At 40.7% G+C, this 53,816-nt stretch overlaps 1 protein-coding gene across 1 annotated transcript; it reads left to right on the top strand.

Annotated features, from left to right (window-relative positions):
• The first annotated feature begins 11,905 nt into the window (after positions 1-11,905).
• On the top strand, positions 11,906-31,869 carry LOC134097883 (adhesion G-protein coupled receptor F2-like). The gene is made up of 15 exons (XM_062550833.1): positions 11,906-12,015; positions 13,239-13,394; positions 13,496-13,569; positions 13,665-13,723; positions 14,269-14,393; positions 17,358-17,585; positions 21,587-21,832; positions 23,366-23,512; positions 23,607-23,794; positions 23,916-24,098; positions 27,638-28,951; positions 29,045-29,086; positions 29,189-29,224; positions 29,325-29,387; positions 31,187-31,869. Exons 3-14 carry the CDS (start codon positions 13,513-13,515, stop codon positions 29,376-29,378), a joined length of 2,679 nt encoding a protein of 892 aa, XP_062406817.1. The 5' UTR covers positions 11,906-12,015; positions 13,239-13,394; positions 13,496-13,512; the 3' UTR covers positions 29,379-29,387; positions 31,187-31,869.
• Positions 31,870-53,816: the final 21,947 nt, after the last annotated feature.

The following is a 53,816-nucleotide window of genomic DNA, read 5'->3' as shown; positions in this document are numbered from 1 at the left end:
GGGTCAAGCGCTCTCACTAGTTGGGTACTTCGTTTGGCGTGATTTCCAAGCGTGCATCGATGCATCTTTTTTGGCCTCAGATATCCCATAATCCATTGCGCAGCGCAGGTCAAGCTCCACGCGTCATGCAAATCGTCAACACACCCCTCTCCCCGAGTCAGGTGACGCCAACTAGTTAGTGCTGTCCAAATGTAGGTAGGGACGCACACTGAGGAGCAAACTAACTAAGACGCTATTGACAAGAAGGTACTATCCAGCGTGCACGCTTGACTTCTGGACACAACCCAGACCAGCGACAGCAACGCCGAAGGTGTTACGTCACTGGGAGGGCGTGCCAGGCTAGATGTAAACTAGCCTAAGGCTGACTCTGGTGCAATGCATCAACCATTTTTGCCCAAATAAGGAGATCCGGTATCTTGAGATTTTTTCTCAAGATAACATAGGGATTTTCAATTATCGCACCTGTTAAACTCTCGTGGGGATGATGACTTTGGAAATGCAGACGTTTTTTGCAGCACAGTTTTGTCCACTGGCGTCTAGTGGATATTGTGATCTTTGGTAGGCTAGGTGAAACTTTGATCTTCGCTACCCCAGAGCTACAATGCAACTTGCCATAGACAGTTAGCTTCAATTAACTCCCGGATCTCCTTATATGGGCAAAGATGGCAGCTTTGGATCCTTTTTGTAGGCGAACTTCAGAGGTCTATTGGCATGGCAACAAGACAATAGGCGCTTTCAAGTTCAACCCCAACTGACCTCTTGCAGCAGCGAGATCTGCCGGTGACAGCAGGGGAGGGGATACAAGCGCTGCTATAAAGTTGTACACTCTCTACTTCCCGTAGTCTAGACGTGACCACGTGACAAAACATGAGGCACAGGCCCTTGTGGATATGAGGAGGCATCTAAACGCCAGCACATACGTCAGTGATGTAAAAGCCAATTAGGGCAAAGTCCTGACGTCAGGAAGGCAGGGTCTAGGCTCCGCAGTACCTGGAGAGGTACTGTGCTGCTGGGCAGCAGAAGCCTTGCCCCGCCTTGCTCCCGCGATAAGTTAAGGCCATGTGATATGTGACAGATTTTTAACCACGTGCATCTTGTGCTGCGCAGTTCTGCGGGATCACAAACTCGCCTAATGAGTGAAATCAAAGATCATTAAGTATGCAAGATACTGCGTCGTAGTTCATGTCTATGGGCGCAAAATGGGTATCACTTCCTCTGCATAAAGAGGCGTGTCATTGCGTGTCAATAGGCGAGTTCATGATGGCGCAGCATATAGAGCAGAACTGCGCAGCACAACATTTAACCACAACGTGGTTAAAAATCTGGCCAACATAAGCAGAATAAACAAGAGGGGCACAGCTGATATAAAGTTGATTTTCTCCAGACTGGAATCCTCAAAAATGCTAAAAATGCACCTGAAGTGGTCAGAGGGGGTTGAGGGTCATGAAACCGTGCCCAAAATTCACATTCTTGGCTCTGTAGAAGCAAGATCTTAGTATATACATGACATTCTGATCTATTCCCATAGACTTCAATGGAACAGTCACTGCCTCTGTTCTGCATAAAGGGGGATTTTGACCCCCCCCCCTTGTGATTCGGGTTCCAGGAAGTGGCTTCTCAAGCATCTTGCTCCGCCCTTAATGATCTTTGGTGAAATCTCTCTACTGATGTGTCTGCCAGTCCCCTTTCCACATATTTTAATTGTTTCATGTTCAATGTTTAATTTACTCTGTGGGATCCCAGCTAAAATGTCCAGCTGATGCATGTTTACTTTGTGGAACACACACGCACATACACACACATACTGTACTGTACACACACACACACAAACACACAGGTCACACGCACACAGACACACAAATACAGTCACAGACACACAGACACACACTTTGACTGTACTGTACATCAGACATTCCCACTGAAAACTCTTGCCGTCGGATGCTCACACATGTTTCTTGGTTCTTCAGTCCCACAAAAATGGCATATCTTTCCTGATGGTTGTCTTGGAATGATCTCCATGGCACCAGCTGGAAGACAGAGGAACAAGGACAGAAAACACATGTGTACAGTACCCTGCACAATGAGGGAGGAGTGTAATTCCAATGTTTTCTGAAGATTAGTTTAGTTTATAACTTGACTGCAGTCAATCCAAACCTCACAAAACCACTCATATTTGTTCAAATCTACTTTGTTTTCTGATTCTGACATTGTAATTCACTCGTTCAAGGGATGTCAGTTGCTCTATACTGGACCAATAAAGTACCAATAGAAAAGCCCCAAAAAGCCTATACTGTATATTTTATCTAAGGACCTTCAAAAACTCTAATTCAAATTAGCTGTATTACATAACCCAATTGGAAACTGGAAATTCAAATCTAATATTTTTTAAGTCAAAGGCATATATTCTTAATCTTAATTTTGTTTTCTCATAACAAGCCTTGTTTTGTTAGAAATACTAATTAAAATGAGAAGTAATAATAAAAAATTACTTGTAAACAATAATGTTTCGCTTACAACAAGGTTGAAAAAAAGACAAATCAAGGGTACAAATGTCATAACCAAATAAAGCTGGTCGACACAACAAATGCTTGACATATACTGTATACAGGCCTATCAATAGAGAGTGCTGTCAGTTGAGTTATTTAAAGATGCGGTACACTGCAGGTTACCAAATAAGTAAGTTCAAATAGATAAATAAAGAAGAAAACAAATAGGTAATTCCCTTGAGTTTGCAAAATACCCTAAAACAAAGTGTGTGCAGAAAAGCAATATCATGCAGGTACTGTATGTAGTTCAGTTAGTTTCACTCTGTGTGTGTGTTCCTGGTCAAGTGTTGTTTACATTCGGTCTAACCACAGTCACAGCGGCAAGGGGATGATGGCAGGTGGTACACAGAGTTCAACCACAAGGGGATGGGCATGCAAGAAGGAATGCTGATGGATGATGCTATACAGGAGAGGGAATCACAGCGGGGGGATCACCTGGCATGCAATGGGCATAGACACTGCGGGGTTGATGTCGGGTAACAAAGGAAAATAAGCAGTCAGTGTACCTATACTTTAAACAATCACAATCTCCAACTATCTTATAACTTCACTTGAAGACGTGGTTGAGGAATATAGGAGGATTTCAATACTTGTATAATCACACTTGCGAAAAGTACATCCCTTTTAAGAATACATGTATACTTTTCACTTGAAATATATGGCAACAAATTGAATTACATTATTCAAAACAGAAATGCTCCCAGTCCCAGCAAATTTGACTCTCAAATTATTGGCGAGGGGCCAGTCTGGTTTGCATAATGTACCCAGCATCCAAAGTGTTCAAACCATAAGAATGTTCCTGTTACCCTCAGAGGGGTCATTGGGACAAACCACAAAACTCTCTTGAGACAAATGTATCATCCTTTTGGTGTCCTATGATCCCAGAAAATAAAGAGCAGAGAGGCTTACCATTGTACAGTATATGTGACCTAGTGGAATATTTCATTATCATTACTATTATCATTATTATTATTAAAAGCCAGGAGCACTTATCAATGACTGATAAATGAACAATGCCATCTGTTTGTAAAAACAATAATACTTTAAAATGGTGTCTCCTATACTCCTAGCCATTTGCTATTCTGCTTAATCTAGTTTGGTTTAGGCAAATTAAGATGGCAAGTTCAGCAAAATGGCTGACATCATTCTCTGACTTTGAGAGCATCATTGTTGGCCTGAATTTACATGCTAAGGTGGGAGACTGACCACAGTATAAGGCAGTAAAACAAATTAATTATTTACACTATCATAAAAGAAGGCGGCTTATAGCTATAGCATATAGCTACTACTAATGTTTCAGTAACAGTACATGTCTTTTCTTTATTGTCAGAATGAAAGACATTTGACATTACAAGTGATGGCATTCACAATTATTTGCCAAGTGTAAATAATGCACATCAGCGGAGGGTTTTTATTTCAGCTGAAGGGCCACATGGGGTTTTAGATATGGATCGACCGGCCAGGTGGCCTATTTTATGAAGGCTCTGCAGGTCACACTAAATAGTCTATTTGGCCACATGTGGCCACCGGGCCTTATAGTTTGAAACAGGTGCATCTCTTTATCATTAAGCTATCATATTTTTTTATATAAACTTGGCTATTTGAGTCACTGTTTGTTCACCCTCAACCTGCTATAACAAACAACTGGTATATATTTTCATTCTTTGCTGTGTTTTTTTTAGTAGTTTGTAGTTTGTTAATTGCATCCAGCACACCTAAAAAAAAACAAACACAAACCTTTATCAGCATGGATTGCAGTCTTACTCTTAAACAGTAAACAAACAGAATATATTGTCTGATATTTTTTCTAAGCTCACCATTAGACCTCTAATAATACATAACAAAGGCTGTCGCTGAAAGATGCTGACTGGCATATTTGTTTATCCAAATGTGATGGAAAGCCATGGAAAGTCACTGGCCAAAGAAGCTGCACTGACTTGCATGGAGACTAGCTCCATGCAAAGCCCACCAAACGTTTTTTTCTCAGGACGTGCTGTCTGACACACCTTTCCTTAGTTATCCTCAGGAAGCATATGGTTCACCCCCTGAAAATAGGCAGCATCTCAATGCTTAAAGAAGACTTGCCTGGACATACTCACTCAAAAGACAGATAATGGGGTAAGTGATATTTACGTTTTTCAGGATTGCTTAGACACTATTGGTTATGTTTTTGTAAAACTCTGACTCAAACTCTAGACACTACAAAACCATATACACAAAACCTGCAAACCAGGACAGAGGGCTCAGCATGTCAAAACATTCCTCAAACAACAAAAGTGTAGTTAATTAAAAAGAAAAAAGATGAAGATGAGAAGAAGAGCAAAGATTTATCAAAAAGAAGACTTGACATTTTGAAGACTTCATCCACATAACAGGTGGTGTTGTCATGTTATAAGCATCATCGAAATGTTTACCATTTGGCTAGAAGTGTGTTTTAAATAGCTTTAGCATATAGACTGTAAAGCAGAATCTTGTGCTGACAGGTTTACATAACGTTTGTCATATAATTGCAGATATAAGTGCAGATGCAAAACCCTCTAAACACCACCTCTGTCAAAAATGAGATAACGATGGCGAGGGTCTCCACACATAGTGTATGTTAATAAAATAATTTTGCTTCAAAACCTCTGTCTTCCTTTTCTAAAATATTGATTTGTAGGCAGAAATAGGGGCCTTTAAAAGCTTTTAAAAGCTAATTTAAAAGAAGAGTGGTCAGATGGATTTAGAAGGTTTTTCATTCGGGATTCTTAATTTGACTTAAGCCTGGCACCACTTAGAAAATGCATTGGTTACAGGTGTTAATGATTTCAGAAATAGTGCTCAATATTAATATGGTTGCACTCCATAATCAAAATGATTCACTTTTGATATTCTCAGTAACAAAAAATTGATAGCGACCTAATGACCAAAGCATTTGTAACCCCCGCTGCTACTGAGAAAGGATTTCATGAGACTAGACAAGAGTGATATTGGAGTGCAGCCATCTTTATTACTCTAGATTAATGCAACTTTTGGAAAATGCACCTGTTGAATACCAGAAAAGAACAGACGAAGAGTGTGATGTTTTCGTGAATAGAGACAGTGCTTCAAAAAACACTGCTAGTGTTGAAGAATTCAGACAAAAAGACAGCAAACTCAACTAAATCTCTCTCTTGAAACGTGAACTCCGGAACGATCTTGAAGATCTTTAGGAGTTCATCAACATTGCAGTGACGTTATTCTAATGATTAGGTTTAGGATTAGCAATTGTATCTAAATATGTTGCTGGGTTCTGTGTCTGGAATCAGGCAGATGATATTGAAAATGAGTTTTAGACTATTATTAGATGACTAAATAAAGTAGTATGGCCCAGATAAGACAAACAGACTCACCAACAGACTCACAGCCTCCTGTGGATCTTACCTTGGCCATGTCTGTATGAGTTCTATTTACAGTAGCTGTTTTATGCAATTTATTTGAAATTTGACTGAAGGGCTTAGGAGTCAAGTTTTGCTGTTTCCGTGACAGGTTTCTACTATGGGCCAGCTAAGACAAACAGCCTCCCCTTCACAACGGAGCAAATGGCTTCCTGTGGATGTCATGTTTATGTTTTGGCCAGGCCTGTTTGTTCTGGCTTAGAAAGTGAACTATGAGTGCAATATACAGTAGCTGTGTTCCATAAAATTGAAAATTGAGCAGAGGGCTGAGAAGTAGCTTACAGTTTTACAAATTTGGTGTTGAGTTTTGTTATTTTTGTGTCAGATTTCCAAAATAATATTAAAACAAACAAAAAATGTGAGCAGGGAAAAAAAATGAGAGCCATGCAAGTTAGCAATGCAAGCTCATAAAGGGCAGCAGATGTTATTTTGCAGCCAGGTGTTCTCTCCTCTCCATTGGTATTTCTTCAGAGACGTCAAGGCTATACATCCCCACAGTATGTGTTCACATAGCTTGAAATCAATGTCCCAAAGCTGACCTGATACTTTTCAGCTTCTACCGTATCACCAAGGTGATATGTGGGATAAGGTACCCCTCATGACTTTTCCTTCAGTTCAAGTAGGCTAGTTGAGTCGAAAATGAGGAAACTAAACAGTTTCAACTAAACAACTGAACTACAAGTGCAAACAGAAATGTAATGTGTAGTTATTGTTATAGAAATAAATGTATCCACCTTCAGCATACAGTAATTGCGAAGACATTTTGTTTCAAATGTGCAACAAATGTAGTTGATTTAGTCAGGGAGTTTGTCGGTTAGTTTCCACTAAACATTAGACGTGATGGACATGCAGATCATGTCTTCATTGGAGGTTTCATTTTTTTTAGAACTTATACAGAGGTCCTGTGGGCTGTGGATGTCAATAGCCTACTGGACGTGGGAGAAAAAGATGTCATCTGGCGTTATAGTCTGTACCTAAAATTGCTTAACATTATGAAAAGTAAAAATGATATAGATATATTTAGTGTAGAACTATTAAAAGTAATATTATACAAAACAGACCTTGCTGTTTTTTACCGTTACATTAACATTGGCGAATTAATATTCAAGTGTAATAAGCCCAAAAAAAGGAACTACTTCATAGCCGTGCGGTATATAGAAAAATAATGCACGTTCCAAATAGCGCATCACAATAGGAAATTTGACCAAGCAGTGGTATAAATATGAATATTCAGTATGAACCGTAGATTGCGTAGAAGATATGTACAGTACGTCTGTGTGCAGATATGTGCAGTGAAGTAATGCTGCACATTGTAGGAGTAGGCTATAGTAAAAATTAAGTGTCGGCTATGTACAGTAAGAATAATATTAGCCTATCAAAGAAAAGCAGGATGCTTGGCAGCCTCCGCCACCGACAGATCTGTGGTGTGCTGTGGTGGATGTGAGGAACCATTAGGCTGGGTGAACCCTGCCTGAACTTCCGGGGAATTTGAATTTCGCCCGACAGCTCAGGCTGGAAACCAGCAGATCTACCTCCTCTGTTTACTGCCAGAACCTTTGGCTCCAATCAGAAATGGCCATACTCTAGTCCTGGCACGCTATTGGCCGGTGACGTGACGATAACGAAACTTAAGTGACGCGAAGTGCAGTAGAAACAAAATGCAGCCTCCCCAGACTAAGGAACCATGTAATTTTTCTTCCCCTTGGGGATCAATAAAGTATCTATCTATCTATCTATCTATCTACAGTATCTATCTATCTATCTATCTATCTATTTACCAGACTATATCCACTGAGTGTAAACTTGCTCTCTCCTGCAGGACATCAGAGGCCTCTGGTTACTCCTTGATTTTCTGTCTGATCTTCATGTATGCAGTGGTAAGAGGCAACTAGTCACTTTATTTATTTTCCATACACTGTTGTAGGCTACTTTTATACATTCCAACTTAAATATTTATTGTATTTATATTACTGCAAAAACTATTATTACTGTCCAACTAAGTGTTACTCATCTTATATGAGAAACAGAGTGTAGTTTGTGTTGTCTTTAGAATAAAGACACTATATCTAGTGCCTTCACAGAAAATCAATTGACTTGCCAGTGCATTAACATTTGTCTTCATAACACGTCTTTCACACTCTCAAAACACTGGACAGATGTGTTAAAAACAACAAGAGTTGTGTTATTTTCAACACATATTGTGTAACAAATAACAAAAGCAATGTGTTGGAAACAACACAAACTGTACACACAGATGTGTTGTTTTCAACACATTCATGTTAAGAGTGCAGGTCAAATTCTTACTGAAATTATCTTTTTTATTATACTTACGAAGTCAACATTTGCATTGCTTTTGAATTAGATAAGAAAAATAAAATAACAAAAAAGAAATATAGTAAAATGAATATGATATCATAAAATAAAGTATAGTGAAAGAGATCTGACAGTGGACTAAGACAAATTGTCTTCAATGTTACATTTTAAGACACAATTTATTAATCCATTGGCAGATAAATGTACTTGTTTTTTTATATCTTAATTTTGACCGCCGCTTTTTTGTCTTCCGTCATCTACTGCTACTACTGAATTTTTGGTCAACAATTTCTGGGACACCGTAACACCGGGGCACATGAAACTTGGTGGGCATGTAGCCCCAGTAGTCCTTTACACACACACACACACACACACTCTTATACACAAAAGCAAACTCACACATGCACACTCATATACATATGAGCTGCAAGAGTAGGAGATATATGCATATAAATTGCACAAATAGGAGATACAGACAAGTTTTGTGGAGAGAATGTGCAGAACTATAAACAACAGTCATATTTTGTTTAAGAAGATTTTTACTTATTTAAAGGTGACATAGAATGGAAACCATTGTTGTCTTGGTTTTGATGAATTAGAAGAGGTTGTGCATAACCAAAGAGCTAGCATGAACATGAGGCATGGTTGTGTGCCCTCCTCATATGGAAATCTTCCATGGAAATAGCCACTAAAAATGGGTGAATTAGAACAAAGCCAATATCGCAAAGCCGTTGAAGTTCAATTGGGGTTGCCAAAGAGGGTGCCATTTAGTCAAAAGGACCATTTCAATACCCAGCCTACAGTCAAGGTTTTAATTGGGCTAGTAAAATGGCAATTGAGTTTATTTTTTTATAAATCAAAGTTGAATATATACTACCGTAAAACTCCAAACAATAGCCCGGGCTTTTATTTTGCCAAATCGCCAAAATGCACCGGCGTGTATTTGAGACAGGCGTCTATATGAGACAGGCGTTTAATTTAGTGTTGTTAGTTGAGTGTAGGTTTATTGTAGGATTAGAAATAACTACCCAATAGCATAAGCAGTCGGAAAGCATGACAACAGGAGGTTACCACATTATATTACGGTAGGCTACTTTATTTAGCCTATAATTCGAATGTGTTTCACAAATCAGATCATATTAGAATTAGCCTACTATTAGATATGTCTTAAATTATTGGCAGCTTAAAATAGGCCTAACGAAACGATGTGACAGCGGGCTGAACAATTCAAGTTACCATCGAGCCTGTAAACTTGTTGCCCCTGATAACACATCAACAATAAAGAATGAATGCTACTCTGTAAAACAACTGATCCTATTAATCGCTATCACCGTGATCCTCAACTAGGCTAGACCTACTACAAGTTGATTTGCGAATTCCTCCTCCTCGTCGCTCTCCTCCACTTGCCTGCTTTGCTTGCGCAGCTCCCGATGCGCAGGGCTCTCCCTCTTTGGAGACAGACGTTACAGCTCAGCCATACGCACCCTCTTTGGATCAACCGAGAAATATCTTGCCGCTGCTTCTCCCGAATTTTGTTAGGCAAATTTGACAACTATCAGCTTAAATGTCATTTAAATCAAGTCTTCTTCTTTTCCGCCACGGTATTGAGAGAAATGCGGAGAAACGCGGGGAAACGAGAGAAAGTGAAACTAAACAAAGAAAGGTCGTGATAAAATATGTTGTCTAGTGCGCAATTTTAAAAAATGGCATTAATTAAGTAATGCAGGACATAGGCCATTGTCGAAAAAAGTTAAGCATTTGGATCTCTGGCTTTCACCTCCGCAGTCATGCAATTATAAATGTAGTGTGCGCAATCTGCACCTGCTGGCGATCTGACGGGTATAAGAAGAATAAATACAACCCGAAACTAAAAAAAACAGACCAGGCTTCTGTTGGAGACCGGCCTGTAACCCCAAATCTGTAGCCACACCGGGCGTTTAAAAGAGACATGCGTCTATTTGGGACTCGGCTATTGTTTGAAGTTTTACGGTATTTTAACATCAAAGAACACAGTACAATACTCGATTCATCCATTCTATGTCCTCTTTAAAGGGAAACTGCAGGATTGACGATTTCATCGCTGGTTTCGCTTTCGCTTTTCGTTTTTACTCGTTTTATGCTTGCATATTTCTCTGCAGAGCTTTTCCTACAGCTTTAGCGTGTATATTTTACAAAACTCCTCAAACGGTCAGTCTGCCGTGCCTTTTCATCAGAGCCATAGAAAGAGAGAGTTGCGACACTCTTCGATGTTGCCACCACGATCAAAAGTTCCAAAAAACCTGTGCTGAATGGCTGAATCGCAGGAGGGTGGGATGTACTTCCGATGCTGGAAGGTGTAATCAATTAACTCATTGACTACTGACCAAAAGATTGGCTGTAAACAGTTCCAAAAGCCCCATAACGAGGAAATAGCCTAGAAAAAGCTCTGCCATTTTTTCCTATGGAGGTCTATGGGAGTGTCGCCACTCTGTTTTATCTACCGCTCTGCTTTTCATGAGATTTCACGTGACACTTCCTGGAGTAGACCATGGGTGCGTGCCCGAGGGCTCCTGAAATTGCAAGCGTGGTTCTACCGCTACAGACCATTAGGGCGGCGGAAAAAAACCTTGTTCTACTGGTAATGACTCATTTAATCATAATAACAGTATGGAACGAATTGATTAACTGAAAAACGTTGCATAGTTTACCTTTTAAGTCAAATAATCTTACAAGAAAAGAAAGTAAGAATCCTTATACGAAAACAATACTGACTAGATTTTATCTTAATAAAAGATTGTAACACTTAATATAGCACTTTTAAGATGGCCCTGGGGACTCCTCAACTTGTCTGCTGAGCATGACAGAAGTCTGCCACTGCACATGCGCCTCTGTTTATTGAGCCTGCTAAAGGGCCGTGGTCAATAATGAAAAGTCATTTTGACTGATGAAAGAGGCAGTGTGCCATTGAGAACACTCGGTCTGCGCTTGGCTGAGACAGAGACAGATCACAAAGTTATTTTTCTATTTATTTATCTAACTGGAAAATAGAATTTTAATGTGGGAATGTTAGAAAGATGTGTGGCTTGTAGAATAATGGGTTCGTAACTTACATCACTGAATGTAGGGTTAAGGGACTGGTCATAGAGATAATGTTTATTGGTTCGAGATAATGTTTATTTCTCCCATAGGAATAGACACTGGACCTCCCGATTGACTCCTAAAGGAGAGTGGCAGTTGCGAAGTTCTCGTCCATTTCCTTCAAATGTTTCATCATGTGTTAACATATGACTAATAAACAGAAAATTGCACTTTGTCATGTCTGCATTGAGTTAAATTCAGGCAAAAACACTGTGAATGCAACTGACTCTTCAAAACAAATCTGACACAGCTATCTACGATGTGATTTGCTTGAAGCATGCATTCATTAATATGATTTAAAAGAATAAACTAAATGAGCCTGTTTCCTTTTAATGCAGGTTGCTGCCGTGGGTGAGTTGCTTCTTTCTTGGCAGCCAAATCAACTTTCTCACTGAGAACATTCCCATGACACAATAATGTTCAAATATATATATGATGCTGTCCGCTTCTGGTATGTGTGATATTTTTGCATTATATTCCAGGGCAATACCATTTCATTGGAGAGTTCATGATTGAGGGTAATTCGACTCTCACGGTAAGCCCAAAAGAGTTGAAAGGCTTAAAACTACAAGATGAGAATGCGAACGACATCGGAACCATTGAAGAGGCTGAGCTAGCAGCAGGTGAGGTGATTGTGTAATTGCTGAAAATTGAATGTTAATCACCTAATATTTCAGTATGTCTTGACAGGATTTCAGGATATACCATAGATTAAAAACTCTAGCATGCAAAACATCAACACATCTGCTATCTATCTATGGACACATTCAAGGCTATATATCTCCACTGACAGCAGTCAGGCTCATGGGAGTGGTTCAAACAGAAAACAATTTGACAATGAAAGATGTGAACAAAAGCAGCATTTATAATATAAATCAAATGTGTAATTATTAGGGAACATGCTGAAAACAGAATATGCTGGGTCATGACCAACTCGCCAAACCAGATTTAATTAAATGCATACTACTCTTATTCGTATTGAGACAAACGCAGTGACAGCTTTAAGCCTTGGGTGACAGTGGCTCAGAGGGGTCAACAGTCGAGCTCGACTCCTGACCCTGTCAAAGTGACCTGCGTGAATCTAGCCCCATGTTATTCAAAAATGATTCAAAACACTGCTATTCGTTGAGTGTTTTTAATCATTTTTGAATAACATGGCAGGCCCGCTTCACGCAGGTGTCGAAGTGTCCTTGAGCAAAACACTGCACCCCAAAGTGCTCCCGATGTGTAGGTTGGCACCTTGCATGGCATCCTACGCCATCGCAGAGTGAATGGGTGAATGTGAGGCATGAGATTGTAAAGCGCTTAAGAGTGCTCAGAGGAGTGGAAAAGTGCTACATAAAGGCAGCCCATTTACCATTGGACATATTAACAGAGAGGGTTAAAGCGGAGCGAGAGGCGCAAACGTTCAAACATTATGTTGCTCTATCTTGTCAGTAATGAAGGATCTTTGATATGTGAACACTGTGGTGATTGCTATGCTATGATAATAGGGTGATTGCTAAATATCCCAGCCCATCCAAAGCCCTTAATTGAGACACCTACAGTAGCATTGGCCGCAGCTGTGGCACCTGCACTGTGTGCCAGCAACCCGGGTTCGATTCCCGCCCTGTGTGTCTTTTCCGGGTCCCACCCCTGCTCTCTCTTCCATTCACTTCCTGTCTTTCTCCACTGTCTTATCATTAAAGGCATAAAAGGCTCCAAAAATTAAACTTTAAATAAAAAACCCTACCCTGGTCAGTGGCTTAAAATACAAACATAAATATAAAAAAATTAACTTTGAAAAGACTGTTAGAATACAGACAGATGCACATTAATCATAGTATACTTACTGTGTTGTGTGTAGAATGCCGGATTATTGGAGATGAGACAACATGCTGGTGCGGGTCTGAGTATATCTGGGATGAGACTGTGATTACGGATCACAGCATCTGCCGCAACAAACTAGAGTGTGTGGCAAACATTTCTCACTACACACCTTTGTGCATTCCCAAAATTTTAAGTGAGTATGTTGCCTGGATCCCACAGTATTAAAACAATAAATACATGTGTCTATTAGCATATATGCTGAATTTGTATATTACCTCCTTAATTGTGTTACAGTTCAACTTGAGGGAACTATGACAAAGACAAACTATGTTTCCACACCGTGGTCCTCATCGAGCCTAAATACTACAGTATGTATAATCCTATTTGGAAAACAACATCTGTGTTCATCCTACTAACTCATTCTTTAATTTGAGACAATGAGGTTCCATTTTGTTTATTGTAGCTGGCGAAAGAGTTTAACGATAACTTCAACGGATTTGAGAGCCTCACAACCACAGTAAGGTAATGGTATATTGCAATTATTGCCCTGATTCACTTTTGAGGTCTTTATAGTTTATATATCATATTCATATCCTTGGTATCTCTATAAACAATCAAAGTATGTTGATAGTGTAACACACTTATCTTCAACCTACTTAGACAGACACTTTCGGTCTCTGTTGTATTTTATGCCTCTATGCTAAACTGTTTAAATAAAGGGTTTGATTATTTGAACCAGATAGAAGACCTGCTTTAGTTTGTCATCATACGTGTTAAACAAAGTTCTTTCAGCATGTGAAGTGACATTTTGATGGAAGTTAGCATGGCTTAAAGGTGTAGTCTGTAATTCTAATCAAATACACCTCTGGGATAAGAAAAAGAAAGAGGAATACTTCCTTGGGTCAGTAAAGTTCCTGGTTTTCGTATGACCCTTTCATAGAGCTACATGTAGGCCTACCTGACAGTTCACTGTTCAGGTGTAGGCAGAACAGTGAACTAACATAACACCAACCTCTGCATTGTATTGATGTCCTTTGTGTTTTCCCCATCCCCTACACTCCAAATAGCAACTCTGGAAAGGATGCTGAGTTTGCAGTGACTATCACTGCATTATTCAAAACTTCCACACTCAATACGTTGATTAACACACTTGCTAGCGCGGTATATGCCAGCACAACAGTTGAAACTACAGGTATGTGTCCCATTCCCATCTGAAGCCTCAGTCTGCAATGAGCAGCATGCAATGAACCGTTGTTGTTTTTCATATAACCATGGCTTTTCTGTTTTTATGGTTAACCATGGTTTTTGGGGTAACCATGGAACCATGGTTTTATCGTGGTTTCAAAATGAACTTTCATTAACCATGATATTAACACCATTTTAAAAACCATAATAATTCCAGAAGTGCTATACTGTAGGTAAACCATGGTAGTGCCACGGATATTGACCCTCATTTATGAAACGTGCGTACGACCAAAAACAGGCGTAAAACAGGCGTACGCTTGTTTCACGCAAAGTATGGCATTTATCAATGTGAACGTGATCGGTGGCTATGCTCAAATCTCACGTCTAGTCTCAACTCGTGTACGCAAGTTTTTCAGGCGGCATAGCATCGCACAGCAGTAAATCGGCGGTGCATTAGAAAGTTGAATAGTTGAATTGATGGACTATCTCGGACTTAACACCTTTCCTGTACATGTGCAGCCTATCTGCTGTAATGTAGCATATTATATTGACACATTTCATGGTTTAGAATAGCCATAGGCGATGATTACTTTCTCTTTGGCAAACGCAACATTCATGAATTAGGCCTAGGGATATATATTTTAAATTATTTTCAAAGGGCAAATTTCAGTGTCGTACGGTTTTGTAATTAATGTATTTATAGTATGATGCGTTCTCTCTGCGAAAATAAAGTCTGTTGCGCATACATCGCTCTAGTTTCCCGCCTTCCTTGATGACAGCTTTTAGCTGTCAAAATTAACAAGGTTCAGCTGGACGTCACTGTGGCTTGAGATCACTAATGATCTCTTTTGGACGTATAATGCACCTTCATGTCATAAATTCTAGGGGCCATTAAAACGAGCATAATATAGGGGCGTGATATTTAAATCACCCTCGTTTCCAGCTGCCACATTTATCAACACACGTTTATTCTTACGCTGGAATTGGAGTGATACTAAAGTTTGATGAATCACACATGAGCCCCGTCGTAAGATGATTTCTGCGCTCAGATATACGCTGGTTTCTACGCTCTGTTGATAAATGAGGGCCAATAAACTGTAAAAAAGGAACATTCAGGGCTGTCCAATTTATCAAAACATATTACGTCACAATTACTTAAAACAGTCTAGTTTTGAATGACACACTTTATTGGGTTTTGTCACATTTTCTAAACCACAAAACATTACATTGAACAAACTCATGTTTTTCTTTCATACACAATGTTACTACTATAACTGCTGTTGTGCTTAGAATTACAATATACTAGTGATGTCTAGTAATACTGTGGAAGATCCATATGTGGACAAATGGCAACTTATGACATCAACGTAATTGATTCGGCCGCCATATTGGATTTAATCAAAAACACTAACAAATTTCCCTACGTCACAAATTTCAACCGATCCTCACCAAAATTGGCACAGACTATCTTCAGACCATGCCTTATTAGCGTTTTGATTTTTGTAACAATTGACTGAAGAGTTTGCCCGTCGTAGCTAATCGAAATTGCTGGCGAAGCCGCCAAACAGGAAGTGAGCTCAGATCTTAGCAGCCTTTACATCTATCAACACCAAACTTAGTATATGGACTTGTGACCCAATCAGGACGATGCCCAAGAAATTTGGTGACCTTTGACCTCAAAGGTGTCATCAACATTTGCATCTATCAAAACCAAACTTGGTATATCGCCTCGTGAACCGATCATGAGGACACCCAAGACATTTGGTGATCTTTGACCTTTAGGATACCTGCAATTAGCAAAAATACAAGTTGGCTTGTAGCTTTTGACGTGTTAGACATGATACTTGCTCTGACTGCTTACGGCCATATGTCTCATTGCGGCATTGAGCTAACAGCGTTGAGTCGCCGTGGTTACTCCGGCCTACTGCTTGGCCCCTTCATTGCTGCTTGCAGCTATATTTTAAATTAGGTTTCTATAGGCCAAGTATACGGAATAAGGAATTTGGTCTCTGCATTTCACCCATCTGTCAATTAGTGAACACACAGAGCACATAGTGAACACATAGTGAGGTGAAACACACACTAAACCAGAGCAGTGAGCTGCTATTTTATTTTTTTTGTATCTTATTTTAAGAGGGCATAGCAACCTTGATACGGGTGGGTAAATAACTACATACTACCTCCTTCTCACATCCACAGGACACGTGCACATCCACGCAAAACATTACAAATTACGCCATAACAATGGGAAACATAATTCAAGTCAATATTTCATGAATATCTTATGAAGTCTTGACGTTCAGAAAAAGTAGCTGTGTGCCCACCTTGCAGGTGCTGGACAAATGGAGAGTAACTTAGGAAGGAATGTAATGTTTACGTTACGTTACGTTTAATGCAACGTTTCGACCTAACTGGGTCTTCATCAGGCAAATGACCATTTGCCTGATGAAGACCCGGTAGGGTCGAAACGTTAAACGGGAGCAATTTATCAATGTTGCAGACAATACATTCCTTCCTATCTTATGAAGTCTACATTGAACGTCACTTTACTAAGTGTGAAGTATTCGCAAATCACTTGAGTTTAACACTGGGAGGTAAACTACATTCAGCTGACTTGTATTTGTGTAACCTGGAATGGTTGGACATTCTCAGAATCTCAGTAGCAAAAGATGAGAAATCATCTGCAAAGGTTACATTTTTATGAAACAAAAATGATTTGCTTGATCATGTTCTGCCTTTTTGGCACTAGTGGCTAAGATGTGACGTGATCAGGTTAGAGGTTTGGAACAAAAATAGCAATGTTGTCTTCCACATTTATGAAAGGTTTGGTATAAATGTTGGGTCATGTCTCAATGCATGAATGCTTTATGTGTAGTTTATGACAGCTGAATGTGTTATGAACTTACCCATCAAGTAAATTGTTTCCATATTAACTCTGTTGTGTAAAGCCTCATAAGTGTTGCTCTCTTAGGATTGGTTGAGATGTTTTCACCTAACAAGACAATACCCTATAAAGAAGAAAAGGTTGAACTGACCTGCAACTTGAACATAGATGACCCCATGAGTTCGTGTAGTTGGTTTGTCTCGCAAGACAACAATGAACCATCGGCCATTGGGAAAGGCACCCAAGTTGATGTTGAGTCTTCGTGTTCGAATGTCACAACACTTACACTGAAAAAGCCAACAGGGCTTTGGGAAGGTAAGTTCATGCCACTCGCATCAGTCAAATCATCTCAAATGGCTCTTTCTGTATCAAATCAACCAAGGTCCTCATCTCAAATTTCAACTTCTTTTCTTTTCCTTTTCTTTAATGTGATGGAAGATGCTTGGTCCGTGTATGCTTCGTTCATTTGATATTCAATTAAGAACCAAAAATCAAAACATAAAAAAAATGACTTGTTATTTCATTATTTGTTTATGAATGTGATACGAAGAAGAAAATAACGCTTTGTTTTTCAGACTTTTGATTTCGTGGTCAGATCAAAAGTAGAACATTTAAAAAACGGACTCAGGGCTAACTGATTTTGATATTTATTTTTTTCCGATTGCTGTGACCTGGAAGTCAATTCAACGTCACTTTCTTGGTCTTTCAGTGCTCAGTGTTGCCAATTTAGTGACTTATTTGTTGCTAGCTTTAGCGACTTTTGGCAATTTTAGCGACAGAAAATATTGTCTTGCAAACCAGAATCTGCGCGACTTTGCGCAACTCAGTGTCATTGTTGAATCGTCAGAAAATCATCTCCCTCCTCGTGCCTGTTTTCTTGAACATTGCATTCGCCCAAATCGTTGCTCCATGATTATAGAAGTAGCCTAATGATTAGTCTGTAGTAGCCTAGGCTTTCAGGCGATGTTATTGCATGGAAGTAGGCTACAGTGAGTTGACACACTGACGGTTTGACGCCGAAACGCGTTTGTTTTTTAGGCATGGTGCTACAATAAAGAATAAAAAGATAACGAACTATAGTGCGGTTCTTTTGCACATTTGAATTCCCTAGAAGTGGCCACTTAATTCACGCACATTGAATTGTATTACAACTTATCGCCACGAGGTGGCAGTTTAAGTCCGCTGTAGCATTGCCCCGGTGTTATGTTTGTATGTCTGCTTTTCCCCAACTACTGGTTTCTTTGCGCATGCTCGCGTTGCTCACAACAGCTGCATGAGTTTTCTGTGCCATCACTACTACAACTACTCGGACGAAAGACATGTGAAATATAGGCTATGGGCTATTTTAGCAAAAAGTGGACCACAACTTCATTCACAAGCAGAGCAAACAATTCAAATTAGAAAAACCTAGTTTGTCAGCTGAGGGGACGTTTAAATAGCCTATAGCCTAGGCTAACCATAGTCTTTAGGTTAAATTGTGTATAGCCTATGGTAAAGTTATATTCGGACTGGTCTGACAGAAGCACCAGCTGGCAATTGGAAGTCAATAAATAATTTCCGGGGTCACAGCAATCGGAAAAACATGAATATCAAAATCAATTTTGTCCCTAAGTCATTTTTTAAAATGTTCTACTTTTGATCTGACCACGAAATCGAAAGTCTGAAAAACAAAGCGTTAATTGCTTCTTCGTATCACATTCATAAACACATAATGAAATAACAAGTCATTTTTGTATGTTTTGATTTTTGATTCTCAATTGAATATCAAATGAACGAAGCATACACGGACCATGCTTCAATATGATGGATCATTATTTAGTTTTTTTCTTCATACTGTAATAGTTTTGCATTCTCTCACAATACTTTTTAATTGTTTCCCTTCCATGTTTGTTAAATGGATTTGTTTACAGTTTTTTCCAATTGCTTAAAAACAATTTTGCAATCTAGGCTGTTTTTTTTGTTTTGTTTTTTTTTAATATCAAAACATAATTCACATGACCACACACCTGAACTGGAAGATACTTAATATATCCTGAAGAATGAACCACTGCAACGAAAATTACATATAGCATGATCAAAATCAAACTTTTGTAGGCTACCAAGTGGCGCACACTTACCAGATTTTTAACCACTTTTGGGCATAATGAAAATCACTCTCATTTTCAGTATGCTTGGCCATAATACTAAAATAGTTCAAATTGTAACGTCATTTTGAATGGCAGTGTTTTGATATGGCAAACATGTGACTTTATGTCAGAACAGTAATCAGTGCATTATAAAAGTGCCAATTTGAATTGCAAAATGTGTTTAAAGCAGAAAATGTGTTTAGACTTTTTTGGAGACTTAAGAGGTTTCACTCTCTGTTTGTCAGTTGAAATAATCAAGCATTTCATTTTAGTAATTAGAGAAAACTGTAGTATGTCCTTGAATGGGGGGTCATGCAATGATGTGGCCTGCTTTCCAACCCTAGCTTCGGAATGGGCATAGCCTTTGAAACCACACCAACACTCAGGATGAAGTTACATACATTGACACATTCTGGAAAAGTATTTTGGAAAAGTATTTGGCAGGCATTGCTACTACCATTTACCATTTGTCTCGAAACTAACGTCATCTTCTCTCATCAATGAGTGGCCCTCAATCCTGGTGGCTGAGACTAAATACTCCACACACTGTGCGATTTTGCAAAGCCTTAAAGGGATATTCCGCCATTTTTGGAAATACGCTCATTTTCCACCTCCCCTCGAGCAAAACAATCGATATTTACCTTGTTCCCGTTCATCCAGCCATTCTGTGAGTCTGGCGATACAACTTTTAGCTTCAGCCTAGCATAGATCACTGAATCGGATTAGACCATTAGCTTCTCGCCTGCTAGCTTCATGTTTAAAAGTGACTAATATTTCTGGTAATTTTCCCATTTAAAACGTGTCTCCTCTCAAGTTAGAAAGTGCAATAAGACCAACTGAAAATGAACCCTGCCGTTTTTCTAGGCTGATTTGACATGGAACTACATTCTCATCTGGCGTAATAATCAAGGCAACTTGCAGCTACTGGCACTACTACTGCTTGATGTCTATGGGGACTATTTTCAGATGCTGCGTACGATATCACTGCGCCTATGGTACGTTTGCAAGTTGCCTTGATTATTACGCCAGATGAGAGTGTAGTTCCATGTCAAATCAGCCTAGAAAAACGCCAGGTTTCATTTTCAGTTGGTCAAGAGTGCGTTTACATGGACATTAATATTCCGATATTAACCTGGTTAAGACCATATTCAGAATAAGATACTCCCATGTAAACATCATTTTCCGATTGCCTTTACCAGAATAAGGTCATTTTCGGAATAAGCATAACCGGAATGAAATAGGTGGAGTATTCCGATCATATTCTGGTTATTTAGGTGCATTCTAGACATGTAAACACCTTATTCGGAATAATGAAGTTCTATTGGAATATGCACGGTATTTCGCGACAATTAAACACAGCATTATGGCAAATAACAACAAACTGTTTGACGGCCCATGGTATTTTTCTGTCGCGACAGTAAAAGAAACGAAAAAGAACTTCTGGCGGCAAACTTTTCAAAGTTATTTATAAGCGGAGCCTCAGAAAAGATGTCGAGAATGAAGAAGAAGTTAGGCTACACTTTGAAGCGAGGAAGAAATACGTTAGACGGCATAGTAGCGACATAGGCCTACAGTAGGCTATGTGGCAGAGCATAGCTAGTGATAAAGTTACTATGGAAACATTCAGGGAAGGCACGTTAGAACTTTCATTAATCAGAGTATGCTGCGTGTCATGTAAACTGGAATATGAACGGAGTATTCTTTTAATAACTCATGTAAACACCTTATTCTGAATATTGTCAATATTCAGAATAAGGTCCATATTCGGAATATTAATGTCCGTGTAAACGCACTCAATCACAAGATCGGGAAATTGTGTTTTATATGTAAAAACTGTTGCCAAAAGGGGGATCGATTCAAGAGATGTGTTCAGGCAACTTGGAATTTGGTCTAGAGAATGGAGTTTAGTTATACTGGGTAAACCCAGCCCGATCTGCCTGCGATTGAATTTGGCCCTGCAGCTTACAGTAGGTTGGATACATGCGCATTAATCTCCCCTGCTTCCTGTCCACGTTTTGCTGGAACCAATCACAAACAAAGTGCTGCCTCCCCATACTAATGTTCAATCTTAGAAGATTGATCTTAATATGGTGATACTGAAGTGTTTTAGTAATTGTGAAAAAATGTAACATGGTCTCTATCTATATAGCACACATCCTGAAGGATTTCTCTCTTTCCCTTTTCATTTAGGTGTGTATACATGCAAGTTTATTCAGGGTTCAGTTGCACACAAGGCCTCCGGAGAGGAGTTACACATTGACACGCTTCCAGACAAGATCACAATATTAAGTGAGACAGCAGACTGCACAAGTTCATCCTCAGTTGATGTGAAGGTCGAATGTCGAATTCCCCGTCCTACCCCTACTGCTGCCATTGTGAATTACAGGGTCATCCTTGACACACCACCAAAGGAAGAGGGACGGATGATGAGAGACGGTAAGAGCCATGATCAGGAGTGAAGTGGGCGTTGGACGCTGGGGTACTCCGTCCGCCCACTTCTCCCTACGTGAGATATAAAAAAAATAACAAATATAAAATGGCCTACAACTTATGTCAAACTGTAGCTTATTGGCAATGGTGAAAAATAACCTGAATAGGCTATATGAGACATCTCCAATACTGTTATATTGGCCACGACATGAGGGGGGATGCACACACATTCACGTTCATAATCAAAGTTCCCATCTAAGTTATGCTGAGTATGATTTGGAATAGCCTAATAATCACATGGCCCCATAATTTTGGAGTATAGTAGTAAAGCATTAAATGTAACGTCAGTTCAACTGGTGATTTGAAGATTTAGTTCAACCTAGCATTAAATAGGCTAAACCAGCATTTCTCAAACTAATGGGTCCGCAACCTGGACACTGCTGGTCTTCGGAGTTGCGGAGTGATGACGTGACCTGGACCTTTGCAGTATCAGTGATCGGTTACTGAAAAACTTTAACTTTCTGATCAATTGAAATGATTTACTCTGGCCAAGATAGCAACCAGAACTCCACTGCTGAATTAAGAAATAGTGATGACCACAAAGAAACTACTACTATTTAAAGTATGGTCAGGAACTACCAGCAAAGCCTTTACAGAGACTAACTACCAGGCACAGACCACTGGTTAAAAAAAATCCCTGCTCTAAGCACACCCAGTAGCATATCTATAGCCATCACACTATCTGCCGTGTCAGTTGTGTCCTTTGTCCATATACAAATATATATATTTATATGTGTATTTATATATATATATATTTGTATAACCAATAACCTTTCGCCCTCTACTGGGAACCAAGGGTAATAGACTAGTTATTCTCATTTTGTCCATGCCTCCAGCTTGAGTGACTGAAATGTTAGCTTTGATAAAGAACACAGGTTTTAGCCAACAGTCACGCAACATGAGCTAGTTTAGTGTAGCTGTGCACACACGTAACACACACTCTTAGACCACAGCAGCAGATCACTATCTTTCTCAATATTTGTTAGAATGGAGAATTCCGGAGATTTTCACATACAGTAGCCTACTTCTCGAGGTCTCTAGAGGTGCTACCAGGCAGCTACACTCTTTTTTTAAAGTATATTTTTTGGGGCTTTTTTTGCCTTTATTTCTATAGGACAGTGAAGGGTGAGACAGGAAACAAGTGGGAGGGAGAGATGGGGTGGGACCGGGAAATGACCGCAGGCCGGACTCGAACCCATATGCGGCACGAGCGCTGCAACCTGCTGCGCCACAGCGCTCCCCAGGCAGCTACACTCTAAGGGCATGAACATGGGGCCTCATGAACATGCTGCCAGATTGTACTGTAGCAGTGTAGCTTCGCACAGATAATACTGTACACAGTGACCTTGAGAAGCAGAGATCTATGTGAAAAATCCCTGAAATTCTCCTTTCACTTGATCAATCATGTGTACTGTAGAACAAACTAGCAGATTTCTGATTGTTCTTTGGTCGTAATGTGGGTGTTTAATTTTTCTTCAGGTTTCGATTCAAACGAAATTTGGTATAAAAAGGAAATAAGCATATCTTGTGATGATAAAACAAAAAAGGTTCAACTCACGACATGTCGGTTCGAAAACAACAGCAGTGGGAAAGTAGAAAAATCCATAAGCATCCCAATTCTCCAAGGTAAGTGACACAGAAGTTTTTGTTCTGTTTTGCATTTTAGTGTGTGTACTGTATACCATACAACTCACAGAAGAAATGTGTCATTTGTATCAAGCGAATGACCGATTCTGTATAGAAGAATTGCCTTGGCCAAAAACCAAGGCTGGTGAAGAAGCCTCAGGGTCTTGCCCAACTGGAAGGGTAGGCTACACGAGCCGCAAGTGTGATAAAGATGGTAAATGGGAGAAAGTGCTGGACTACTGTGTGAATGAGGCCATAAACAAGTTGAGTTCTTCTGTAGAGGTAGGTCTATGGCCTCAGTTATTCAGCACAACATGGATAAAATACCAGCCCTTTAGTTACAGAATATCACTAATATAGCCATCTTGCTACCCCTCTTAAGTGTTTGGATGTACCATTTCAGAACTTCCAATCTGGACTGAATGCCACTCCTGAGATCGCCATGGAAATATTTTCTGGTTTGAAGAACAACAGTGCTTCTGGCACCAATATGAGTCTTGGTGATGTCACAGCCACCATAGGCATCCTGGATGGGATGAAAAAGGCATCTTCTGAACTAAGACTACAGGATGATTCAATGATGAATGTGAGCATTTAGGAGCATTTCAGTTCATATACAGCTCGGCAAAAAATTAAGAGATCACCGCATATTTTTCTGATCATCCTTCGGTTGCTTGCTGAGTGATAGGAGATGGGGTAGTTAGGCATGTATATATGTAGGCCTATATGCCCTTTCTACTGCAGAGACAAAATGTGCACAGAAACACAGGTCAGGCACATCACATTTCCTGTTGATTGAGATGTCTAAATTGTTGTTTTTAACTGAAGAGAACTTTTTTGGGAAGGCATTATTTATAAAGTCATTTCCCTAATTACAGGCAAGGCAGTTTTATTAAAGCAGATTTCTAGCAGCTCAGTGTGTTTCATAACGTAAAGAAATTAAGATACATTAGAAAATCATTCAATCATTCAATTCAATTCAATTCAATTCAACTAAAAAAACCTTTATTTATCCCTGAGAGGCAATTTCTCCATGCAGGCATAATGACATATAAGATATAACACAAAATATAAGACATAGCCTACAAGACAGGACAAAGGAGAACAGGACAGACAGGTGTGTGTTAGTCCCAGGAGAGGGAGGAGGAGGGGGCTGGGAGCACATTTAAGTTCAATAGCCTCAAAGGTAAAGGTAGCCTTCCTCCTGTTAGTTCAAAAACTCCATGTAGAACATGGGAAGAGTCTTCTAAAGCCCTTTTTTCCATTAAAAAGTTAATTAGCTTCAAAACGATGCGCATCAAAAGTTAGTGCGACACATGTGATGGAAAATGACTTATATCGCTCTAATGTCAGTTTTGTCGCGATGAGTTAATTCGCTCGCCAGAGGTGGATTAAGGAGAGTTAAATCGATTTATCTCCCTCAACAATGGAATTCTCTTCTCTGATTGGCTGATGGGGTGGCCATTAACTTCGTATAACCTGCTACCTGTGAAGTAGTTCCCGTGTCACACTTGAATATTAATTCGCCAAACTCGTTGCGAAGTTTAAATGAACTGTCACGTTGCATCCAAGCTGAAATACAGACGTGCAGAACCATAGTAACATTGTAGCGTATGACGGAGGTGGATTGTAGCTAGTTGGATGCCATTTAGCCTATAAAAGTAGCGATCTTTCAAAGTTAAAGTTTATCAGAATACTGGGATATGCCAGCTTGACAACGGGAGAGATAGAACTAACGACTGGCTTTTGGCCGTAGCATCCAGCCATTTAGAACTAACGACTGGCCTTTGGCCATAGCAACCATCCATTTTAGAACTAGTAACGGCAGTTTTGTCCTGCAAGTAGAAAGTTGATATGTGGCAGAAAGTAGTCCCACAGTCAAGACAGTTTTAGCGATGTTAACGGACGCAACGATGGAATAAAACTATGTTCTAAATATACAGGTTATGAAAACAAACGGGAGATAAGCGGGATAACGGCCTTCGAGGTCAACCGGTTCGATGGAAATAATGGCACGGCGGAGGTAACTCCGTCTCCGTGCGTCGCACGTCGCCGGAGTTCTAGACCTCCACCTAGCCATTATTTCCATCGAACCGGTCACCTCGTCGGCCGTTATCCCTTACATAAGTGTGATGGAAAAGGTTTGTAGCAAATTCTAGAATCTTTGGTTTGTAGCGATATAAGTTACTGTGACGCCTATTCAGAATGTTCACAAAGTCGGCGCTAAAATCTGAATTCTGTCTCGCGCATACAAAGACGTTCACCTCACAAGTGTTCCATTCGCTACAACTGTTGATGGAAAACCATCTAGCGCAGTAGAAATATGCGCATTAACAGGGCTCTGATGATATCATTTTGATTCGCTAGAATTTTGAATGGAAAACCATTTTAGCACTTCTTGTATCGCTCAAAATTACATCGACTTATAAGTGTTACAAGCCTGGCTCAAAGCACGCAACAGAGTAGGGAAAGGCCACACGCGGAGTAGCGATAGGCTATATATATTAGATTTATTAAATGAATAGAATTGAACAGACTAGGTTAAGTAAAATCAGTAGTGGAGTTGAACTTGGAAAAATAAAAAGTGTATGCAATGTAATGAGGTGCAGTGAATATTCACTGCACCTCATTACATTGCATACACTTTTTATTTTTCCAAGTTCAACTCCACTACTGACTTTACTTAACCTAGTCTGTTCAATTCTATTCATTTATAGAATATAATGAGGTGCAGTGAATAAGGAAAGCAAAATCCTAAATCGGCGCGGGAGAGACAGCGCAGCGGCGGTCGACCCCCAGTCTCGTCTGGAGTAGGCCTACTCTTTTAAAAGGCCCAAACCAGGAAGTGATTTACCGCGACTCCAAACACCTGCGCCCGCTTAGGCTTAGTTCACACCGGCAGTCGAAATCGGATGTCTTGCATATCCGATCAGAACCTGATCTTTCTGACTGACTGTTCTCATTGCATATTGCAAGGGATCACATCCGATCACATCCGATCTTGGCGTGCAATGCTCAGATCCGATATAAATTACACACACCTGGATTCATTAGGTAGAGTTGTACACAACCAACTTTTCATGGATGAAAGTGGATTTATTTTTTATATTTTCCAACTTATTATGCGTAGCCGCAGCGCAAATACCTCGTCATCCTTAACGTTACAGTTTTCCATGTTTCACCCTAAAATGATGTAGGCTATTGAGTCTGACGTTGGTTTTTGTTTTGCTGGTAGCCCTGGCGCACGCACTGAATCAATCAATCAATCACTTCAGTCACTCAGAATTACGTTGCAATTGTTTGTCGCAGTGCAAATGACGAAAGGGGCACTTTGAAATCCTATTCAAGTGGTTCGACTGTTCAGATTGAGTCATATCCGATAGTAAGTGATATTGAAACCACCTCCGTATGTGGTGCGAATCAGCATTGGAAAAATCTCATTTCATGCGGTTTTGTGCCGTTCAGACTACCCAAAATTCAAGCTAGATACAATTCAGATAAGCAAAAAATCGGATTTCGACTGCCAGTGTGAACTAAGCCTTAGAACATGTGTGCGCAATAATCATGTTTCTTATTTTTGATAGAGAGGGAGTGAAACCAGCATATAGATGAAAAATACAGTACACTTTCAAAAAAGGTTAAGAAATTAAAAAGAGTCGAGGTCAACACAATGCATTTGCGTATTCTCTTGTCTTTCACATGTGTATGACTAGTGCCTCTGTCCAATATATCTAATTTTGGACCTTAAGCACTTAATGAAAAAGTGGAAATTCATGAATACTGTTTGAAAAGTTCTTAAAGAACTTAAAAGAAAATAGTTAAAAATAGACTGAAAAGTTTCAGTTACATTTTGTTTATAATACTGTAGACAAGCCAATAATTGTGTTTATAATTTATTTATTTATGAATTCCTTTTTTCCAGAATAGAAAAGGTCTGCTTCTTTTCTCATTGTATTCATTATGAGACTAAGATAATAAGAATATCTCAGTTGTACCAGGGGTGTAATTGTGGAGTCCACTGGACAATATCACAAGTCGAAGATAAAAAATCAACTTACTGATGTTACTGTCTTGTGATATGTGTTATTGTTATTGATACATTGGATGGATTTTTTTCTCTTTTAGGACTTCATAGATTCTGCAAGCAATATCCTGTCCACAGAATGGACTGATGACAACACCATCAAAGAGGAACTTTCTACAAACTACCTGCAAGCCGTTGAGGGCCTGGTGAAAAATATGGAAGTAAACCAAAGTGATGGGCACAATTCCTCAAACGTACAACTTCAAGTTTGCCGAAATGATCAAGCCTGTAACAGAACAATCTTTGGTGTGGAAATGGCATTGACAACTAAAGCACAAGCAAAAGTGGTGGCGCTAAAGGAACTGGCCAATAAACTCCCAAATAATTTCCGTAATACAGAGAGTGCTAGCATTGTGGTCTCAGCCACTCTTGATAACAACTCTGATCACACAAACATCACCCTAATATTTCCTTTCAACCAGACCACAGCCCCTCCAGGCTTCAAAATCAAATGCGTTTTCTGGCAAACCAATCAGAGCCGGTGGTCAGATGAGGGTTGTGTGCGGAGAGAGACCGAGGAAAACATTATCTGTGAGTGCAACCACTTGACCTCCTTCTCATCGCTCATGTCCAAAGAGGAAGTTGACTTGCCCTTGCTGGAGGAGATCACCTACATTGCACTTGGGATTTCCATCTGTTCGCTCCTTGTCTTCCTGTTCATCGAATGCCTAGTTTGGAGTGCCATCGTCAAGTCCAACCTCTCCCATTACCGTCACACATCCTTGGTCAACATTGCTGTCTCTCTGCTGCTTGCCGACTGCAGCTTCCTTGCCTCAGCATTTCCAGACAAACTTGGAAAGCTAACATGCTTGGCCTTGGTGCTGGCAAAGCACTTCTTCTTCACGGCCATGTTCTTCTGGATGCTCTGCTTGAGCCTAATGCTTCTCCACCAACTCATCTTCGTCTTCAGTCCACTCAGGAAAAGAGTCTTCATGATCTTGTCCTTCACCGTCGGCTATGGCGGCCCCACAGTGGCAGTTGGTGTCTCATATGTATACTACAATATACTAGAGAAGGAGCCAGGGAGCAGTTACCATGACCCAGAGACGTGCTGGTTGAGGTTCGAAGGGCCAATGAAAGGCTCACTTCATGCTTTCCTGTTCCCGGTGGGAGTCATCACGCTGATGAACCTGATCTCCATGGTGGTAGTGATAGTTACCCTCCTGAGGCCAAAGGTTTCAGAGGGCAAGACGGACGACAAGGAGACTCTGAGAAGCATCATAAAAGCGATTGTTTTTCTGACCCCTGTCTTTGGTGGAACATGGATTCTTGGACTTGTTTCATTCTCGATGGATAGCAAAAGCCCTCTTAAAACAATACTTGACTATGCCTTCACCATTACCAACTCTCTTCAGGTATGTTTCATTTTTTTTTAACTAATATCTCAATTAAGTCATATTTTTGAGGATGTATATTTTTTTACTTTTTTTTTTTTTTTTAATTTGTAGGGCTTCTTAATCTTAGTAACAGGATGTCTTGGCGAAAAACGGGTAAATGAAAATGTCCTCTCTAAAGCATGCATACTGTATATTGTTAAGCTCTTTTCACAGGACTTTTGCAGTAACATTTTCTTCGCATTTTGTTTCAATCAGGTTCGAGAGGAGGTCCTGAAATACATACAGGGCTCGGTGAGGTCCCTTACCAATGCAACACTAATCCCTCTGCCCATGTCTTCATAAATGCTGTTGTATAGTATGGTTTTACTGATCTCTTGTCAAATTTTCATAGAGATCAACAAAAAGTGAGAGCAAGCAAAACCTGACAACATCCATTAAGAAGTGATCCCTTAAGGTAAGCAAAAATTCCCTTGGAGCCATTTTATGTCTTTTTTCTTAACTCACATTGTTTCAAGTAGATGCAAATCACCAAGTACACTAGAATCGAGGGGTCTTTAAGCTACTGTAGTAGAAATACTGTATTTCATCATTGCTTTAGTCACAACCCCAGTTTTTGATCACACCAAAACCTGGTCAACAAACTGCCCTAGTGACCCTTTGATCATTTGTTGATGAGGCCTTTCCTCTTGACACAATCAGCCTTCAAGTGCAGAGAGAACACACAGCACGGGAGGCCTCGTTTTGGGGGAAAAAACCTTTCACACATAACCGAACATCTGCGTTTTCAAGGCACTCAGATCCATACTTCTGCAGTGAACAGAGGTCGCACGTTTGACGTCAGAGCAGATTTGTTATTGTTTTGGCGCATATTCTGACGTTCGAAACCGCAAATCTCCGGTTATCTCTGGCTACACGCCAATTTATAAACGGAGAATTTGCAGACCCTCACTTTGCCCGGAGTTTTTTTTATACATTCGTTTATATGCGTTGTCATGTGGATGACAGGTCCAAACGTAGACAAATACCTTCGTTTAAGCAGATACCCGGCTACGTGTGTACGGGGCCTTAATGCGACCCACCGAGCATGTATTAGTTTATTATAGATACCAGCAACGACGTTGTGGTTAACATTACTGCAAACTGCTTTGCACTCTTCTTAGAGAACGTTTACAATGTCAATATCAAAACAACATGTTACATAGAGATGATACTCTTTGAAATCTCTATTGCAGCAAATCTAATTTGCGTTATGTTACATACTCATAACGTTACTCATAACATAATTGGGAACGCCTTTGAGCGCGCACGAGCGGGGGAGTGTTGCCAGGGGGAAAAGTGATGAACGCCTCTGAACAGATGGCGAAGGGGTGTGTGACGACAGCTAGCTCCTGTATTAAAAGTTCTGGCTCTGAATGATCAGGGCCCGTATTCAAAGAATTTTAAGGCTAGAAGTAGCTATAACAGGCAAATTTAGGAGAAACAATGGGTGTGTCACTCCTAACTTTAGGACTCCTATTTTTTTTACTAAGAGTAAGCCTAATACACAAAGCATTTTAACCCTAAAAGTAGCACTTCTGGGACAGCTTTAAAGAAGTCGAGAGGACTCCTAACTCACTAAGACCTATTCACAAACAATCCTAAACTGCTTTTAGTGGCATTTCATGTCGCGATGTTTTGAAATGGCGAGGGAATAATTGTGCATTGTAACTAAGAGATGCAATAGGCGTCACCAACAACAAAAAAACATAATTCCAAGTAAACTAAATGTAAACGTCTCATTGTTAATCAAATTAAATTGTTTCTCCTCTTTGCGAATGTACGTGTTTTCATACAGATTAATTAAAAAAATGTTGCAAAGATAGGCTACTGCTTAAATCCGTAGTGTATTTCATTACGCTACTAGATTTGCTTTGTGTTGTGTTAATCACTTTAAGTGTTCAGTCGTTTGTCTATTTGCACGTGTTTTGTTGATTTGCATGTGTTGTCATAGGTTGCACGTCATTTGCACCTGTCGGCCACCGTAACTGGTTCAGTACTTAGGTGCTTCACATTTATCTTACATGATTCAGTTGGATAAATTCATTGCTGTGACAAAATATTGTATGTCAGTTCAACCTAATAACATTGTGTATGATGATTAAATGATTCAAATTTCAGTAACACAACGAGGCTGTGTTTCATTCAAAACCAAACCATTTTATGTAATTGTTGCATTTGCTAAATTGGACAGCCCTGACTTTTCCTGTTTTACAGTGTACTGTGGGGCCAGGAAGTGACCAGCATTGTCAGCACAGCTAAATGGAAAGAAGCCATTCAGCAGCGGGGTTCACAGTGGTCACTGTTACTATGGAGTTTGTTTCTCAAAACCATAGTTACTAACCTGTTATGTTAGAAACGTACATGTAGTTGGTTGGCAATGGGTAACTGCACTGCAACCAACAAAGTTCTTAACTTAGTTTGCAGCTATGCTTTTGGGAACTGTGCCCATGGAAAGTAATCTCCCCTCAGCCTCCGGAATCAGTTCTGCATTAGCTGAGTGTTTCTTGATGTCCATACTAGCTTGATCTTTGACTTGCTGTCATGTAATGTAGGTTAGATTGTACAAAAATGCTAATGTTTGAGCTTGTATTTGAGCTTGTCTTTGAATAGAATAGTAGCTTTGATTATTTGTTGTGAACATTAATGAAGACACAATATTTTAAGGAAGAAACCCTCTCTCTAGTAGCCTACCTCCTCTTCTAGCACATATCACATCACCATCCCCTTCTAGAATTGTCACTTGATTCAATATGAGTAGTACCTATAGTAGCACTTATAGTAACTTGTCCTGTGGCACTGTACACCTTCACTGTTTACCTTTTTTGTAAGTCGCTTTGAATATAAGCTAAATGACTAAATGCTATGTAAAGAACTATCACATTATATGCCACCAGAAGCCTAGGTTTTATGTTCACCTGTGCAATAAAAAATACAGTTTAATTTTCTGAGTAAAGCTAATTGTACTCTTGGTCTTTTATGCAGTTAAAAAAGTTTTAGAAGGAGACCTACATTGAGACTGCCGATTCAATTATATCTATGGGTCCAAGTTAGAGGCGAGGCCTATTTTTAGCCTCTGGTCCTTGCTGACCTGGGGTGTTTCCGCAAGCATAAACCTCTTTAATAAAACCCATGCGAAAACTTTTAGCAACACTGTTAGCTGTGTGATTGTGTCAGAGTTGGAATTGGAATGACTATTTCAACACAATAAGGTTGTGTTTCATTCAAAACTAGACCATTTTGTGTAATTGTTACATAATATGGCCCAAAAGAGGTAGTCCCGTTTTTTCGTTACCAAACAAAAAATATAACCTACCAGGCTAGTGGTTAACCTAGGCTATAATCCCGATAGGGATGACCAGCACTGTAAACCCAGTGCTCCCCTACCCTCGTCGTCCCCAGAGGAACAGGAAGAAAACACCACTCGTGAGGAAACAACGACCCCGTCCAAAGAGGTGAGGATAGGCCTGTCTGAGGAGCAAAAGCCTGCAAGAACTCCTTCACATGCCACATGTGAGGATTTGGAAAAGAGATAAGTGTTAGCACTGGAGATGCAGACTGAAGCCAGTGTAGATGAGAGCTCCGCTGGTGAAGACTCCGCTTCAAATGAACCCTCTTGTCCGACTAGATCTGAGAATCTTTTAATTGGATAACCGTGAGGATTTACGTTTAGCAAAGGTGTCATCATGTAAAAATCAGGCTCTGCTAAATTACAGTTTTAGTTGCTGCTTTCATCTTCTAATTAAAAGGGATCATGCCAAGTGGTGGGACTGATTCCAAAATAAGTATGGATATCTCTTTAAGCATGACTTCTTTACTGTCCAGTGTCTGGAAGTTAGGCTCCTTTCCTAGCTATGCAGACATTAAAAGTGACATTACTATCCTGGATCTTTTATTGGGCTTATCTGGAGGCGGAATCATCAAATGATCTCCAGATGACAGTGATAGTAATGAGTCGTTGTCGGTGAGTGCTGAGAGGATCAATGGATTGTACATTTTTAACAATCTCAGTTTGATTAATATTCACACTGGTTTTCTTCCTTGGACGTATTCATAAAACATTTCTTTCAGTTATTTATAATAATACCACTTAAAACAAGAAAGGATATGGGAAAGTCATTTGTATAAGGTCATTCATAGCCATTGGGTAAAGCTGTTTATTATTAGTATTATTATTATTCATCGGGACTTTGAGCAGGAGGCCAGTTTAGAGAGCATTCTTGTAGACATGGAGCCTTTGTGCCGTGAGTTGTGAAACCCTCTTGTCATGTCACATCCTTACTTAGTTCTATCAGTGGTGTTTTACCCAAATGTTATTGCAGCTGCAAGGCTGTTGTGATGGGAGGTGTATTACGTGGCCATGTTTGGGTGGAAGCGTTGTTTCCTGATGGAGAGGTTTCTAGAGAGGGACGGGCCAGGAGTGAGCTGATCTGCCAGATGGGCGGAGTGGGTCTGCCTCTCCAGAAATGCGTACAGTCTTTCATGTCATTAGGGGCTTTCAATTTGACCTCTTGCAGCAGCAATATCTGCCGGCGGCAGCAGGGGCAGGGATACAAACGCTGCTATGAAGTTGTACACTCTCTACTTCCCGTGGTCTAGACTTGACCATGTGACGAATCACGAGGCACGGACCTGCACGGACCCTTGTGGATATGAGGAGGCATCTAAACACCTCCACATACGTCAGGGATGTAAAAGCCAATTAGGGCAAAGACCTGACGTCATGAAGGCAGGGTCTAGGCTCCGCAGTACCTTTTCGGCTGCTGCTCGGCTGCAGAGCAGCCGCCTGGCCACGCCTTGCTCCCGAGTGCAGAGTCGAAAACACACCCATCTAGACCATCGTGGACAGATTTTTAACCACGTGCATCTTGTGCTGCGCAGTTTTTGTGCTGCGCAGTCATCTTGAACGCGCCTATTGTGTGTGTGAACGGATATAGAAGGGTGTGACTGGGAAAATATGCAATGCCATACTTTATTCACTCACAGCAATGGCATTACTTCCTTCATAGCGGATATTTTCCCACTATGTCGTTTTACATTCAACAGTGCACAAAAGAGAACATTTGTCGGAAGACAATTTAAAGAATTTGATCACTTAATTAAACATGCATATTATTCCAGGTGGTCAGCGGTAGTGTCATTTCTGAGTTGCTGATGTTGAAAATGAAAACCGCGGCAGAAACCACCAGCATTGCTATGGCCCTTATTGCTGGCAAGGCTGATGTATGCTCCCACTCCTCTATATCATAAATAGACATATTCCAGACCTTGCGCATACACATCAAGCTCAGGCGTATAGATTTTTATGTTAAAATGTTGACACTTTGAGACCGAGCAGATGTCATGCCTTTCTGTACATCTCACCATTATGTAAGTTGTCATAGTAAACCATTATCTGTTTTATAGGAAGCTCTGGATCTGGCTATGAGCCGAGGCTTGATAGCCTAACTCTCGCCAGATCCTTGTAGTGTAGTTCCGCCCTGAGGCGTTTCGCTGAGCTCCACACAAGGGTCTGGGATCGAGGACTATGCAAACTCCTTCAAGGGAGCAAAAATAATGAACCAATCAGGATCGCCGGGCGGGATTTCATAAATGTGACGTAGCGCCGAAGTGAGTGTTTGATTCAAACGACAATGGCGGCACGCAGCGAGAAGTCGTGTACTGACATTGATTCTGCTATTTCAACTGTTTTGTCGAATCTATCGAATCATTCTTTAAAAGATGAACAGAGAACGGTTTTGAAGGCATTTATTGGTGGCAAGGATGTTTTCACTCTTCTTCCGACCGGGTGGCAAGAGCTTGAAGTAAGTAGCACGTCATTCCAGATAACGGACAAGTGGTTTATCCAATCACATACAAGGATTTTTTTACAAGGCCCTGCCTTCTGAAATACATTCTCCTATCGAGAAGTCCCAGATCCTTGTGTGGAACTCAGCGAACTACAAGGATGTGGAGTGAGTCAGGCTAGAGGCTTGATGCGCCATGCCTTCATTCTCGGGTGCTTTACTAGAATACAACCATCTCTTTGGGTAAAAGGGTAGGCACAGATCCACAGCTTCATAAAACGGATCAAAACACAATCAAAAGACATTGCTGTACGTCACCATAATGCTGTATCATTCATGGTTCCTTCTCCAGATGCTTTGATAGTGTCGAGGATGCAGATCCCCTGAAGACGTACTAAGATGTCCAGTTGGGAGAGATCCCCTCTGTGGCCTCTGTGAGTGGTACATATGAACTTGGACTCGGAGCGTACTGAACACTATTACTCCCTGGGACTGCTGTTATTCACAGTGCATACTGCAATCATAGAAGTGATTTCAGATAGGCTTATTGTTTCACCAATAGTTTAAACTTTTCATAATAGTTTCATCCATTTTTCATTTGTTTCACTATTTATTTCTATTTATTATTCTTGAACATTCACATTTGTACGTACAGTAAAGTGATTCAGACCTTGATGACCCGTTCAAAACTGAGGTTTTGGTGTATGGATTCTTAAAAGCCTGTGACAAAGCCTGCGAGACTGGCGTATCCACCTTGCTACAGTATGGTTTTGGCGCCCCCACCTTGCCATGGTATTCATGGCTCATTTGAATGTCGCCAGGAGACTGTTGGGAAGATGGGAGAAACGTTTGGTACATCCTACTTCACAAATCAAATGAAAAGAAACAAAAACAACTAGCATTGATCTAGAAATATAACTTCTCTCAGATGCTCTAATTTCAGTTACATCTGTTGTCTTTCGCTGTTTCTCCTTCCCTCATCTCACCCCACAGGATCTAAAGGGCTGATGTCCCGACTGGAGTTCGCTTCTGTTTACTACTAATCTAGAAAGTAAAATTCCGCTGCGGCTGAGAAACTAGTCCCTCAAAATATAATAAATCAATGGCCCAATCCCAATGTCCGGACTCACGAACTCACGGACTTTGATGCGCGTTCTCGCGAAATTCGTAAGGGTTTAGGGCTGTCCCAATGTCGAATTACAACGGGCGGGAGGGTTTGAGTGCAGACTTACCGAGCCCTTTCCGTGAGTCTGCATCGGTGCAGACTTAACCTAAGGGAATTACCCACAGTTCAAAGTGTTGTGACGTTTACCGCGGAGATCATAGAAAAATCCGGAAATGAAGGTAAACAACAGCACGCACGACACACGTGCATGGTGCAAATGTTAGCAACGTCTTTGTTAGTAAACATCGCCAAGGTACATGTGATCTCGTGAGGTGCTGTCCCAATCCCAAATACCTATCTGAGCGTATGTGGCCTCACACACTCACTCACTTAGCACCTGAGATCAATTAAGTCTGTGAGTCTTTAGTTCTTAGTCTTTAGGGCTGACATTGGGATTGGGCCATTGAGTTGCAAGGTTAATTTTATTTCTAAAATTATTCTATCAACACAGACATGTACATCGATAGTCTGACGTTTCAATTTATTTGTCTCGAGTGTGTGGATAAGACTGTTTTGGATGTTACTGTAAGTAGGCCAAATATACGACAATATATTTTCCCACCTGTTCTGTCTACGTCCGGCGCTTCGATGAGGTTGAATTGGACTGTAAAAATATCTGAGAAGTTAGATGGCAATTGTATTAGGAATTCACCACAATTTAATCTGACTCCATAGACATATATTGTACCTCTAATAAATTACCAAATAACTAGTTTGTTTAACTATGGTAGAGAATGGAATGGCACACTAAACTTTTAGAGATATGCAAACTGAGCGAGGAGAATTAACCATTTATTAGGCCTTGAGCCTTAGGTAAGAGTAAAAGTATCAGTAATTATCTTTGAACAAAGGAACAAAGGAGAAAATGAACTTAACCTCAAAACAAACAATACACTTGGACTTAAACCTGAACAAGTTACCAAGTTACAATGCTACATACACCAGATAAAACAATATATCAAATAATGAAAATAACAAACCCATAAAGAAATCAAAAGATAGATAGATAGAGAGAGAGAAAAGGCAGGGAGAGAGAGAGAGGGGCAGAGAGGTCAGTGTGACCTCTTGCCTAGACCAGAGCAGAGCAGGAAGAGAAGAGAGCGCATCACACCAAGAGTTTCCCATTTCATCCATCCAGCCACTCCCGACTCAGCAGGATCTCTTTACCTGAAAGTGGGTGTGGCGTCTAAAACTCTATAGTGTATTTCTTAGTCTATAACTATGTACAAATACATTAGATTGCAATGAAACTGTGATTAGGCTTGGATTGTTGCCCACATTACAAGTATTAATTTAAGACCAAACATGGATGTATTACATTTACAACATACATTTTTGAGTATTTCAGAAGCTGTCAATTTGACTTTCACTGAATCGATGGGAGAAGTGTTGATGGCTGCTTGATGGGGTTCCGGCCACAGCCAGCTGAGACAACAATGAGCTATCAGAAGCTCACACAGATGTAAATTAGCAGCAAAAGGCATTCAGCTCTCATCTGCCTCAAAGGAATCTGAAAACCTGCCTTACAGATGTTACCGTTGAATTGGTTTAGCTCAGCACCAGTTTAGCAAAGGCGAACGCTGCAAGTTAAGGACGAGATAAAATGCGATGAAAACTGTCTCCACCGACCTATATCACCCCGGCTAAGTTGGAAATGAGGCCCTATGTCCAAAATTCCGAACTATTCCTTTAACATGAACACCAGAGGTCCATTTCATAAAAATTGAATACCCAAGCACATCCTATGTTAATTTTGCCCGGGTGCAGGATCTTCAAAAGCCGTAAGCCATACATACCGCACACCAGTAATTACTAGCTCCCAGTGAAATTTAATGAAGCAAAGTTTCGAGCCAAAAGCTCTTTCTTAGGCTTATACAACCAATGCATCTTAAATCCCCACTTGTTGTCCCCCATGTCATAAAAGTAGAAAGTATTATGAAAATACAAAATGAGAGATAAAGAGGCTTGACCTGGCGCTGCCTATGTCATCACGTTTACAGAACAATTTTACAATTTCCATTCATGTTCATGGAAGAGGAAAAACACCTGAATTGATTGATTGATTTTCAAACTAATTTGCACACAAATGAATGAGATACGTAAATGAAATTAGATAAATTTGGAGGTCTTATATGTCCCCCTATTCTCAGGGGTATTTCTTCACCAGGGATTAATATGTTTATCAGATAATTCAATCTTGAGAGTATTGGGCTGCTGTCCAAGGTCCTGATGGCCCAGTTTGCTTTTCTCATGTGGCCAAGGCTAGGCCTGTACTCAGGTGCCAGGATCCATGCACATGTAATCCTACGATATAACCACCAATACGCCACCATTCGTCCACCTCTGATTCACTCTTTCTAGTTTGTTGCCTTCACAATCCCAAAAAAACACAATCACAAACCGACTCTCCACTGTGATGTGTAAGCCCTTGCCTCGAGAGTTTTCTTCTGTTGTCATGATGGTTTTATATATCCCCCAGGACGCCTTTGCTCTGGCTGCTCTGCAGCAACATGGTGAACTAGAAATGCAATTCCAAGGCATTACCAGTGCATGAAAATGCAAAAATAGATAGATAATGTAGATATGGTTACTAAGGTGTAGCTAGGGTAAACATGGTGGTTGCATAGTTTACAGAGAGTTGATAGTGTGAAGGTAGACAGTTTAAAGCTGAAACATTGCCAGTTCTAACTTAACTAATGATTTCTATTCATGTTAAAATGTTAACTATGGTAACAATGATAACCAGGTTGATTGGTTAACTTAGCTACTGATTTCATGCAGTAATGGTAAAAATGTTAACTATGCTAACTATGCTCACAGTGCTAACCAGGTTGATTAGCTAACTTAGCTAATGATTTCTAGCAGTTATGCTAAAAATGCTAACTATGCTAGCAATGCTAACTATGGTAACAATGCTAACCAGGTTGATTAGCTAACTTAACCAATGATTTCTAGCAGAAATGCTAAAAATGCTAACTTTGCTAACAATGCTAACCAGGTTGATTAGCTAACTAAGTTGATGATTTTTTGCAGTTATGTTAAAAATGCTAACTATGCTAACTTGCTAGTGAGGACTTTTATTTTGAAACATTTGTTGCTAGGGTATCCATGGTGGCCACTATCAGGAAACAAGAAGTTACTGCAGTATAATCATGTTGGTTGCTATGGAAACGGTCATAAACCTTAATTTTAATGGTTGCTATGTTGGTTGCTAGGTGCATGTAGTTGACTGGAGGCATAGTGGATGATAACTGACAGTTGGAATGGTTGAACAGTTCAATAGTTGAGTAGTTTCAATGATTAAATAATTTAATAGTGTATTATTGCAGTGAGGACTTTTATTTTGAAACAGTTGTGGACAGTGGAAACAGTTAACAGGATATGTAGTCTTCTGAGAGACTGTATGCTTAAAGCCAGAGAAACTGACAGTTGGTGCCCAGGTGGCCGGCCACCTGGCGTAAGATTCTAATTGCTGCCGTGATGTCATAATGAGCAATGTTAAGTCTATGGGGAAATAGCTCAATGTTAAATCTATGGGGAAATCATTTTTTAATTCATAGTTTAAAAAGTATAAAAGTTACAAAGTTGAAAAATACAAAGCACACATGGCATAAGCAAGACCTACGCAACAACGTTTGAATGAAGTTTCTACGTTAAACGGTTGAAGCTGAATTGCGAGCGTTAGAAGAAAAAGTTTTATAAGAAGAAAAGGAAGAACAGTACAGTGCATTTTCATGCACTGTAATAAGAAGAAGACCGAGGAAGAACAGTAGGCCTACAGTGCATTTTCATGCACTGTAATTATATCACAGAGGTGGAAAATAACAATCCCAACGCTGCGTTGATTGTGCTTGGAGTGCTGGGAGGCACTCCCCAGATACAAACCTCAGATCCAGATCGCCACCAGGATGGATAAAACACTGGATCAATGCTATTCTTTTACTCCTGAGGCATATCATGCTGTGGCCAGGGCCCCCCTGGGTAAGTCCGACCACAACACCTTCTCCTAGTACCAAAGTATCGCCAGAAACTTAACGTGGCGAAACCAACTGTCAAACCTTTTAGGAAATGGTCCCCACAAGCCATAGACACATTACCATCCTCTGTCATCCAACCCAATTGAACTGATTAAAACTGAATGCTAATGCTAACTCACATGCTAAGACTGAAGAATGGATCTCACAAAAAGAGTATGACTTTTTGCTACCTAAATAGCCAATACCTTGTTTTTATGCTTCCCAAAATTCACAAGAATTTGACTAATCCACCAGGAAGACCTATAATTAGTGGCAATGAATCAGTAACAGAACCTACTTCTAAATTCGTCGACTTCTTCATTAAGCCATATGTACTTGATCTGCCTCCTTTTATTCAAGATAGCACATCCGTACTGAATAAGATTTAAGAGATTAAGAACATTGGATCATCCTTCTTGGTGACAAGGACGTTGAGTCCTTATACACCAATATTGATCACAAAGAAGGACTAAAGGCACTATCACACTACTTGAAGAACAGACTGCCTGAACAGATGCCCCCTGCTGCGTTTCCCGAAAGTATCGTAAGCCTAAGATGATCGTAAAGTCCCTCTTACGAACGTCTCAAGGTTTTCCGACTGTTTCCCGAAACCATCGTAGCTCAAGAGCATTGTGAAAACACTCGTAGATCTACAAGTGCTCCACAGTTCTCGTAACTGACTAAGAGCGTCTTAATGCGTATGCCAGTGGAGTCACCAGCAGGATATGTAGGGGGATTACAACTAATTATCCAATTTACGTTACCATTCTTTATTGTACCTATAGTGTTATCCAATTGTGTTAAAGTCTGTAATCAGTCAGAGTAAACATTGGTCGTAGTGGTATCCAACTGCGTGCAGTGAGATTTCCAAATGCATGCTTGGTGCCCCTTGAGTTACGCCATTACATTATTCGTGGCCAGATCCTTACTCTGAAAGATTACAGGGGTCTGAATTTTCCAGGCTAGAATGAAAGTGCAAGTTGATACAGATGTTTACATGAAGTTCTAGAGTTCTTGTAAGTCACAAGACCATCAATGGAGTATTGTATTTTGTTTTAGCACAGTTTTAGAACCACCAAGTGTTAAGTAAGTAAGTAAGTTACTTTATTTGTCCCCCAATGGGGCAATTTCTCGTGCAGCAATAATACAGTACAGATCACACACAGTTAAGAGGTTGCCTACCTTGCAGGCATAGTAAAAAAAAAACAATGATAAATAAGATTAAATAAATAGAACATACTACTGTACTCCTAATAGCATTTGTTTACACAGCCCCATCACTGGTTTACTAACCAGCACTCAACTCCTCAGATGTACTGACTTATTTCACCCCACACCTGCTTGTATCCATGTACTCAACACAGTGCCATGTGTTCCAAAGCGGACCGTCTCAAACTCCTGCTTGAGGAGCCCTCCTCGCTTTTAAAAAAAAATAAAATAAAGCCACCTAAGGTAATGTATCCACAACATGAAGGGTCAATAATACAGTAGTTTGAGGCAAATTATCATGGGCTTCTTTAAATGATGTGGTTAAATTGTAGAAAAGAAGCACAAAAGTGAAGACCAATTTCGTCTGGCGACAGAGGGATGCTATGGGCAAGATTGTGTCCCAGACATCCCAATCCAGATCCCGTCCATCTACCAGCCAAGGTAAAACCAAAACCTTTAGTATGAATGTTGAAATGAGTTTAATGTTTTGAGTAATGTCTCACACTGCAGTTGGTTTTATACAGCTTCTGGCATAAAAAAGAGGTTCCCACAGATTGACACAGGTGAGTGAGATTGACACAGGTGAGTGAGTATGCGATTTTAAGGTGTAGTGATTCCCAACACAGACGACTGTTGGGTATTACACTAAACAAACTGCACTATCGCTTTTTACATGTGAGATTTTTAAAAAGAAATTATGATGGCACATAACTTCTTCACCTATTAATAGAGACAGAGCTGGATAAGCTGAAGGAGCTGCTGGAAGAGCCAGCCAGTGAACCTCCGGAAACTGTCCAACAGCAGGACTGGGCAACCAGACAGGAAATAAGCAGCCAGAGGTGGGAAGAGGCAAGGCCACATCTTATCAAAGATTTCCTGAAATCTGAGGTGCCTTCCTCGCCTCTGCCAGCGATGCCACAACGGGGAGGCAGTCATAAGGTGCAGGGACTGCCTCCCAACTCCTTATTTCTGTGGCACCTGCGACCAGGAGGTCCATAGAAGCTATGCGCTGCACAATAGGTGCTCTATGGATGGGTTCTTCACCCCCATATCACCATCAACAGTGATTCACAAAGTTGGGGAAGAGAGAACCCAACAGCATCATAGTAAGCAATGCATTTTATGTCACGTAATTGTTCTGTCTATGATATGACTATAATTTCTAAAGCTTTTAACAGTCTTCAGTGAAGTTTCTGCCAAGCAAGAAGGCAGTAACTGCGTTTTTGGTCTATTTTTTTTAATTATAATTTTCATAACATTCAACTTGTTATGAAGATTGATATTTACCAAAAATAAGTTAATGTTAAGTAAGAAAACCTCCACATGTCCAATAATTCACCTACAACTACTTAGACTGGACAGCAGGATAACTTTAAGGTCATTTTTTTCTGTTTTTTCAGTTGGCAGTTACTGCCTTTTTGCTTTGTAGGGCACACCAGATTTGAGGGTGCTCTCTCCTTCCATCATTGGTTTCTGCCAAACCAGTGGTTTTCATTACCATGAATGGTAAGTATAGGCAAAGGAACTGAACATTTCAGCAATCATATGCGTATGTGTGTGTGTGTGTGTGTGTGTGTGGATTTTAGGAGAAACTCTAGTTGCAGTACCATAAGGAAGTATTTAGCGAGTGGTCGTTCTCCCTATTAGACATTCTCTGCTTTTACTCACTGAGGCGGGAGTTGTCCATCTCTGCCTCTTGTCTGTCTAGTCCTTCCTCCTCCTCTGCCTCATCTTCTTCTTCATCTTCTCCTCTCCCTTGTTAAAAAAGGTCATGATAGAAATTATGAAAATGACTATGGTTGATGGACACTCACAGCCTGTGAAAGGGAGAATGGATTAATTAAACACCTTATCACAATATTCAACTCATCTCCTTGTACAAAACATGATTATTTCTAAACTAGACTACTGTAATTCAGCTCTAGTTAGTCTCCCTGCTTATACTGTTACTGTGTGTTCAGACCAAGAGCGACTTGAGGTTCCAAAATCGCTCTGGACGCCCTGTAAAGGACGCTGTGGGAAGCTTGGATCAGCTTGGATTCTTTGCCGCTCTGACGTGGTAGCATTCTATGTTCGTTGCTGGTCGTTTGGTCGCTGAACTTCGTCATAGGTCATTACCATAAAGTTAAACCATTTTCAACTTTCTCTAGTCGCTCAAGACGCCCAAAACGCGACGCCGATGGATTGGTCGCTGCTGGCAGCTGAGAGAAGCCGGCTTCCATTGAAAGTGAATGACTTCCGGAATCTTTGGAAGCTCAAGTCGCCGGCGGTGTGAACGCACAGTTAGACCTCAGCAGATTATCCACATACAGGTAAGATTTAACAGTGTGGACCAGCAAAAAAAGAGAACACTGCAAATTCTTGGAAAAAAAAAAAAAAATAGATTCAAATCTCAGCCCTGAATTCCAGCTCCATCAGAACTTGCTGAGAGCGAATGCGGGCTTTAGCCGCCTTTCAGTTTGAGAGGCGTTTCAAAGCGGATGCTAGGGACAGCTAGCCTGGTAGTAAACCAGGGGTGCGTTCCCCGAAAGCATCGTAAGCCTAAGATGATCGTAAAATCCCTTACGAACGTCTTAAGGTTTTCCGACTGTTTCCCGAAACCATCATAACTTAAAGGTAGGGTATGGAATGAGCTTTTTTGGCCATTTTTGCAAAAACACTTGAAATCCTATTCCTAACCCACTTATAGCCACTAAGTTGGAAGCACTGAAATGGAAATTAAACACGTCAATCATCTGCGGAACGGGCAGGGCTCGAAAAACTCCAGCCAATAGAATTCCTCACCCCATACCATCATTTCACAGCTCGATCGTCAATCTAACGTCTTACTCCTCTTCCTACTCCCCCTCCCCACCGCGCGCGACCCTTTCGAAAGCTGGTGAACGCGAGTCAGTGCTGAAACGAAACCAACTGCCTGCTGCTGCACGTCCATGTTCCCCTCTTGTTGTGTCACTTCATTTCTATACAAACTAACTAAGGCAGCGGATACCTACGGAAACTCAATCACCCACGCAATAAATAAGCTATGTAGCAAAAATTACATTTTACCATGACACGAAGAGTGCTGTAAACATGAAATCGAAACTTAACAGCTTGGAGCTACGGTGGAATAGGCGAACCAACGGGGCAGCACTAAACTCGGATATTTCAGGAGATAATCGCCCTGGTAAGAACAAACCAGATTCTGTTCAAATATACACACCTATGGCTACTGAACCATATGTACTACAACCCTTTGGAGGTGAATAGCCTAAAGAATGTAATTGGGGAAGTTGATGTGAGTGATTGTATGGAGACTAGAGCTCATAGTGCTGTAGACGCCAGGATGGCATTTCATTTAGCCTGGCTCGCTCTCGCGCTGCGCATTTGAATTGTCGCTCGTGCATGGAGGGCGGGACTTGAGGTTGTATATGTTCAAACTCTGCCGTCCGTTTTGCTAATTCCGTACCCAACCTTTAAAGGAGAATTCCGGTGTGATATTGACTTAAAGTGTGTTGAAACATGATACCGAGTGTGAGCGTTTGCCTCAGAGCTGATCTCGACCTGCCCCCTGCACTCTGAAATCTGCCGCTAGCTTCACGCTACGAGGATGTTCGAGAACACAGTCGGAAAACCCAAACGAACAATCTTAAGATGAATCATAGAAAACCCTCCTAAGTGTGTCTATCCATTGTTTTCGGGAAACGTACCCCAGACCCTGAAATCTTTCAGATTAAGGGTCTGGCCACAAATTATGAAAACGGCCCAACTCGAGGGCACCAAACATGCGTTTGAAAATCACACTACACGCAACTGGATAACACTACGACCAATGTTTACTATGACTGATTCTGGACTTCGACGCGATTGACCTATGGCTAAACCACGGCCCCGAACGCGACGAGGCAATCACAGTGCGCATGTAGCTAACAATACACTCGGACATTCTCGGCTTCCACGTCCATTGAAATGCATTGCAGTTAGTCAGTTTTCATTCGTTTTTATGTTTTTTCGTGACATTTTAAGTCTTAAATGGTCAAACGGTGTGCGTGGGGTACATACAACTCCGACACAATGTATCCTGAGAAGCTGGGCGACCGTGTGTATCTTTTACCCTTTCCCAAGCCACATTTCAACCGAGATAAGAGACTGCTCTGGATAAAGTTAGACGGTCGGTAGACCTCAACACCAACTAAACGAGGATCAAATGAATAAGGTTTTCAAAGTCAACATTTTTTAACGCTATGTTCAACGTCTCTCTAACCAAGGTTAGGCCAATGTTAGCTAACATTAGGCAACGTTAAAGAGGAACTATGCAGGATTGGCGATTTCATCATAAGTTTCGGTTTCGTTTTTCATTTTTGCTTGTTTTATGCTTGCATATTTCTCTGCAGAGCTTCCCCGACAGCTTTAGCGTGTATATTTATACATATATAGGCTATATATAAATATATAGATTGCAAGCGTGGTTCTTCTTGTTCCTTACGTGTCTCAGACTTCCAGATGTAAACAGGAAACGATCGTCTCCTGCAGAAACTGCAAGGTTGCAATAGCGGATAGGGACACTGGGGGTGGGAGGAAATATTACTGTTTTCGATGAAACTGATCAGTTAAGCAAAACAACAATTTCTGAGCGATTTTATGACTATGAAAAAGTTGCATAGGGTCTCTTTAACGAAAACGTTAGCTTCTAGGTGCGTTGTACATGTCGCTTTAGATGCTTTCACACTACAGCACTCCAGCAATTTGCCAGTCTTTTTTGGGGTTTGGTACGAGGTTTCATAGGCTACTGGAGCTGCACATTGACAGTCAATTTTACGCCGGGAATATTCCTCATAGAGCTCGACAGTCCCGCCCCTCCTCCGAGATAGCTGCTTGCCTGGAAGTAAATTTCTCATTCATTTCTCCCATTAACTTCTGGAAAAATCCGGATATAAAGAGTTTTAGACCATGCCATAAGCTAACCAGCTACGATCCCAGTCAGCACAAATAGAGACAAATACGTCTCCAAGACGCCTGGAAAAGATCTGAACAGCTTAATTACATCGCGTTCCATTTAGAACGTCTTATTTTGATCTTACAAACAGCAGCGGCATCTCACTGAGAATGCGTGTCGTAGTTCTAGATCTTTATCATATTTCTTTATAAGATCTTTGTAAGACGTTAGAGAGATGGATGTCCTATTATGACGTATTGATGGGCATCTGGGATACGGCTGCTAAACGTTGTTTGAAGATCTTAGCAAGACGTATCAGATACGCTCTCTAGAATACATCTTACAGCCGTCCAGCAGACCTTTCGAACACATCTTCAAGACGCCTTGCAGACGTTCTTGTGCTTACTGGGATGTGACTCATAAGCATATAACTTATAATTTCACATGAAAAAATGAACAGAAAATGTAACAAAGTCAAAGGTACAAGACTGTGTACGTATCTTAAAGGTATACAATGCAACGTTTTTCAGTTAATCAATTCGTTCCATACTGTTATATATGATTAAATGAGTCATTACCAGTCAAACGGTGTATTTTTTGGCCGCTCTAGTGGTTTGTAGCGGTAAAACCACACTTGCAACTTCAGGAGACACCGGGCACGCACCCATGCTCTACTCCAGGAAGTGTCATGTAAAGTCTCATGAAAAGGCACGGCAGACTGACCGATTGAGGAGTTTTGTCAAATATATACGCTAAAGCTGTAGGGGAAGCTCTGCAGAGAAATATGCAAGCATAAAACGAGCGAAAATGAAAAGTGAGAGCGAAACTGGCGATGAAATCGCCAATCCTGCATAGTATACCTTTCAATTCTGAAATAAAAAACTCAAATCTTGTGATGCTTTGCAAACATACACACATCTCCAACATTTGCAGTCTAATGATAGTTTAACATGGTTCCATATTAATCTGAGAAAAGAAGATGATTACTTCCTACCGTTTCCATTGACTAAATTCAACCTTCAAGATGAGAAAACCGTTCTTTTTCAGAAGACCACACATCGGTCCTGACAGCCCTGCAGCCATTTTAAGTTTTGAAGTTCCAGCGAGACGATAGCTGGATGATAGGCGCGGGAAAAGTTGAGTACAGTTTGTTTGGGATTGCCATGGCAACGGCGATCTCTACCAATCAAAGGCTCTGCTTTCACCAGTTTTACACGTTTAGGGTGTAGTACTCTCTCGTTACATTGTGAATAAAACATGTTTTTCTCAAAACAAGGTTGATGCCCCATTAAAGAGACCCTATGCAACTTTCTGCAGGAGACAATCGCTCTTTGTTTACATCTGGAAGTCTGAGACGAAGAACCACGCTTGCGATTTATATATTTAAATACAGCCTATACATGTATACATATACACGCTAAAGCTGTCGGAAGCTCTGCAGAGAAAATGTAAGCACAAAACAAGCGAAAACGAACAACGAAACCGAAACCAGAGATGAAATCGCCAATCCTGTATAGTTTCTCTTTAATTTTTGACATCTTTATGAGCAGGTATAATCGCTTAGTCACATCGTAGCTGGTTTTAAGTCTATCATGGACGGTTACGATTTTATGGCTTATTTTCCAGTTGTCAATGGAGAAATTGTATTGGATTTTTTCTTCCGGGCAAGGCTGTTGGCGGGACTGTTGAGCGCTATTTAGGGGTACACTTGCCCTCTCCAAGGGCGTGTCTAGGGGGAGGCAGTGCCTCCCCAAAAATAACCCCTGCCCCCCCTAGAGAAATTATCTGCGACGGGCGAAAAATGGAAAATACACATAGTCCGTGAGCCAGAGGGGTTGGTCGTTACCGAAAAAGTGGCAAAGGCTACCATACCTTTTCTGAAAGCCTGGGATCTCAGCTTTTCAATGATGTATGATGGCCATCTGACAAAAGTAGCTGTTTTGAGTTATGATGCATAATGTAAACTAAGGTTGAAGAAATAATGCGTATAAATCAAGCAGAACACTGAAATATTTTATTTTGTTATGTTTGGTATCATTGTCAAGGGGAGACTCTGAGCTTTCATTTAAATCCTTTTGTGAACATTTTGGATAAGTACAGCCAACCCTGGAGCTCTTCAAACCTTTAATCACACACATTTTCCTGCCATTTCCCTGCCATCTTTTGTCTTTTAATCCTGTGGCACCTGGGAGCATCAGAGAAACAAAATTCAAACACTGAAATACTGGCATGACCCTATGGATTCAGAAAATGTATCATTTACCCATATTATCTGATTTGCAGGGGATGATTTTCCGTCTTATATCAGACATGGCGTTTTTTCAAAGACATAAACAGTAGTGTACTATTACCCTTAAGGTTAATTTGTTGATATGTCGAGTTGAAAGTCTGAGGTAAATATATTTGAAATAATAATTATTGATACAGATAATTTTGAAAAAGTTGTTATACAGTGCAACACACTGACATGAGGAGTGACACAGTCCCTCTTGCATGAGCAGGACAGAAACTCAAGTACTGCTTGTGGACCAATGGAGACATTGAACCAGTCTATGGAGAGCTGTAAGTCACCATCTTGGTCCAGTCTAGACCACCATTGCTCAACTGGGGAAGGAACTTCAGGGTTGTTCTCGAGGCATCTTCTCCAGATAGCACCTTGATAGTTAGCTCTGAGACCGTGCTTCCTGAGAGAATCCGAGCATGGAGTTAACTGCCAGGATTCTACGCCTTTCTTTGCACAAAAAAAGTGCATACTTCATTTCATTGATGTTGGTGATTCTGGACTTGGAGCTGTACATTTGACATGTGAACTCCTTTAAGGCTGCATACCACTCAGGTGTCATTGCCCAGTCTGCCCCAACCTTCTGAAAGGTCTCACAGAAGTTTTCATTCTTCTGAAAAAGTTTTAGGGCTGACACTTTACCATGGCCTGCACATGCACTTACAGTATTGCAGCCTGTGTATACGTGTATTTTCTTGCCTGAGAACAAGGCATTCATTTTTTTATGTAAATTCAAAGAAAGTGGGGACCTGATATAAATGATATGTGGTGGATATGTATTAAGGACCTTTTTAACTATCTAAAAATGCTGAGAATGCTGAATAACAACTTTTTCAAAATGATCTGTATCAATAATTATTATCTAAAATATATTTACCTCAGACTTTCAACTCGACTTATCAACAAATTAGCCAAGGGTAATAGTACACTACTGTTTATGTCTTTGAAAAAACGCCATCTCTGATACAATACTGTAAATCATCCCCTCCAAATCAGATAATATGGGTAAATGATACATTTCCTGAATCCTTAGGGTCATGCCAGTATTTCAGTGTTTGGATTTTGTTTCTCTGATGCTCCCAGGTGCCACAGGATTAAAAGACAAAAAATGGCAGGGAAATGGTAGGGAAATGTGTGTGATTATAGGTTTGAAGAGCTCCAGGGTTGGCTGTACTTATCCAAAATGTTCACAAAAGGATTTAAATGAAAGCTCAGAGTATCCCCTTTAAAATGATACCAAACATATCAAAATAAAATATTCCAGTGTTCTGCTTGATTTATACACATTCTTTTTTTAACCTTAGTTTACATTATGCGTCATAACTCAAAACAGCTACTCTTGTCAGATGGCCATCATACATCATTGAAAAGCTGAGATTCCAGGCTTTCAGAAAAGGTATGGTAGCCTTTGCCACCTTTTCGGTAACGGTTTCCATAATTTGAGGCCCTGGCTCACGGTCTAACACCCATACTTATCTGTTGGATTACTCCCGAAGTTCTAGTCATACTGATAGTTCTCGTCAGGACGCTTTGGTCTGACTCTGAACCCTACTTAAAGGGATATTCCGCCATTTTTGGAAATACGCTCATTTTCCACCTCCCCTCGAGCAAAACAATCGATATTTACCTTGTTCCCGTTCATCCAGCCATTCTGTGAGTCTGGCGATACAACTTTTAGCTTCAGCCTAGCATGGATCATTGAATCGGATTAGACCATTAGCTTCTCGCCTGCTAGCTTCATGTTGAGAATGAAACCTGCCGTTTTTCTAGGCTGATTTGACATGGAACTACACTCTCATCTGGCGTAATAATCAAGGCAACGTGCAAACGTACCATAGCCACAGTGATATCGTACGCAGCATCTGAAAATAGTCCCCATAGACAACAAGCAGTAGAAGTGCCAGTAGCTGCAAGTTGCCTTGATTATTACGCCAGATGAGAGTGTAGTTCCATGTCAAATCAGCCTAGAAAAACGTCAGGTTTCATTTTCAGTTGGGTCTTATTGCACTTTCTAACTTGAGAGGAGACACGTTTTAAATGGGAAAATTACCAGAAATCTTAGGCACCTTCCTGGTAACCCCTGAAAGGAGTCAATGTGCTGTACGAGGTGGGCGGAAATGCCGATTACACTTGCCTACACCACGTCCAACCCACCACAGGAGATTTAAAATCTGACTGATCAAAAGCAGCAATAGCAGAGACAACACGACAAGTTCAAATCCACAAAACGTGCAGTCATTTAACATTGACTAGCACGGAATACATCGATCCTATCAAGCTTTCACATGATCACATTACAACTGATGCTAGCCAGTAGCCACATTTAAAAGCTAGACAGCGAACATAGCTAAACGTAGGGACAATTAACTCTTACTTTTATGGTCTACAAGTTATCCACAGTTAGTCCACAGTTATTTCCGTCATGCATTATTCTCGATATGAGCTAGTGGTAGAGCCTTTAATTAGCGTTTTAATTTGCTAGCTGGTTTGTTTGCTGGGAGTTCATTGGCATGTTATGTGCTAGTTTTTGTACTTTGGAAATCGTACATGAGTCTGTTAGCTGTTGTCCAAAGGGTTCTAGTTATACTAACGTTAACTTTCAGAGCTTAGCTTCAGCTGTGACATGTCTCCTACTGGGTCGGCTGTATGGAATGAAATTACTGAAAAAAACGTTTGTATGCCTGTAGATTATAGTTTACACTCGTAGAAATGTTTTGTGCTCGTAAAAAAAAAATTGCGTACTTGAAAAATTATTTTGTATGCCTGTAGATTATAATTTGTATTTGTAGAAATGTTTTGTACTCGTAAAAAAAATTGCGTACATGAAAAATCATTTTGTCCTTGTAATAAATCTTTTTTTTTTCTACCAACACAAAATCCTGGTACGAACACAAAACTTTTTTGGAATTAGCCAATCACCATGCTATCTATCTCAAAGTAGCCATTCACAACACTGCTCATTGACCTTCCAGTCAGCAAACTTCTGGTTATGAGCCTGTCGACTGGCAGCCGCCGCTAGCAGTTCTTGCTTTTCCTTTTCCCGATGTCTTACGGATTTACCGGCAGTGAGCATCAGTGACGTCCACAGGGTCGTAGGTGCCCTGTCCTGCACCCCGAAGGACAAGGGATTTAAAATGTACATTTCCTCGTACATTCATAACTATGAGAGTATCTGATAACTGCTAACGTTAATGCTTGACTAACGCTAGCTCCCAGCAAACAAACTCACATGGCCAATAGGGAACCTAAGTGACGCGCCTCTACTTCCGGGCTATTGATCGGGACCAGAAAATAATTTATATTTCTCCATAGACTCTCATTCATTTTTTTTCCGATCTTAGGTCCAGTGGACCGACCGGAAGGGGCGGTCACTTAGGTTCCCTATAAGTGGCCAGTTGGTCACCGCGCCCTAACCTTCTGGCAACCTTCCTGCAACGTGGCCGCAACGTTGCCTCTATGAAGTTGCTATTTGGTGACTTGAGCAACGCTGCCGTAACGTGGCGCTAAGGCCATTTGGTAACGTTGCCATTTGGTGACTTGAGCAACGTTGCCATAACGTGGCGCTAAGGTCATTTGGTAACGTTGCCATTTGGTGACTTCCACCTTCTCTCTCTTGATTACATTTTGCCGTTCATCCAGCCATTGCTTTCTCGTTTTGTGAGCTGTCCATGAACCTTACTAAATCCACTAACTGCTAAGCCAAGGAAGACACCAGGGTTAGCTAACTTATTCTCATTTCAACCTCACAAATTGTTTTGAACAGAAACTCAACACGGTTATGCACAGGTGCAACTGGCCAGTGGCCATGCATCTGGAAATGAAACGATAGCCTGTGCTGGCGGAATAATTTGCCCACCGTTATAGAATATGACCATAGGGCAGACTACTTTACGCCCATACAGGCGTCTTTAGCGCAGGTTACAATTCTTATTGAAGCCGCCAGGGTTATGCTATAAACATACGGAGGAATGCGGTCGTCGAGGTGTCCCGCCCCAAGAATACGACTACGTTAAACTCAACTAGAATCGCCACCATTATCCAAAAGTTGATGTCAACAGACCAAGATTATTTGGAAAGCCTATAGAAACCAGATATAGTTAATGTGACAATAACATTACTAAAAAACAGACTTGAACAGTGATTTACTGAGGAACTAGTTTTTGTGGAGGATGCATCTGGGAGGTCGCTGCCCCACCTGCCCATATGGACGGCACGCGCCTGGTCTGCACTCTCCGAGTGCTTTTCTAGTTGGGAATGTGTGCGGTGCTTCACGGGATGGATGGGCCTTTTGTGGTAATGCAGAGAGGTTCAATCAGATACCCTCTATGGCTGCTACAATGGACTCATGCACCATAACGAACACAGTTTCCATTGATGCAGTGGTCCCTCCGTCCACTCGTGAGGAAAGTCTTGAGCCACTAGACCACGTATGCCAACTTTGAATCCGGCAAGGATCAAGAAAATACTCAGACCGGCCTCAGCCGTGGCACAACTGGCTGGGGCACCTGCACCGCACGCCGGCGACCCGGGTTCGATTCCCACCCCGAGGTCCTTTCCGGATCCCACCCCAACTCTCTAACCCATTCGCTTCCTGTCTCTCTCTACTGTCCTGTCAGAATTAAAGGCACAAAAGCCCAAAAAATATACTTAAAAAAAAAAATACTCAGACCAAGACCAAGAAGGTTTGCATCGACGACATTTTGCATCATAGCTTCATGATTAATTTCTAAAGCCATGTCCACACGGAGACGCATTTTGGGTTAAACACAGCTGTTTTGCATCGTTTTGGCCGTTCGTCCAAACGAACACTGCAAACGCATAGCCCTATAACGAATCGATCTGAAACCGGGTCCCAGATGCATAAGTTCGCAAACGCAGCCCTCTAGCGTTCGTTTGGACGGGGGAAGACGCATACCTGCGTTTCAATGATGTCATCGCCACACTCCTCGACCCTTAGCCCATACCTGTCAACACCTTTCAAAATAACGGGATAACGTTACTGCATTTCGGTCGTTGTTTTTACCTTACCTAGAGCCTATATGCAGCCTATCCAACTGCTGCCTGCAGCCTACTTCCAAAACTCCAAAGCTGCTGTCAGATTTTGTTCGGAGGACACAAGTTAGGCTACCAACACTCAAGAACAGTTTGTGATGTGTTAATCAATTAAATTTCCAACCATTTCACAACAGCTAATTCTGGAGTAGCCTAGGCTAACTAGCTCACTTGCTTGCGATATGATTTGCATTGAGCTCAATGAGCATCAAACAGGCTAATAGGCTAACTGGAAAAAGCACCATGCCAATCTTTAGCTATGGTGAAGGGTATACATATGCAAAGGGAATATTAGATATCACTTCATATCACCTCAAAAATGAGGAAATCAAGTCAAGTCAAAATCAATGCGTTTCAATGGAAGTACATTATAGAACACATGATTGTCAATGATGATCGAAGTATCTCAATGCATACCAAGTC

This window comes from Sardina pilchardus, chromosome 12 (genome assembly GCF_963854185.1).
Source record: "Sardina pilchardus chromosome 12, fSarPil1.1, whole genome shotgun sequence".
Taxonomy (NCBI): Eukaryota; Metazoa; Chordata; class Actinopteri; order Clupeiformes; family Clupeidae; genus Sardina; species Sardina pilchardus.
This window is presented reverse-complemented; position numbering and strand designations above follow the sequence as displayed.

Excerpts from the sequence above, each read along its gene's own strand:
- LOC134097883 (XM_062550833.1), top strand. The coding sequence starts at position 13,513 with ATGACAAAGACAAACTATGTTTCCACACCGTGGTCCTCATCGAGCCTA. Across the intron at positions 13,570-13,664 it reads CATCGAGCCTAAATACTACA|CTGGCGAAAGAGTTTAACGA; the intron begins GTATGTATAATC and ends TGTTTATTGTAG. Across the intron at positions 23,795-23,915 it reads AGTTGAGTTCTTCTGTAGAG|AACTTCCAATCTGGACTGAA; the intron begins GTAGGTCTATGG and ends GTACCATTTCAG.